The 71,618-nt window shown below is 45.0% G+C and overlaps 3 protein-coding genes across 3 annotated transcripts in view; 2 read left to right on the top strand and 1 right to left on the bottom strand.

The window, feature by feature from the left end:
- Positions 1-15,021: 15,021 nt before the first annotated feature.
- LOC124651388 (E3 ubiquitin-protein ligase SIRP1-like) lies at positions 15,022-15,667 on the bottom strand. Its single transcript, XM_047190481.1, has one exon. The coding sequence runs from the start codon at positions 15,502-15,504 to the stop codon at positions 15,022-15,024; it is 483 nt and encodes a 160-aa protein (XP_047046437.1). The 5' UTR covers positions 15,505-15,667.
- Positions 15,668-21,302: 5,635 nt separating this feature from the next.
- On the top strand, positions 21,303-22,553 carry LOC124656559 (putative cyclin-dependent kinase F-2). The gene has a single exon (XM_047195278.1). The coding sequence runs from the start codon at positions 21,303-21,305 to the stop codon at positions 22,551-22,553; it is 1,251 nt and encodes a 416-aa protein (XP_047051234.1).
- Positions 22,554-71,256: 48,703 nt separating this feature from the next.
- Positions 71,257-71,618, top strand: part of LOC124652099 (DNA-directed RNA polymerase V subunit 1-like) — a 14,308-nt gene continuing 13,946 nt past the window's right edge. The window contains exon 1 of the mRNA XM_047191125.1: positions 71,257-71,618. This exon is cut by the window's right edge and continues 103 nt beyond it. The gene's annotated coding sequence lies outside the window, so the exon portion shown is untranslated.

The raw sequence follows: 71,618 nt of genomic DNA, 5'->3' as shown, positions 1-71,618 counted from the left end.
GAGAGGTTCACCGCTTGTCGCCCGCTTCATGAAGTGGCAGTCGCGGGTGGTGTGGTTGGAGGGGTTCTTGCCGCTGTGGTACTTGCACGGCGAGTCGAGCATCTGCTCGAAGGTGTACTTCGGCTTCCAGGGCCGGTCTTGCTTCTGGCGCCGGCTTCCGCCAGCCGCCGCATGGTCCGACACGGCCGTCACTTGGGTGGAGCCGTACCGGCGGTCCGGCAGGTCGATGTGCCGCTTGCCGCGGTAGTTGTCCCGCCGGCTGCCGTGCGAGCCGCCCTCGGCCGGCTTGTTGTTGTTGTCCCGCCTGGCGGGGGCCGGCGAAATTTCAGCCGGAGGCTTGCCGGCTTCCTCAGCCAGCGCGTACTTGTCGGCGATGGCCATCAAGGCGGCCATCGACTGGGGGTCGCTGCGGCGTAGCTTGTGCCACAAAGATGGTGTTGGGCCGACAGCCTCCCATGAAGAAGCCGATGGCCCGGATCTCGTGCACGCCCTCGCAGGAGTTGCGCATCTCGCACCGCCGCGTTAGGTACGCGCGATCCGTCTCGTCCGGGCCCCGCTTGCACATCTCCAGCTGTTGGGGCCGACCCGGCCGGCGGTAAGTGCCGGTGAAGTTGCCGATGAAGGCAGCTTCAAAGTCCAGCCAGCCGTTTATGCCGCCGGCCGGCAGGTTGTTGAGCCATGTGCGGGCGGAGCCGAGCAGCATGAGGGGGAGTAGCGCACAGCCCGGCCGCTTGTTGCCTTTGGCGATGCCGACCGCGGTGGAGTAATCCAGCAGCCCGCCCTCCGGCTTGGCGTGGCCGTCGTACTTGGGGGTGTCGCGCGGGAGTTGGAAGCCGTCGATCATGGGCTCGTTGATGATGCGCGGCCCGAAGCACTTTGGGCCGGCCGGCGCTTCTTCTTCCGCGATGCGGGATTCGACCAGCCGGTCGAGGCGTTCTCCGGCGTCGGCTGGCTCGATGCGCGGGCCCAGCCGGGAGCGTGCCGGCCGGCGTGCACCGCTTGCTTCTGGAGCCGGCCGGTGCTGGCGGCGGGGCTCGGAGTCTTGCTCCTGGTTCCGGCTTGGAGGAGGCCGGCTGCGGCTGCTGCCGCTCGGCTGGTGGCTCGGCCGGCTTGAGCTTGCGTGTGTGGCCCGGGAGTCACGGTGCCGGCTTGGTGCTGGGGAGGCGGACTCGGCCGAGTCCATGGCGCCTTCCCTGTCGTTGCCTGCAGCGCCACGAGCGTGAGAAGCTCTGGGGGCATTGACATACCCGGGGTCGGCCGCCTGCTCGGTGGCTGCGTTGAGCAGCCCGCTCACCCGCTTGGTCCGGCGGCGTAACTCTTCGCCTTCAAGGCGGTTCAGCTCTTCTGCGGCGGCTTGTGCCGCGCGCATGTTCTTGTCGGGGGTGTTGTAGACGGGTTGCTCCGCGGACGGAGTCGGCGAAGGAGCGCCGTCGCGGGCGATCTCGGCGCCAAGGTCACGGCCCCTGCGGCGGATCCGGCCGGCTCGGCCGGGACCGTCGCCGCCCGGAGTGAGGCCGTGGGCGCGGTTGTACTCGCGCCGGGTGATCTCCATCCGGCGCTTAGCGCAGCCAGTTCTTCTGTTTGCTTGAGGAGGAGCTGGCGGTGCGCCTCCAAATCCGCCTCGATGGTGGCGGGGTCGCCGCCAGGCGTGAGCGGGGTGCTCAGCTTCGCCCGGTTATCGTCCAGCCGGGACGGTGGTTGCGGCGCCTTTGGGCCCGAGCCGGACGCGCCGGCCGCCAGGTGACGCTCTAGCTCCGGGCCACGGATGCGCGCGGACTTGGTGGGCAGCTCGTCGCCGGTTGCCATGACCTCGTGCATGATGCAGGGGCTGGCGGTGGTGAGGCTGGCGCCGGCTCCGGGAGGAGGGCTTGCGCAGCGTAGGATCTCGGCGCGGGTAGCGCGGTGGTGCGACGGTGGCGACGTAGACGTCGAAGCCGCCGAAGCCGATGATGCTGCCGCCGGCAGGGAATGGCCGGTCGGCGAAGCGGCCGGCCGTTGTCGCCGATGCGCCGAGGGAGCCGAATCTCCGCATCAAGCCTCGAAGCGACCCGCTCGCCGGTGGTGATGGTGAGGCCCGTCCGGATGAAGACACCGGCCGCGGACGCTGAAGGCCCCACGGTGGGCGCCAAATGTCGTGGTATCGTCACGGCATATGCCATAGGGTGGCTAGTCGAGGTGGTTCCTAGTGGACTCACGGCGGTATCCGGATGCGGGTATGGGCACGAGCGACACGGCGACGTACCCGTGTTCGAGGCCCTCCGATGGAGGTAACACCTCTACTCCTCGCTATGTGTGTATATGATGATATCACAAGACAATGGTGCTCCTAGAGCCGTATCCGGCTGCTCCCGGGAGGCTAAGGTAGACGAAGGTCTCTCTCACGGGCAGCGCTAAGACTAGAATGAATGAGAAGTGATCGATCGTCCCCCGCACGAGGGGGTAGCCCAGCTTATATAGGCGCTGGCACTTTACATAGAAGTCCCTATAGTCTAGTGGCCGGCTTGGCCGGCTCCGGCTTCCGCTCCTTCCCGAGGCGTTGACGTCACGGAGCCGTTGAGGCGTAGTGGCCCGTCCCATCCGTCTGCCGCCGGCCGGCATGGAGAGGAAGTGTCCCTCGTCGCCATCATGCCCGTAGCCGGTACGGATCGGCGTATGCCATGATGGCCTCGTCCGCCGCGTGGCACCGTTGCTCTACAATGGCCCCGCGCTTTGCGGGAGATGAGGTCGCCGTGGACCTTTGAACCCGGACCACCTACCCAGGTTCCTTCTCGTGCAAGACTCGCCAGCCGGGAGTCGGTCTAGGGTGTAAACCCCAGCCGGATATGGCTTGTAGAAGCCGGCCCAGCCACAGTGTTGAAGGCCGTAGCCAGGCCGACTAGGACTTAGAGCCAGCCGACTCCTTGGTCAGCCGGCCACGGCTCCAGCCGGCTGCTCCTCAGCCGGCCTTTGCCGCGAGCCGGCCGACCTTAGCCGGCTGCTCCGCGTCCATTGCCCTACCCGGGGTCTTCCCCCCGACATCACTGGTAGCTTAGATCTATTAGTCTAGACTTGTTAGATTAGATTTGATGTGGTATAGTTGATTTAGCGTGGGAAAGAGGTAGATCGATGTTTTGTGCTTATTTGGGAAAGAGGTAGATCGATGTTTTGTGCTTATTTGGTTGCCTTATATCTTCATTGTTGTGTAGTCCATATATAAGCGTAATCGTTGGTACGAGGATTGGTTCTATAATGTGTAGTTCTTCTTGTACCACCTTTGCGCTTATACATGGCGGCATGCAACGAAGGACAGCTAGCAAGCTTCATAGTTCAGCATTGTTCGTCTTCACAGAGATTGTTAGAAGGTTAGAAGCTTCTTACTTACCATTGTTCTAGTACTATGGTACTTTGATTTGTGTTGTGGGACAAGGAAATCTCACATGATATGTCGGCAAACTCAGTGTTGCCAGCAGTGCTGCTTTGGTATATGTCGGTGCCTGATAGGTTATTGCCCAATTCATAAGAATAACATTATGATATGGTCATCTTCTTTGTCCACCTTCGTTCAAAAAAGGGTATGTGAGTTCATCAAGAATGGGTTCCAATGGATAAGAGATTCAGGATGAAGGACCTTAAAGTTGTTGTGAGGATGTTCTTAAGTTCTGTGGGCATGAAGTTCATCTGGAGAAGAAGTACAGCCATCTAGGGCACTGGAGAGAAAAGGTAGGCGCATGTCCTCAAGGTCAAAAAGCTTGAGGATGTGAGATGGGGAGACATCAACTATCATGATGGACGGCAATGTATAATTTGCCCACATCAAGTTTAGATCCATGTACCACTTCTTTCAATTCATTCACTAATTTCTAAGCTAGCACATGATTAAGAACTAACTAACTTATCGCTTGCAGGGATAACCCGAAGGACACTAATTTCATCAACAAGCCCATAGAGAACTATGGTCTGATGAAGATCATCTCCGATGATTGTGTTCCAACGGCGCCCATCTATCCAGTTGTGATCCACCATGCTTTCATCCACCTCATGGAGCACAAGGCACATGCCTCTAGGTATCTTGCGATGATCCTTGAGAGCATGATGAGCTGGTTTACTCCCTTCATGAGAAAATATTACCTTTAAGGAGCCCGCTCATGGGGTGCTTGTTGTGGTGGTTGTTTTGGTGATGATGATGAACATCATGACGATGATGTACATTTTGAGATTAGTTTGGTTTGATAAACACTGATGTCAAGTTTGTATATTTTGTCCCCCGCAAAAAAAAAAGTTTGTATATTTTGCAAGGTGATGTGTACTAACCCCTCGGTTGATGAACTTGTATTGCATCATGAGCAGCTGTTCGTGAACTCGTGGTGCAACACTATGATCCAATGCTACAACTATGTTAGTCATGTTGACTTGTGCTATATATTAGTTGTCACCCGTTTTGCTATTGCGTCGAACACCTTGTAGGCAATGTTCTATTTTTTGGGCTGAATTGCTATTACGTCGAACACCTTGTAGGCAGTGTTTTTTTGTTAGTTAAGCCCATCACCTAGCTAATGAGGTTACCATATCAGGGTAATGGCTTGTAACCAAACGACAATTGATTAGTTGAAACACAACTTGTGGGAAACCAATAGTCGACGGGGGATTGGCTCATGATGCCCGACAGAAATTTTTAGGAACCAAACTAGATGCACAACGTGAATTAGAAGTTGCATTTACACACACAACTTCCCAAAGCCAAGTTCCTCGGATAAAAAAAATGATGTGAGGGACCAATCAAGACCTAAAAGTACGGTGTCGTAGAGGACGCCAAAAATCTTGGATTAAGCGGTGTGGCGGGTGTTGGCGTATCATCGGATTGGGAGTTTTTCGAATAGGGGTTTGTCTCAAAGGACCAAGAGTTTCATTCATTTCCAGCAGTGGATGTGCATTTTACATACTCAAGAAATTAGAAAAGAACACACAGGCCCTTGCACTTTACGCTGAAGACCTCAGAAGAAAAACTGGAAAATCAATCAAGGCCAGCTCCTTCTCCAATCACAATCAACCTCACTATCGCCGGGGACGGAACCACTTGTGCGGTGAGGTGGGAGCCTACTGCACACTGGAGCCAAAGGGCCTCCACAATGGCATAATAGCCCGGAGGTTGAAGAAGACATGTGGACGTAGGCTAGAAGCAACCGTCGCTGACACCAAGTCAGCCATGTAGTACACCGACTCGACGGCATGAGGAAACTCCCAAACACGACCTTGAAACTCTAGAAGGAAGTAACGGTCACCGGCACTAGAGTTGGGAGAGGCCGCCTTTCGGCCATGGAGTACACCGACGAAATCATCGGCGTGAGAAACCTCCTTAGAGAAGCCGAATCTCTCCCTGTTGTAGATCCGGGCGCCAGCAGTTGCAGCAACTCGAGCTCCGCCCTTCCTCGCCTCCATGGCGAGTGAAAAGAGGAGATCTTGCAAAGGATTGCGGTTCCCGGAGCCACCAAGGACGCAAACCTTGGCCTTATTTGATGGCACGGACACTCACCTCGCTCGCCCACATCTAGCTCCCACCATGGAAGCACCGCGACCATAGCAACAAGAAGAATTCCACACCAGATCTAGCCGGACAGATCTGTATTTTCGTCCCCCACATGATGCCAAGCTATGATATAGAGCCAGCTCCTAGCACTATGGCTACACATAGTATGCACATTTACTCCTGCGCCTCGTCCGCCATCTCCGGCCGGCAAGACCGCCAGGGAGTGCTTAGGATTTGCCGGGCTTTTCTCAGTGGACTCTCAACGAGGTTGGAATGAGAGCGAGCAGGGGAGAGGAAAAGTTTGTGCGGGCTACCGGATTGGGAATTTGGGATTGGATACTTCATACATAGATTCACACCCTACCATTTTCCTCCGTCTAAGGAAAAGATTTCTTTTAACAGTATACATGATGGAGACTAATACCACCATATACCATATGACTACTCAAGACTGAAAAGACGCAAGTTTCAAGATTGATAAATACCACGTACATCTCATTACTGAGAGTACGAATTAACAATTTTCTTTTGAAACAAATGGCGCACTTTACTGATAAAAAACCAGCAAATTGTTCATTACATCAACCAAGTGTGTGAATGCTTCAATCAAGTCAAGGCGGTCGGATTCATCCAAGATCTTTCAGTAACTACAACATCGATGAGATTAGTCATCAATTCCATCAACAACATTGTACCAAGCAGGCAAGCAGGCACCGACATACAGGTCAATGAGAAAAGATGGCCATGATTATTATACGTGGCAAAGCCAATAGCGCGTCAGACCGAGTAAAACATGGGAAATCACACGTAGGCGAGCTGGAAGTGCCTCGTGCAGTCGTGCGTGTGAGTGTGATGCATAGACACGAAATAATCAAATAAACACAGTTAGGAACTGAGTCTGCGAAATCGCGTCTCTAGCTACCGGGTCGTTGAGGTGTTAATTTAAGCTTCTAAGAGCATCTTCAGCCGCGTCCCCCAAATCGCGCCGGATTGAGCGTTTGGGGGACATGTTTTGTTCGTGCCGCGTTTGGGGGACGTCGCTCCCCAGCCGCGTCCCCCAAACGCCGCCCCCAAACATTTAAAATAATTTTTTTAACACATAAACCATTTATATCAAATGTAGCATATGAATAAAAATGTTTGCGAGGATTGTTTTCAAATTAAATTACAACAAACAATAAAACAAGTAATCAAATATAATAAATAGGGCTAGATGCTACATCAAGGTGCCACGGTATTTCCTTTGATCCTCCACAAATGCTCAACGAGATCAGCTTGAAGTTGCTCATGCACATTACTGTCACGGATCTCTGCGTGCATGGCGAGAAAATCAGCAAAATCTGCAGGCAACTCGTGATCAACCTCCGCGAGAGGGCCTTGACACTCATAGGGACCAACATGTGACCTAACATGATTTTTGCGGTCATCCTCGATGATCATGTTGTGCATGATCACACAAGCCTGCATCACCTCCCACATTTGGTCGTGAGACCAGCTTAGAGCAGGGTACCGGACAATGGCAAATTGTGCTTGAAGCACACCAAATGCCCGCTCGACATCCTTCCCGCAAGCCTCCTGTCGTGTAGCAAAGTGAGAATTCTTCGGACCTGATAGATTCGAGATTGTTTTGACAAAAGTGGCCCATTTTGGATATATACCATCGGCTAGATAATAGCCTTTGGTATATTGGTGGCCATTGATCTCATAGTTGCATGGTGGAGCATGCCCTTCCACTAGTCTGCTGAACACCGGAGACCGCTGCAACACGTTGATGTCATTGTGTGATCCTGCCATGCCAAAGAAAGAATGTCAAATCCACAGATCATAATCTGCCACAGCTTCAAGCACCACACTGCAATATCCATGACGCCCTTTGTATATACCTTGCCAAGCAAACGGGCAGTTCTTCTATGCCCAGTGCATGCAATCGATGCTTCCAAGCATTCCAGGAAATCCTCTGGCAGCATTTTGTGCCATGATCCTTGCGCTCTCTTCCTCGCTTGGCCCTCTCAAGTAGTATTTGCCAAACTTTCCCACCATAGCTCGGCAAAACTTGTACATGCACTCAATGGCAGTAGACTCACTCATGTGAAGGTAGTCGTCCTGTGTATCGGCAGGTGCTCCGTATGCAAGCATCCTCATGGCGGCGGTGCACTTCTGAATGGACGAGAACCCGAGAACGCCTACAGCCGTCGACCTTGAGCTTGAAGTAGGGGTCGAACTCTCGAACGCCGTGGAGGATATTCATGAAAAGGCCCTTGCTCATCCTGTACCGGCGCCGAAAATTGTCGGCATGTGTTGCCCCGTCGGCGAAGTAGTCGTTGTGCAGCATGGCATGCCCCTCCATCCTCCGCCGGGGCTTCGACTTCCTTCTTCCCGGCCTTGATCCTCCGCGGCGCGGCCTCTTCCTCTTCTCCGCCTCGGCCGTCAAGCATGTCCTCGGAGGGACGCGATGATCAGCAAATGCTCTCGCAGGTCGTCGTCGAACGCTTGCTCGTCCTCCAGCAGCCAGGGCAACCATCTCATCGTCGCCGTCCATGGCTAAAGCAAAATCAATGGTTAAAATTGCGCCGAGGCAGACGACGCAACAAACAGCGGCCAATCGCGCCTACTCCGGCAAGTCGTCGAGCACCTTCTATGCGCGGAGGTGGGGCGGATTTGACGGCGCGTTCTGGGACGCGCTGGCGACGCGGCGGCGGCGGCACGACCGGCGGGAGCCCCAGCCGCGACAACGGTGCCGACTCTCAGCAGAGATCGACGCCCAAACGGCCGGGAAATCCAGCGGCGGCGGCGGGGCGGGAGGCGCGGGAAGGAAGGAGCGACGAGAAAAGAGGCGCGAACCAACGGTTTATGCAAATAGTCGCCGACATGTGGGAGCCCGCCTCGCTTTCGTTGTGTCCGGCGTCTCGGAGCGTCCCCCGTGGGACGGGGACGGGCTCGGGGCGCCGGACACCGTATCGGGCCGCGCCGGACAAAAATGGGCTTTGGGGGACGCGGCTGGAACGCTTTTTTTGTCCGGCGCGCCCCAAATCCCTTTGGAGGACGCTTTGGGGGACGCGACCGGAGATGCTCTAAGTCCCGCATTGCTTCTCACGACCTCAACAGCTAGTGTTAGGTCAGTGCTTGCCATCCGAACACAGCTCGTCGCCTCGTCAGCTAACTTGGACGCAGACACACGAACATAATCAGTACGTTGACAAAACAACACGTAATGGACCATCTCAAAGTCCGCACGTATTGTCGAGTTCAGATTACTAGCAACCTGGCTTTGCGCTGTAGTGCAAGCCTCTTGTAGTAGTACCACCACACTTCCGTGAGCTGCAATAGACAAGTCACAATAGAAAGTATTAAGAAACAGTAAAATGGATCTAGCTAGGAGCTTTCTCAGCGTTTTGAAGTTCCGATCCGTCCGATCAAATAGTCTGAACGTTCCAGATCTTCTGTCTCGTCTTTTTTTACCGTGTCACGCCCCCGACTGGGCCGGCCCATCGTTTAGGGGCTTCTACTCCGAAAGTGGACCAGGAAGATCTCTGGTTAATTGGGCCAACTGGGCCTAGCGCGTGGAATGTGAAGAGGTAAGGTTTCCTGTCTTGGCTGTGCCTACCTCTTCGTTGCCTTCGTCAAAAACTCGCCGAGTGATGCGATGGGACAGAGATAGGAGGCGACTGCGGCGACTGCGATGAAGTGCCTCCCTATCGAAGATTAGCTCTGCGGCGCTGCTCCGTCGGTATTCTCTCCTCCTGGATCTTATCTCCTCCTCCACCTTCGACTTTCCCGACAGCAGGCGGTGGCGACAAATGCGCAGCCTCCAGTGGCGCCGCAAGTGAGTGCCATAAGTCCACAACGACTGGTCCATCACGAGGATCCACAACCTTAACGGATGGGATGGTGAGGGTGTTGTATACTTTTCAGTTTCAATGTTTCTGCAGAGTATGGCGTGATTCTCCTCGGATCTTTCTTCCCGATTTGATTTTTGGATTCGATTTATGAGGATCTTAATTTGCTGTTTCTTTTTTTGTATGCTGGCACTCCTTCTCGTCGCCAATCTTGGAACACTACCTCCTCCAGCCGCAGCCCGAGTCCGATTCAAAGTTCCCGATAAGGTAAGATTTCTTCCCCAATTCTGATGTATGCGTGATGTGCAAATCTTTGCATCCAATGTCGTCTTGGAAAAAAGAATTTACTGTTTATGTCATGTTCTGCTTGAAAGATTTAGAATGTGAAAAGTCAATTATTTCAAGGTCGGTAGTTGTATGGCATCAAGGCATGATTGAGAGACTAAAGAGGGTGTGTTATCAGTTGTAGGCAGGAATATCTGCGCAACTATTCCTCCACTCTAAATCAGTATTCTGTAGTCTTCCAAGTGTGTTTTGTTTGGTCAATTAGCTTTGCCAATTGTTTGTGCTACATTTTCGATTAGTTTATTATACAATATAGAGATTTAAATATCCATAATAAAAGGTTATTTTCTTGTTGGCAGGTTCATGTTTTTGTTTTAATACATCCATGGCAGGAATGACACAAGAGGGTTCCCAGTTTGATGTGAAGAATTATGAATTCATGACAACAAGATGACTTCGCTGATGTAAGTCATCTCTCTAACAATTCTCTTATCTCAGCTTTTGGAGCCTATCTGAAGTTTCTGTCTTGCTCTATATATTTCGTACCATATCATAATTTTAATATGCAGGAACAGAAACCAAGGTGAAAATGGGGAGCTTTCAATTTCGTATGATGAACTCTATGAGAGTTTTGATGACAGGAGTCTCCAAGAGAGCCTTTCTAGATACATCAACTCCTAAGACATTGGCCTTCTTAGACGCATCTACCCATTCCTTTCCACTATTTCACATTTTATATCCCGGGCATCTTAGAAACACCAATACTTCTGTCAATTGTTTGTAGGACGAGAATTTACTATAATAGAGTTGGCAAAGAGGCTCTGAGCTGCACTTACAAGTCATGAAGAAATTTCTGAAGTTGTGGAAGAGAAGCATCTTTCACAGGGGGAGAAATCAGCTAAATGGCAATACACTAATACTACAGGTAAGCCAATATCTCTTATAATCTGAATTAGAATAGACTTTTTTTTCATGTCTCATGTGCTTACTGAATTGTGCGTGAAGTTGTTTGTTTAGTAAGTTATTTTTTTAGCGATATAATTGATTCAGCATGCTTGTGCAGTGTGAACATAAGTTACTATTTTGCCTTTTTCCAATAATCCTTGCAGTAGCAGGGGATGCATCTGTTTGGGGAGGAGTTTTTAGCAGCTTGAGGAGCTGCAAACCCATCATCTCAGCCTCTCTCTCTCTCTCTCTCCCCCTCCCTCCCTCTCCCTCTCCTCCCCCTCCCCCTCCCCCTCCCCGTCCCCTCTCCCCTCTCCCCCTCCCCTCCCCTCCCTCTCTCTCTCTCTCTCTCTCTCTCTCTCTCTCTCTGGCTGCCTCTCTCTCTTTCTCTGTCTCTATATATACATGTTTTCTTTTTCACTGGAAGATGATCTAAACTATCCACAAAGAAAAAACTATTTTTTAGACTATTTAGTTATGTTTGTCTTTATTTTCTGCATTCTGAAATATAGCCGGTACAAAATAAAACTCATCTTTTACCTATGCCATAATATGTAGCATTGATATACCAGATGGTGTGTGTGCTACTTTTGGTAACCGTGGCTGGTAAATTGGTATCATGCTAATGTAGAATACTCTTTCTTTTGACCAAAGTCGTAGTTTGCAGCTCAATAACTAGAATTTTTTACTGTTTTGCTAGGGTACATATTTGCTGGGCAAATATATGCTTTTCATCGTATGTATCTTGTTTGCTATTCATCTTATTTATCTTGTTAGTTGTGGTTATGCACTCGAAATAAATACTGCTATATTATGGGAACTGTTCCAAAACATATTACTGAGTTGTCAAGGCAATTGACAAATTTATAAGGCCAGACAGGCCACGAGACCGAGTTAGCATCCTAGGTGTGCATACAAGCAAATGGAATGATCTCAAATCTCCCCTAGAGCATTCGAGGTGGTGCTGCTCTTTGACCGAACAACAATGCGGTATTTGGGCTTTTACAAAGTTGAGCCACTGAAACGAGAAGTGATAGCGGTGCATATATTATGTGCAATAGCATCACATTGTCGGTTTTGAGCAGCAGCATAAATACATGACTTAGCATCAGTGGTCCGTCTGAACTGCGGTCGTAAAACCTCAAAGTATTTTCCTTTTAGAAGCAGTGTATGAAATTTATTTAGTTTGTTGACATCTAAGTGGCGCCTTTGCAATCTCATGTGTATCTATTTTGCATATTCCATCATTATTATTTAAAATGGACGGGCGCGGCAACGCGCGCTTTTATGGTCTAGTATATCATATACTAGTATCGACCGAAAAAGAACGAGTCGCTCCGCGTCGCCCCGCGGCGACAGGGGCGACCCCTCCTCCTCCCCGCCTCAGCCCTCCTCCCCCGCCCCTCCCGCTGCCGCCGCCGGGCAAAGCCCGCGCGGTGCCGGCGGCGGTGGCTCTTCTCTGCGCGAGCTGCTGTGGGCCTCGCGGGGCGGTCTGCAACGGCATCGGCGCCCCTCCCCCTCCGGCCGGCGCGGGGCGTGCCACCGGATCCCGGCTAGGTGGCAAAGCGGCACGGCGACCCAGCCACCGGTGCTGGCGCGACCTTGACGTCGGGGCGGCCGTGGCCAGGGGTGGCGGCGGCGGGCCCAGATCTGGGCCGGTGGGCCTAGGTCTGGGCCCCATCTGGGCCTTCGCGGGTTGGAGGGCCAGATGCGGCTGGAGCTGCTGGGTGCGGTCTCCTCCCTGGCTAGCTGTGCTGGTGGTCGGCGCTGGGTAGCTTCGGCGATCGGCGCGGCCCGAAGCCCTGTTCTAGCTGCAGATGTACATTGGCGGGGGGCAGGGACACCTTGCACGGTTCTCTCGGGAGTGCTCCGCTTGACAGAATTTGGGTTCGATGGCTGTGTGGGTGGCGCTTCATCGGAGTGGCGGCGATTCTCGTCGCCACAAGTTGCTTGATTCCCCGGCCAGTCGTGACGCTCGTGGGGACGACGCGTTCCGGAGTTGCGCCTGAAGGACTGGTTGGTCCGCGAGGTTTGGCCTGCAGGGACGCTAGCGTGCACGACGGTGTGTCCGCGAAAGCACCGCAAGGCTACGGCCATTGCCGGCCACGGCGACGTCTTTGGATGTCGTTCACCTTGTTGGAGGGTGGCCATGACACACGTCCTGCCGCTGGTTGCCTCCCCTGGGGCACTGTCTACGGCCTTGCTGACCTGCGTTCTCTCCGAGGTCCTCCTCAGAATACCTCTAGTCGATGCCCTGCGTCTTGCTGTCACTGGCTTCATATAGACGGTGTACCTCCGGTTTGCGCGGCCTCTCTCGTGCCTAGGGTGGCTGTCGGAGAGTGAGTCGTGGCATCGGGGGACAACGGTGGTTCTAAATAGCCGGTGGTTGTCCTGATGGCAGGTGCAAAGCCTTTGGCTTTCCTTGGGGTGGGGTTAAGACTTCCGCGAAAGCATTGCACGGCTCCCTTGTGCCGACAACGGCGACGCTCGTGAGCGCCGTTCCCCTTCCTGGAGGCGTTGTCGTGAAGTTCTTCCCCCTTCGAACTCTGGAGGCTCGTATGCTCACTTGCGCCGTTAGCCAGCTCCCTCGGTGATGGTGGTCCTCTGCAAGGCGGCCTTAGGCCGATTCAGTTTGGTGCGGCTCCACGGAGTGGCGGCTCGTTGCTTGAAGTTCCAGTAGAGCCGCCGATGTTTAGCTGTAGTCTTGGGCGCCCTTGTATCTTGGTTTAGGCTATAGCTTTGCATCGCTTGTGCTTGTATCGTTAGCTGGTAACCCCAGTTTTGTTTCTCTTTCTTTCCTTCGGTTGTTTCGTTGTATCGGTGTACTCCTGGCCGGTTGATGGCTTTGTTAATTCAAAGTCGGGCTCATCGATCCTTCTGTTTAAAAAAATATACTAGTATCATATACATGATACTAGTTCATGACGCAGTATTGTAGTTTTATTATATTTAATATTTGTAAAATATTAATATAAAATTGTATACATGATGTATTTGCTATTATATTTTTTAATTTTTACGTGTTATGATATGGTATCTACCTGTGATATTGTAGCACTCTCACCTCTCTCATTAATTGTTGTGTCACATTAGATATTTTCCATCACATCATGCATAATACCCTCCTGCCCATAATATGATGCGCATAATTTTTCGTGCAAGTCAAAGTTTGTAAAGTTTAATCAAGAATATAGGAAAAAACAAAAAAAACATCTACGATACCAAATGCATATAATAACAAAATATATTTCATGTTTCATGGCAATTCTAATAATATTAATTTGATATTGTATATATTCATATTTTTATCATTATACATGGTTAAACTTATATTTTTGGGTAGGAGGAAGTACTACCTATGATGTTCTCATCGTGGCTAGTCTTATAATTACTTAATTAATTGACAATCATTGCCTATTGGCTAATTCTTTTTCTCTGTGTGCCAGACCTGATGGTGATTTGCTGGATATGGACGGACCAGGGTTGGATTTTCTTCGATAAAATAAAAATACTCTAAATGAAAATCTGCATCCACAGAATACAACCGTGAAAGGTTCAAATGTTCAATGCATAAAGCCATGCACACAACCTAAATAGGTATTCACAAAACACTCAAATAAAAATCATGCTGTTTCACAAATGAAGAAATTTGACTAAGATAATAGAAGACCGATGCGAAGACTGAGCTATCATTAATCCTGGAGCGGAAGAAATCTTGTTTAAAAGAAAACATACTTCCTCTGTTCACTACTCTAATGTAGAACTTCCCTACTATATTAGTGAACAGATCAGAAAGTATTATTTCTAGGGAGTCAAAGTGTGAAACATAAACTTCGCAGATCGTAAGCCACATTGAAAATTGCTTAACTGTTTCATCGGTGTGAGGAAAAGCGACATTCTTTGCTCACATGTCAGCTAAGCCTCACAAGATTGTTCCCTAAACATTGAGGATGACTGAATATTGTTCTTCTTCTTTGGAACTTGGAAGACAGGCAGGAGCAAAGCAAATTGAAGGGGGATGCCTTTTCGTGGCAAAGGTGCACGATCAGGAATCAGATTCTCACTTCACAGCCACCTTGCCTTTCCTTCCACGAAAACTCAGAAAGAAAAACACGGGAGTGCCTTTCCTTGTGCTCTTCCTTGATTCAGCAGATCGTGATGCCGAGTTAAGTGCTGAACTGACAGCAGTTTTGTTTTCGACAGAAGGCTCGAGCGACAGCAGTTTTCTGGATCATCAAAAATTATCCGATTGCTTGAAACAGCAGATCCTAATGCCTGAGTTAAAGTGCCGAGCTAGTAACAAGAATGAGCTTTAATGAACCTTTCATCATCATCAAAATTAGTAAGGATTACATTTGTACAGCGAGTACCGAATACCGCTCTGAAAGAGGGAGAGAGAAAAAAAACATGGCACACGACGCGGTCCACCACGCGTGTACTCCGCCGCGCCCATCACCCGGAAAGCACGCCTCCAGCGGCGGCGAGGCGCCCGTACGACGCCTCCCGCCGCACGGCCGCGCCGGCGACGCTGGTCCCGGCGGCCTCGTGCCGACGCTTCTCGCGGCCGACGCCGCCTTCCACGCCGGCGTCGTCCTCCCGGGTCGGCATCTCGGCGCGGCACAGGGGGCAGGTGCTCCGGATCCCGAGCCAGGGCGCGATGCATCCGGCGTGGTACCAGTGCGCGCAGGGCAGGCGCACGACGGCGTCGGCGACGGCGATCTCGTCGGTGCACACCGCGCAGACGGTGCCGGCCACGCCCGGCGGCGCGCGCACGGCCGGCGGGGGCTTCCGCGCCGGCGCCGGCGCCGGCTCCTCCGCGGGGGGCCGGGGGTGGTCGACGGGGAAGGACTCGTCGTCTACGTGGTCGACGACGAGCGGGTTCCGGCCGAGGATGGAGGAGAGCAGGTACCGCGCGGTGATCCAGTCGTCGTCCATGTCCAAGAACGTACCTTTACTGGTGCTGGGGATCTGAGAGGCAGGGGGAGAGGAAGAGAAGGGAGAAGGTTTGGGATGAGCCCTGGAGGGGATTAAATAGGCTTCTTCCTCTGCTACTAGTACTGAAGTTTGTCCCTTTCTCGTCTCAATTTGTCTTAGCCAGAGAGTAGTTAACGATTCTGTTAGGCGTACGCCGCGTTCATCTATATATCCTTTTATCTTATCCTGGTTTAGCCTCACGTGGTGGAACGGATAACATCATGGCACACTCATTGCTGACGTGACGATCAAAGCGACTCGTGCTACTACAAGAGTTTGTGAATTTCAAACCTCAATAGATAGAGAAAATCCATAACTTGATTCAGGGTACGATTGACTTGAAGTGTTGCAGGGTCTGAACTCTGATGTGGTGTATGTATCCCTAGACAAGAGTCAAGAAGGCGAGCAAACGTGGAGGCCGAAACGCAGATCAGAATTGGTGGTAGTAGACGATCGTTGACAGTGCAGTGAGTAGGAGTCGTGGGGGGAGATAAGGAGGGGACGCGTAATAGCCGGACCAGATAATGAGATAAGCCAGCCGTTACGTCTTCTCCTTTGGCTCTCTCGGTGAGTGACGATGCACAATGCGTCCATGCGTGCGTGCCGTGGAGGGGCTAGGTACTATCCGGCTCAATTCTATGGGCGTCGAGGATGATGGGCGCACGCAGAGTCCAGACGGGAGCGAGGACAACTCTACGAGCGCATGGAGCCGTGGCCAGCAGAGTCCAGGCCAACTTGTTGAGGAACCGATAACTTTGGTGCTTTCCGTATCGCTGACGTGTACACTTATCTTGGCCACCGTGGATAAGTGAACCAAAACTTTTACGTAATTTAGCTCGGGATGTGGAGGTCTTATAGAGTTCTTAATCCCAGTTCTTTTATTTTGGGTACCAACGCCGTTCGTCGCGATTTTTTTTATCATATCGTCGATATGGAAAATATCTTGCAGAGCGCAGCTTGTGCGAATGCCAAGCCACATAGGACGAATCCTAGGATCTTACCTTCATGCTTATGAACATGGTATTCAAACATTTTATCATGATAGACCTGGTCTAAGAATACAAACTTTATATCGGCAGCCTTGTTTGGCTTACGCACTGGTTGAAGTTGTCGAGTTCTTGCTTTACCTGAAGCCTATCCACCTCATCAAGCATCTCTAGCCAATCATAACTTGCCATGTCATTTGAGTCTCCCACATCATCTCCACCATGTCATCCACCGTAACACAGCAAAAATAATTACTTTATGATTCTCTCCTGTCACACCCATGTAGTCCCTCCGCATGTTCAGTTTATGTACCTCTGAATAGTAACCGAAAGCCATCAATCTCCATTATCTTCTTTAATTACCTGGCAATCAAACTCCTATTCACTTCTCTAATGGCTGCCCTTACACCTGCGGACGTACCCACCACCAGACCCATGTCTGCTCATCTTCCTCATAACCCACCGCGTCATTTGTGCTCAATCGCTATTTATCTCCCTCCGCATCATTCCGTGCTCTATCTCAGTGCATCGACTATCTCCATGGCATTAGAGCGCAAAACCTTTTTAGTGGAAGGAACTCTACTGCAGCAACCACCGACAGGATCCTCCAGAACCAAATCCGAGTTGCCGCCGATGTAGCCGTGCAGTTCCAGGACGACGAAGAAGCGAATCCGTGTGGTCGTCGTCGTGGTCGTGCAGTTTCACAACGACTAAGAACTGAATCCGAGGTCATTCTTCAAGCAGCCACCGGTCAATTCAATGGTCTTCTTCACTCATCTATACGTTTGAGAATTCTGGTGTAGATCCGTTCACTTTGGATGAAGCATGGCCACGGGCTTTGCCCACAATACAGTTTTGAGCTGATCTATGTGAAGATAGAGAGAAGCAGGTAATTAAACGTGCTCTCATTGTGGTTTTATGGTTTGTACGACTGTACCAGATTTGTTCTATGAAAAGTAGCATTGCGATTTATTTAATTCATAGGATTGATGATTCATGTGCACACATCTTTTGATATATAGCAGTACTTATTTTCATTTCATCTAGGCATTTTACATATACAACGCAGTGATAAAAATGTATAAAATGTCAGTTCCACTTCTCATGCTACAAATTTTATTAGTCGTGTTAATTAGCATGGGCAGATGTACTGTAATTTTTGTCGCAACGCAGTGATAAAAATGTATAAAATGTCAGTTCCACTTCTCATGCTACAAATTTTATTAGTCGTGTTAATTAGCATGGGAAGATGTACTGTAATTTTTGTCGCCGCTACCTGTCTCTCCAAGTTTTCATTGCAACATAACATTCTTATCATCCCTACTGTCGAGATGGACTACTCCAAGATCGAAAACTCATCGCCTCACACTGCTTCCGCATTTCATCTCCATTCATCAATCGGCAGAACCACACGTGGCCGTCCTACAAAAGCAATGGAAATTTCAGGCGTGTTGGCACAGCTGATCATCAGGTCAATTCTATGCCGTTGGGTGTTTGATTTCTATTTTGAGGAGAGGCAAAGCGCGGGCACGGCAACATCCTCCGCCATTTCATCATCTGTTGGTCCCTGCCAAGATGCTCTCAATCAGTTGACAACAGCAGCCTCTCTGATCCAGTTCAAATGTAAGTAAGCAAGTTGTGCTAAAATATTTAAGCTAGAAAAGCACCAAGCTATGTTCCACTCCAATGCACCTCGACAGTCTATATATCAAGCAGAACCTCCTGTTGCTGGTGCTGGTCGTCAAGCATTGTTTCATTGTCTGCCAACTCATTAGTGTCTTACGTATATAATTATGCATGACCATGAGATTGGTAAGGAGATCTCAGTTCTTTTATCTATCTATAAAGTACTTTTTCATTCTTTTTTTAGATGTGACTCCTCACGTCTTAAATCTCGATCTATGGCGGGTTTCAACACAATTAATTAACCATAATTTTCTGTACATACTGTACCTACAACAAGGACAATTGACTTAATTTTATTTCAAAAAATCATTTAGCTATGCAGGTCAATTTAATTAGTATACACCAACCCTACAATAATATTTGTGGCCTACATGTAAATCAAACATTCTCATGTTTTGTCAAGTAAAAAATTTAGAGGGAATATCTACGAGAAAAATGATCCAGTGTGGCAAAGGTAAAGCGTTTAATTTTTAAATATTTTTATGTTATTTTTTGCCTATGTATTTATTTGGTAAATTTAGTAGAATTATTACTTTTACTATAACATAATGTCTAATACAATACCCGCAGCAACGCGCGGGGTATCATCTAGTTGAAGCTATGTTTGGGTACTTCGAGCATAGACTCAAAAGGACTTCATGACCCACTCTACAGCATCCACGTTAGCACTGGACTAACCGTGACAACCCAACCAAGTGTGAGCCAACTGTTTAGCCCACATGATAGAACCGGCCAGATCTATAAATTAAACGGGTCAAATACACTGTTACAATCCAATTTCATCTTGGTAATACTGGGCCAAAACCCACTATTGTACCCACGACGGGCCGCAAGAGCCTCCCCTGGCAGGGACCAGTGACAAATTTCGTATTTTGGGTGACAAATATTTGTGTCACCTTTAACCATATTCGTTGACAAAAGTTTTACCGTCATCGAAAATAGAATTTTCCATGAGGAAATATTGTGTACTGTCACGTCTGATTTTCTATGACAGAGCTTTGGTGACGATCCTCGTGACCGTCAATTTTTGTCACGGGCATATTTTCGGTGACGAAAGGGTCGTGTCACCAAATATCGTTTATGTTGTTGTGACCTCTCGTGGCGCCATGAAACCTATCTGATCATGGCCATGGCGAACGAGAGCTCGAACAAGAGAAAACCAACGAGTTTAGACGAGAAGGATTTAGAAATTATAATCGTTGCTCGGGGTATCCTTCTTTCAGGCGCAGTCGTACGAATCATCCGCCATGGTCGTTGTCGCGGAACGTCCAAGGTGAGGTGCAACAAAGGGGAACGATGAGTATGGTAGCACGGATGAAGTGGCGTGGACTACGTGCGAGTACAAGGCAACCGACCAGGTCCAGAACATTAATTGCAATTAGTTGGGGTGTTTTTGTTAATTTCTCGAATCGCAGTCTACGAGCAACGAAATCGATATCTCTTCGATCTGAGGGGGGTTTTGCAAAATGAAAAATCCAACGTTGCACCATTCGTACTCTTTTGTATGAATATGCAAACGCTTGACAAGTTGGTGTACCACCCTGCTTCCATTTTCAAGTTTGTGTACTAATATGCTACTAACGTCCAAGTTCATATATCCCAGATGTTACTCTTTTGTATGAATATGCAAACGGCTTGACAAGTTGGTGTACCACCCTGCCTCCATTTTCAAGTTTATGTACTAATTTGCTACTAACGTGCAAGTTCATATATCCCAGATGTTCATACCTCAAATAACAAAGAGTGGAACGCTTCTTTTCTCCCCCTCTCCTCTCTCAGTGAGGAACAGTAGATCGAGAGTCTTCCACTGTGAGTTGGGCCTCTCCGGTGTCCTCTCCGCCGGATTAGCCGGACAGAGCTGGACATGGAGCAGCGCCAGAGTAGATAGTAGTTGTTTTAGTGTTTGTGTCTTGTCCTTTATGGAGTTTTGGAGTCGGTCGCCGGATCCCATCAGCCGGATCGGGCGCATTCTCTGCTTCATCTTCTTCGTTGGCCTGCTATGGTGGCAGGAGCTGTCGCTTGCGACGGATTTGGAGCGAGACATCTCCATCAATAAGGTCGTCTGCCCCAACTACTGGAGGCTCATCGTCTTGGTGCTCTCCCGCGGCACCGGTCGCTCACTAGTGAAGCTCTGTGTCAAGCTTTCAAGGTGGAAGTTGGGCGAGCATGGTGGGTTTGGTGAGGCCTTCAATAAGCGAGCTATGGTGATTCTCTTCTTGGGCTGGAATTCCTTTGTCCTTCTTCTCCTTCTAGCCTGCCGTGGTGGCGAGGGGATTGAGAGGTTCGGCATGGTGGGCTTCAGTTCTGAAAGGAATCAGGGGAAATCATGTGTTGCAAATCTTCGGAGTTCATCCTTGGTTGCTTTTCTGCAACGACCAACTCAAAGTGCTGGCGGGCAGCATCTCCGAGCCTTGACGTTGTTGGTGCGTCAGGTATCTGATCAACCTCCATGGAGGAGGCCCTTCGATGATTTCCAGCCGGCGTTCAACGCTCTCGCTGCTCCAAGTGGTTACAGCCCCGGAGCTGCTGAGGGTGGCCGGAGTTGGAGATCGAGTTACAGTGGTGGAGATGTTGGGTCCGATTGCTTTTATTGTAATCTCTGTGAGGACTACTTTGTATTTTTGTTTTTTTCTTTGGGTTCCTCTGTAAGTTGTACCCCACCGACAGGAATGAAAGCAGCTAGGCCCTTCTGGGCCTTCCCCTTATTCAAAAAAAAAAAAAAAACAAAGAGTGCGACGCGCGGCCGGGTCCCAGTGGACGCGCAACCTGGAAAACCTTCCATGCAGTAGAGGCTCGTGGGCCGTAAAAGTCCATTATGCCCAAACAAACGACGGGTCCGGTTTTGGAATATGAGTTGGCAATTCGGTTTGTCGCCGCCCACTCAGAATATCCCTTGCATTTTTGGCGTTCCCTTCCAAAGAAGCACCAACACACGTAAGCTTGCGATCTACGCTGGGTCTTTCCGAGTTCGTATCGTACTTGGTCGGCTCGAGCCTCCTCCATATAATGTCTGAATCCCTCTCAACATCGCCTAGCATTCTTGTTGTAAGACTTGTATAGTACTCTGCCCTACGCGACCTCGCAACCATGGTAGCACTTCCCGCTCGCGACATTGCTGACGACGACCAGGACCAGCACGTCGCCGGGGCCGAGGGAACGGCCACCATCGCGTCCCGGGTCGCCTCCATCTGCGCCATGCTCGACGAGCACGACGTCGCCGAGACACCCATGAGCTCCCGGCAGGTCGAAGAAATTTCTGCCATGATCGACGACATCGCCACCGCCGCGGCCTCGGAGTCAGAACGGACGACGACCGGAGACAGCAAGAGGACGAGCAACAAGACTCCGGGGTGCATGCGCAGCACCTGCTGCTACGAGAAGCTTGGCAAGATAGGAGAGGGTTCGGCCGCTGTCGTGACCGAGGCGCGACACCTTACGACCGGCCAGACCGTCGCCATGAAGGCCATCCACGAATGCTGCCGCTCCGTCTCCGGCGGCGAGCTACTGCGGGAGGCCTGCCTCATGGCCGCCTGCCTCGGCCACCCCTCCATCGTCGCCCTCCACGGCCTCGCGCGCGCCCCGGACACGGAAAACGAGTACGACTACTCCCTCGTCATGGAGCACGCCGGGCCGTCCATGGACCGCATCCTGCGCGACCACATGGCCTGCACCGGCTGGCCGTTCTCGGAGCCCGAAACGCGCCAAGTCATGGTACAGCTTCTATCCGGCGCGGCGGAGATCCACAAGCATAGCATTGTCCACCGCGACATCAAGCCAGAGAACATCCTCGTCGACGGCGCAGGCAACGTCAAGATCGGCGACTTCGGGTCGGCGATGTCGGTTGGCGGGGGCCAGATCAGCGCCGACGCGTACTACGCCGCCGGAACGACCACGTACAGCGCGCCGGAGATGCTGCTGGAGACGCCGGGCTACGACGCGCGCGTCGACGCGTGGTCGCTCGGCTGCGTGATGGCGGAGCTGCTCACCGGCGAGGCGCTATTCAACGAGAAGTCTGACTCCGACCAGCTGTGTTTGATCTACGACGTGCTCGGCGTTCCGGGGAAGAAGGCGTGGAAGCCACACGAGTCGTCGTTCGTGGCCAGCAGGGTGCCGCTGTGGCGTCGCGAGCAGCAGCGTCGGCGTCGGAAAGGGCGGTGGCACAGCAGACGGCTGCGCGAGCTGTTCCCCGAGGAGCTGCTGTCCGAGGACGGCTTCAAGGTCCTCAAAGGGCTCCTCACCTGCAACCCCGACAGGCGGCTTACGGCCGCCGCCGCGCTCAAACTTCCGTGGTTCGCTGACGAAGACAATGCTCCGGTGAAGAACTACGCGGCAATGTGAGAATGAGAATCATGTAAACATTTTTTTTTGCTTCTTTGTTCGGAATTGTTGGTGTTTGAGGCGCATGTGCCCACATCGACCACCACCTTGTACAACTTGCTATATGCCCTGCAGATTAACAGCGAAACGCAAGCCTCCTGGGTAGCAAGAGTTGATAGATCTGGATTGTTTGTCGAGCACTCGAGTTGTCCATAGTTTTCTCTGCTGTTGTTTGTAATGTTTGGTTGGATCCGATGGCTTTGCCGACTGTCTTTCCTGGCTGCTTGTTTCCCAGGTTATTCTTGTTGAGCTTTACTAAAAGGTAGATTGGGAATAGATTGGAGAGAAGTTGTGTGATTCAGCCACATGTGTCTGCAAATATAGCTTGTAAAAAATCCTTTAACTTGCATAGTATTCATGTGTTGGCTCTTTTGGTTAGAACGTTTGGACAAAATTTATGGTATTTACAGTTGGTTCATACTCTTCACTGTCTGCTTCCTGGGAAAGATTGCCTAATCAGGTAAAAATATAGTCGATTTGCAGTACTGAGCGATCATTTAAAATGAGTTACTCATAGTGATGATGATTATAATGAAGGCATTGGACATACTACTGAAGATCTGTTTATTATTTTGACTAATGTTTCCATGTACTTCACAAATAAGAAACTGTTTTCATTAATGGTTGTGCCACCTGCTCGCCATTGGGCGACTTGTCGAGGCCTTCGGTTTTTGATGATGCGTGTTGGTGTGATGTCAGGGTGTTGGCTCTGTTCATTGACCCCCCTCATCGGTGATGTAGGATTAGCGAGTTGTCGTTAGTTTTGGTGGCTTCGATTCGATCTTTGTAATTTTTCTTGTAAGGTGTTGTGAACAATCTAATAAAAAAGCCGTGGATGCAGAAGCTAGGGTGATATTTCCCCCATTTCAAAAAAAATTAATTGCCAATTTATATAGAGAGAAACTGTAGCAGTGTATAAGACTATTGTGTTGTGTAAGCACTAAGGACTATCTGTAGTTTTGAATGCAGAAGACTAGCAAGCGTTTTGAGCAGCTGTTTGATTCTCTCAATCACAATCAGAGAAGACTAGGGGTAACTTAAGAAGAAACTAGATCATGGATGCGCGCGTTGCCGCGCCCGTCCATCTTGATAAAAATAACAATGTAGTATTTTTTTAAATCCGAAGAGTACAAATATCTGAGAAATTTTCAACATTTCGTGTAGCTTGATGATTATGGCCAAGTGTGAATGTGTGATGCACATTTTGCATGTTTGCATATCTTCATGCGAATGCCAAATTTGTTACAGATTTTCCTACACATTTTACCGTGCACTTTTAGAGTTTACATTATTGTATAAATAGAAAATATGTAGACCTACCATTTTTAAATATTGAAAACAGATTATAATTACAAGTAGATTGCAGAGTCAAAAACAATGTCTAGTACTATTTTATACGGAAAAAATGTGGACAATATTGTTATATGAATTACTTCATAACATACCTGGGGGAAAAACATGTGGAATTTAAACAAGATCATTTTTAGGGGAAAAAGTGAAAGATAGAATTTCCAGACCCATTTGGTTTTAATGGTATGCGCAATAACCCCAAAGATCTCAAAAAAAAAAATCCAACTTATGCATGTATTTTATAAAAGGTATTGGTTGACCTTCCTTTATTTATACAGCAGAAAAATATCCAAAAAAAATGCAAGTGTGTTAGTTATAGAATGTCCTGGAGCCATGTATTTCGAGAAAATCATGTCTGCCATTTGGTTAATGGTAGAACAATCACTTATGTTCACTTTTTTTTTCCCGAGAATCTGCAAACTATATTAACATAAAATTGAGGGCCTTTGATTAGTTACAAACTTATAATTTGACATGGTATGTAAATATTTCGGAAGCTTTTTATTTCGCATGGAGTAGATTAAAGGTACCTAGGATGTAGGTCCAAGGTCATGGAGGGCGGGGTGGCCGATAGCATGGTTCTTTACTAACTGCGGCAAGTTGTTCAAAGAAAGAAGCTGCAAAGTTAATTCCACAAAAGAATGATTTCTTGAAATGTGAGAACACTACTCGAAGAATTTGTAGAGTTACAGTATGCAAGAGTTTAAATACACAGTGATGTAGAAATAGTGGAACCACAAGAACATACATTAGATTCCTGGATACACTGGTTTGACTCTGAAAAATATAATGATGGGCATTACTTTGAAGAATGTAATTTGGCTAAGATATTCAGGTACCAATCTGATAACATGCTGAAGGTGTTGGTGATCTTCTTGGACTTGCTGGTCTCCATTTCCAATTACTAAGAAATTAAAAACATATGCATAGCAATCTTGCAGAAAGCTGAAATGGGATTGGAAACTGATAGAAGACACTTTACCTAATCAACCAGTTGAATATTGTTAAACAGTTAGGCAAGATCTTACAAAATGTTGAAATATGATTGGCAACTGATGAAGACACCATGCCATCAGCACATCATCCAGTTGGGAGTTGCTAAGCAGCTCACTTAAAATGTTTATGTAAGATGTCATGCTGAATTCAAGGCAATAACGAGAATCACAAAGTTATAGTTCCTGAATCCTGTGCCAGAGTACCTGAATCCTATGCCGGATTACCACAATGGTCTTCAACAAGCAACCCCATAAGACTACAAAAGAGATTAGACACAACTCAGTTTCAAATCATTCACACAGGCAAAGAAATAACAGCACAAAATAGCATGCATGACAAGGAGATGCATCAACTGCACCACTCCTAGCTCTCTAAACAAAGATCTTCTGGACATGCATCGGTACAAGTAGTTAAATGTGCTTGAGCTCCTTTGTCTAGTCCCCCTGGTCTGTATATAGTTTACTACAGGAGATGAAGTGATGGAGAAACGGTGCCACAGCACAAATGACATGCCAGTGATTACTCGCGCAAAATAGTAGAATCATGAGCGAGCTTGACAGGAGTAGAAGACATACCATTCAACAGAGAAAATGTTGGAGACTGAAAGAAACTAAAGCTTATTACTTCCCTTGGGGATTCTTCCTCTTATATAATACAAGTAAATGACACATAATGCTACTACATATGAAAGAAAAACCAACCATATATAATTATCAATAGCCTTCAAACTTTGGTAAAGAATGTGTGTGGCCCACTGGCCCTAGAAAAAAGACAGAAAAGGCCTCATATGAGGATGTCATTATGTCAATGTAAAATTTTCAATGTCACATAAATTAAACAGAGTTCGGTGTATCATCTCCTTACATCAATATCAAAAGCCAAAAGGGCAGAAAGTGTGAAGAATTGTTCATGTGAGTGTGTCTAATTCAGCCAAACAATCTTAAAACTTACAACTACTGAATGAAAAGCTGACCCTTAGCAGTGTTTACATGATTCAATACCAATTACGCCAAACCACAGGGAAGAATTCCGCAACACTAAATGCAGAAGCACCACAAAAATTACGCGCACAACAGTTGGGCAAAAAAAGGATAGAGCAAAAAGAAAAGGTACAAACAAAACGAAACTCTGTAGAGTGCAGCAGGCAGCCGTGCCGCATCCTAGCCGTCGCAATGGTTCTTTTGATGTTGATGGAGAAGCGAAATCGCTCGGGGACTGCTTCCATGTCACTGGCGCGCTTCTTCCAAAGACGCAAGGTGGCGCCTCAAGGCCCGCACGTATTTCCTAGAGAAGTGGAACATAAGCATCGACACCTCAGCATCCAATCCCGCGACCTCCACCGCCGATGGCAACCGCGGTATCACCACGGCAAGCCACCGGCTTCAGTCCATATCCCATCTCCTTCGCCACCAGCACTTCATCACCACCGCAAGCACGGCCGCTGCACACTGCCGGGAAAGCAGAAGAAACAAGCCCAAAAGCACACTCCCAAGGATATGGTACGCCGAACGGGCGAAGCGGAAAGACTACAGCCTGATCCGTGACCGAATCGTCCAACACGCCGCCGCCACTGCGGGATGGACGCGGCAACGCACGCCTAGTGTTTCTGATAATTAAAGAAGCAAATCATTTTCCCATTGCATATAAAGAGAACTACTGAAGCAATCTTTAACGGGAAAAACAAACCGAGATTTAATTACTGATATGCTTAGAAATATAGCCCTATGCCCCTATAGATGAACATGTACCTTGCGATCATAGCTTCACAATATGGCAAAGCATATTACTTATAGCTATATAATATTTTGGATATTAGTAAGCAAATCCACAGAGATAGCATTTGAAACAAAATTGAACCGTCCATATTAATTTGCAGTGGTGAGAATACGTCCACTACCAGCTCTTTCTGCAATGAAATTGCACTTTGCCTTCCTCTTCAGAGTTCATACGGCTTACACAAAAACTGCAAAAAGGGACAACGAGCGAAATAAAATCCCCTGAAATCGGATCTAAAAGTCTAACCAGGGAGAAGACTCGTGGCCCGTTACCATATTCAAGTGCAGAAATATTAAAATTCAAGTATATGCATTACCCTCACCATGTCATCTATCCAGGCTGTGGCGGAGTAGACAGCATCGGTAATGTCAGCACAAAGGAGAGAATGCCCATGGGAGCTTGTGGAAGACGCGTCATCGCGATGCCGGATTACCAATGACAAGTAGACGGAGCACAAACTTCTCAAGGCCCTCACTTGCACATCCGCCGACACAGCCTCCTCCTCTTCACCTCCACCGCCAAATCATACATAAATCGACCACCGCCTGCTATCGAGAAAGTTGAAGAAAGGGGAGACTATACAGATGGAGCGGCACCACAGAGCTAACCTGCACTAGGGAGGCATTTCACCGCCGCCGCCCGAGCGCGGCTGGGTTTTGGAGGCCAAGCTGCCTCAGCCCTCAGTGCCTCCCACCTCCGCCCCCTTCCATCGCCCGGCGAATCAGGCGTGTCGGCTGGCAACGAAGACTCGAAGAGGCAACATGTCCCTGAAGAAAACTCTTCTCTAGCTAGATCCTGCCGAAGGCCCAGTTGGCCCAGTTAACCACAGGTCGCCCAAGTCTATGTCGGGAGTAGCAGCCCAGTAACGATGGGCTGACCTGAACAGATGGATGGCACGGTAAAAGAAAGCAGAACCACTCGACCAGAAGATCTCGGATGTTGACACGCACGATTGTACGGCTGCGGGCGTTAAATTGCTGTGGTGGCTTGTAGGTAGTTCCATTTTACTGTTGCTCAATAATAGATTTGGAATTGACCAAGTGACAATATGTCTGATTTGCAAACGTAAGGTATGTCCGCAAGTATTTCTGGGCACATGCATGTAGTTTGGAGTTTCGACAACCTGAAAAACATACATTCCAAAAATATGATATATATGTGAGAATCGGAGCCTAGCCTATCACTTATATATTGGCCGATATATTTTACTTGGCCTAAAAATACAAAAATAGCTTCGTAGTAACATTGTTACCTCTGAAATTGTTTACCGTTTGAAAACCTTAAATTATATATGCATTTTCCTGAAAATGAAGATACAATAGGTCATTTTTACCTTCACATTATTTTTGGGGCTGTTGCCTTCAACGGAAATATATAATTGATAGTGTTTTACTGCCATATGTTTATAGTTTTAACAAAGAGAATGAAATGAGTCATATTTCTTTGGTTTTACTTTTCAAAGGAGAGGAAAGCACTGGTATACTGATCATCATACGATGAGGGCGGATGATATGCCGATTTTTTTATGGGCGGATGTTAAGCCGGTTTGTTGAGCTTAGTTGTGTAGTCATATGGTCCATGCACATCCATCACCACATTTTTGTTTCTAATAATATATGTTCTGTAATATATGGCCTAGGAAATGGTGTATGCGTGTTCACATCGGGTTGAGGGACAAGAAAGCAGAAGGTAAAAATACATATAATTCTTTTATGTTTTCTTTTTTGCTGTTTTGTGACAACATTAATAGAATGTATTTCCCGTTGCAACTTACGGGCAATTTTCCTATACGGTATGACTGTGAGTTTCAAAAAAATGTTAGGTAAACATTTGATGATTTTGAATGACTTGTTTTTTGGCGTAAAAGATTGTCCTTTGTAGTATCGGCCGCCGGGTGTACCAGGTTAGAAAAAGTTTCGATCACTGTGTTTTGTTGATATTTTCTTAAAACTACCCCCCCCCTCAAAATTAATTGACTCATATTTGGTATGTACACACTAAAATGTGTCTAGATACATGCGAATCTAGACAAATCTGGGTCAATTAATTTGAAATGGAGGGATATATATATATATAGATACTAATTGTTTTATTGGAAATATATCAAAAAAATTATTAGTAAAAATCCATAATCATGCAAGTCATCATGTGGTCTCTGCATGTTAAATTTCATGAAATGCTTCACGGAATATTTTGTTCGACACTCCTGAACATATACATATGTATTTGACACCATATTGATACGTCCCAAATGTATCTATAATTTCTTATGTTCCATGCTACTTTTATGATGATACTCACATGTTTTATACACATTATATGTCATTATTATGCATTTTCCGGCACTAACCTATTGACGAGATGCCGAAGAGCCGATTCTGTGTTTCTGCTGTTTTTGGTTTCAGAAATCCTAGTAAGGAAATATTCTCGGAATTGGACGAAATCAACGCCCAGGGTCTTATTTTTCCACGAAGCTTCCAGAAGATCGGAGGAGATACGAAGTGGGGCCACGAGGAGATGCCACACTAGGGCGGCACGGCCCAGGCCCTGGCCGCGCGGCCCTAGCGTGTGGGTCCCCCGTGACGCCTCCTGACCTGCCCTTCCGCCTACTTAAAGCCTTCGTCGCGAAACCCCCAGTACCGAGAGCCACGATACGGAAAACCTTCCAGAGACACCGCCGCCGCCAATCCCATCTCGGGGGATTCAGGAGATCGCCTCCGGCACCCTCGCCGGAGAGGGGAATCATCTCCCGGAGGTCTCTTCATCGCCATGATCGCCTCCGGATCGATGTGTGAGTAGTCCACCCCTGGACTATGGGTCCATAGCAGTAGCTAGATGGTTGTCCTCTCCTCATTGTGCTATCATGTTAGATCTTGTGAGCTACCTATCATGATCAAGATCATCTATTTGTAATGCTACATGTTGTGTTTGTTGGGATCCGATGAATATTGAATACTATGTCAAGTTGATTATCAATCTATCATATATGTTGTTTATGTTCTTGCATGCTCTCCGTTGCTAGTAGAGGCTCTGGCCAAGTTGATACTTGTGGCTCCAAGAGGGAGTATTTATGCTCGGTAGTGGGTCCATGCCTCCATTAAATCTGGGATAGTGACAGAAAGTTCTAAGGTTGTGGATGTGCTGTTGCCACCAGGGATAAAACATCGATGCTTTGTCTAAGGATATTTGTGTTGATTACATTACTCACCATACTTAATGCAATTGTCTGTTATTTGCAACTTAATACTGGAGGGGGTTCGGATGATAACCTGAAGGTGGACTTTTTAGGCATAGATGCATGCTGGATAGCGGTCTATGTACTTTGTCGTAATGCCCTGATTAAATCTCATAGTACTCATCATGATATATGTATGTGCATTGCTATGCCTTCTTTATTTGTCAATTGCCCAACTATAATTTGTTCACCCAACATCTGTTTATCTTATGGGAGAGACACCACTAGTGAACTTGGACCCCAATCCAATTCTTTACATCTGAAATACAATCTACCGCAATTATTCTTTACTGTTCTTCGCAAACAAACATCATCATCCACACTATACATCTAATCATTTGTTTACAGCAAGCCGGTGAGATTGACAACCTCACTGTTATGTTGGGGCAAAGTACTTTAATTGTGTTGTGCAGGTTCCACGTTGGCGCCGGAATCTCTGGTGTTGCGCCGCACTACACTCCGCCACCAACAACCTTCACGTGTTCCTTGACTCCTACTGGTTCGATAACCTTGGTTTCTTACTGAGGGAAACTTACTGCTGTGCGCATCACACCTTCCTCTTGGGGTTCCCAACGGACGTGTCAACTACACGCAGCAAGTAAATTTCTGGCACCGTTGCCGGGGAGATCAAGACACGCTGCAAGGGGAGTCTCCCACATCCAATCTCTTTACTTTGTTTTTGTCTTGCTTTACTTTACTTTATTTACTGTTTTGTTTGCTCTCTATATCAAAAACACACAAAAAAATAGTTGCTAGTTTTACTTTATTTACTGTCTTGTTCTCTATATTGAAAACACAAAAAAATTAGTTACTTGCATTTACTTTATTTAGTTTGCTTTATTTACTACTGCTAAAATGGGTACTGTTGAGAATACTAAGTTGTGTGACTTCACTAGCACAAATAATAATGATTTCTTATGCACATATATTGCTCCACCTGCTACTACAGCAGAATTCTTTGAAATTAAACCTGCTTTAGTAAATCTTGTTATGAGAGAGCAATTTTCTGGTGTTAGTTCTGATGATGTTGCTGCCCACCTTAATAATTTTGTTGAACTATGTGAAATGCAAAAGTATAAGGATGTAGATGGTGACATTATAAAATTAAAATTGTTTCCTTTCTCCTTAAGAGGAAGAGCTAAAGATTGGTTGCTATCTCTGCCTAGAAATAGTATTGATTCATGGACTAAATGTAAGGATGCTTTTATTGGTAGATATTATCCTCCCGCTAAAATTATATCTCTGAGAAGAAGCATAATGAATTTTAAGCAATGAGATAATGAACATGTTGCTCAAGCATGGGAGAGAATGAAATCTTTGGTGAAGAATTGCCCTACCCATGGACTAACTACTTGGATGATCATCCAAACCTTCTATGCATGATTGAATTTTTCTTCACGGAACCTATTGGATTCAGCTGCTGGAGGTACCTTTATGTCCATTACTTTGGGGGCGGCAACAAAGCTTCTTGATGATATGATGACAAATTACTCTGAATGGCACACGGAAAGAGCTCCACAAGGTAAGAAGGTAAATTCTGTTGAAAAAACCTCCTCCTTGAGTGATAAGATTGATGCTATTATGTCTATGCTTGTGAATGGTAGATCTAATGTTGATCCTAATAATGTTCATTTAGCTTCATTGGTTGCCCAAGAAGAACATGTTGATGTGAACTTCATTAGAAGTAATAATTTCAACAACAATGCTTATAGGAATAATTCTGGTAACAACTATAGGCCATATCCTTCTGCTAATGGTAATAGTTATGGTAATTCTTATGGGAATTCATACAATAATAATAGGAGTGTACCCCCTGGTCTTGAAGCCATGCTTAAAGAATTTATTAGTACACAAACTGCTTTTAACAAATCTGTTGAGAAAAAGCTTGATAAAATTGATATTCTTGCTTCTAAGGTTGATAGACTTGCCTCTGATGTTGATCTTTTAAAATTGAAAGTTATGCCTAATAAGGATATTGATAATAAAAATGTTACTAATGCCATCCAAGTTCGAATTAATGAGAATATTAGATTGATGGCTGAATTGCATGCTAGGTGGGGAAGAGAAGAAAACGAAAAACTTGCTAAAGAGAATAATGTAGCTAAAGTTTGGACTATCACCACCACTAGTAATGATAATGCTTCACATGTTGCTACACCTCCTACTATCAATGGTAAAATAATTGGTGTTGGCAATGTTTCTACTCCTAGTGCAAAGCGTGCAAAATTGCCTGAAACTGCTAAAACTGCTGAAACTGATAAAACTGCTGAAATTTTTCAAAATATTGGGGACAATGATCCCATTGTTGTAGATCATAATGATTTTGATTTTGATGATTGTCACATCTCTGAAGTTATAAAGTCCTTACAAAAACTTGCTAAAAGTCCCAATGCCAGTGCTATAAATTTGGTCTTTACAAAACATATTACAAATGCTCTCATAAAGCTAGAGAAGAGAAACTAAAACTTGAAACCTCTATTCCTAGGAAGTTAGAAGATGGTTGGGAGCCCATCATTAAGATGAGGGTCAATGATTTTGATTGTAATGCTTTGTGTGATCTTGGTGCAAGTATTTCTGTTATGCCTAAGAAAGTTTATGATATGCTTGACTTGCCACCATTGAGAAATTGTTATTTGGATGTTAATCTTGTTGATAATGTTATAAAGAAACGTTTGGGGAGAATTGATAATGTTCGTATTATGGTTAACAATAACCTTGTCCCCGTTGATTTTGTTGTCTTGGATATTGAATGCAATGCATCTTGTCCCATTATATTGGGAAGACCTTTTCTTCGAACTGTTGGTGCTACCATTGATATGAAAGAAGGTAATATTAAATATCAATTTCCTCTTAAGAAAGGTATGTAACACTTCCCTAGAAAGAGAATGAAGTTACCTTATGATTCTATCATTAGAACAAATTATGATGTTGATGCTTCGTCTCTTGATAATACTTGATTCACACTTTCTGCGCCTAGCTGAAATGCGTTAAAAAAAAAGCGCTTATGGGAGACAACCCATTATTTTACTTCTACACTTTATGTTATATTTGAGTCTTGGAAGTTGTTACTACTGTAGCAACCTTTTCTTATCTTTATTTTATTGCATTGTTGTGCCAAGTAAAGTCTTTGATAGTAAAGTCAATACTAGATTTGGATTACTGCGCATGAACAGATTTCTAGCTTTCACGGAATTGAGCCGCCCCTGCTGTAGAAAATTTATTAAATGCTGCCAATTTACGTGCGTGATCCTCAGATATGTACGCAACTTTCATTCAATTTGGGCATTTTCATCTGAGCAAGTCTGGTGCCTCTAAAAAATTCGTCTTTACAGACTGTTCTGTTTTGACAGATTCTGCCTTTTTATTTCGCATTGTCTGTTTTGCTATGTTTGATGGATTTCTTTGTTCCATTAACTTTCAGTAGATTTTTGCAATGTCCAGAAGTGTTAAGAATGATTATGTCACCTCTGAATATATGAATTATGCACTGACCCTCTAATGAGTTTGTTTCGAGTTTGGTGTGGAGGAAGTTTTCAAGGGTCAAGAGAGGAGGATGATACAATATGATCAAGAAGAGTGAAAAGTCTAAGCTTGGGGATGCCCCCGTGTTTCATCCCTGCATATTTTAAGAAGACTCAAGCATCTAAGCTTGGGGATGCCCAAGGCATCCCTTCTTCATCGACAACTTATCAGGTCACCTCTACTCCTCTAGTGAAACTATATTTTTATTCTGTCACATCTTATGTGCTTTATTTGGAGCGTCTGTTTGTTTTTGTTTTTGTTTTTGTTTGAATAAAATCGGATCCTAGCATTCTTTGTTTGGGAGAGAGGCACGCTCCGCTGTTTCGTATGAACACATATGTTCTTAGCTTTATCTTTAATGTTCATTGCGAAAGTTGAACTACTTCATTCATTGTTATATGGTTGGAAACGGAAAATGCCGCATGTGGTAAATGGTATAATGTCTTGAATAATTTTATACTTGGCAATTGTTGTGCTCATATAGATCATGTTTAAGCTTTTGCATCATGTACTTTGCACCCATTAATGAAGAAATACATAGAGCTTGTTAAGATTTGGTTTGCATGATTGATCTCTAGAGTCTAGATATTTTCTGGTTAAGGTGTTTGAACAACAAGGAGACAATATAAAGTCTTATAATAATTACAATATGTTCATATGTGAGCTTAGCTGCACCTTTTATACTCGAGTTTGCTTCAAACAACCTTGCTAGCCTAGCCTTGTATTGAGAGGAATTCTTCTCATGCATCCAAATCTTTGAGACAATAACCATGCCATTTGTGTCCACCATACCTACCTACCACATGGTATTTCTCTGCCATTCCAAAGTACATTACTTGAGTGCTACCTTTAAAAATTCTATCCTTTGTCTTTGCAATATATAGCTCATGGGAAAAATAGCCTTAAAAATTATTGTGGTGAAGAATATGTACTTATGTGTCTTATTTCTTAATAAGTTGCTTGTTGAGCGGTAACCATGTTTCTGGGGACGCCATCAACTATTACACCTTTGTTGAATATCATGTGAGTTGCTATGCATGTTCGTCTTGTATCGAAGTAAGGGCGATTTTCATGATAAATGGTTTGAGTATGCATATTGTTAGAGAAGAACATTGGGCCGCTAACTAAAGCCATGATCCATGGTGGAAGTTTCAGTTTGGACAATTAATCCTCAATCTCTTATGAGAATTTTAAGCTGTTGTTGAATGCTTATGCATTAAAGAGGAGTCCATTATCTGTTGTCTATGTTGTCCCGGTATGGATGTCTAAGTTGAGAATAATCAAAAGCGAGAAATCCAATGCGAACTTTCTCCTTAGACCTTTGTACAGGCGGTATAGAGGTACCCCTTTGTGACACTTGGTTGAAACATATGCTATGCAATGATAATCCATGTTAATCCAATCTAATTAGGACAAGGTGCGAGCACTATTGGTATACTATGCATGAGGCTTGCAACTTATAGGATGTCTTATACATAACACATATGCTTTATTACTACCGTTGACAAAATTGTTTCTTGTTTTCAAAATGAAAAGCTCTAGCACAAATATAGTAATCCATGCTTCCTCTGCGAAGGGCCTATCTTCTACTTTATTGTTGAGTCGGTTTACCTATTCTTTCTATCTTAGAAGCAAACACTTGTATCAACTGTGTGCATTGATTCTTACATGTTTACCTATTGCACTTGTTATATTACTTTGTGTTGACAATTATCCATGAGATATACATGTTGAAGTTGAAAGCAACCGCTGAAACTTATATCTTCCTTTGTGTTGCTTCAATGCCTATACTTTGAATCTATTGCTTTATGAGTAACTCTTATGCAAGTCTTATTGATGCTTGTCTTGAAAGTATTATTCATGAAAAGTCTTTGCTATATGATTCATTTGTTTACTCATTATCTTCATCATTGCTTCGAATCGCTGCATTCATCTCATATGATTTACAATAGTATGATCAAGATTATGATAGCATGTCACTTCAGAAATTATCTTTGTTATCGTTTACCTACTCGAGGGCGAGTAGGAACTAAGCTTGGGGATGCTTGATACGTCCCAAACATATCTATAATTTCTTATGTTCCATGCTACTTTTATGATGATACTCACATGTTTTATACACATTATATGTCATTATTATGCATTTTCCGGCACTAACCTATTGACGAGATGCCGAAGAGTCGATTGCTTGTTTTCTGCTGTTTTTGGTTTTAGAAATCCTAGTAAGGAAATATTCTCGGAATTGGACGAAATCAACGCCCAGGGTCTTATTTTTCCACGAAGCTTCCAGAAGACCGGAGGAGATACGAAGTGGGGCCACGAGGCGATGCCACACTAGGGCGGCGCGGCCCTGGCCCTAGCCGCGCGGCCCTAGCGTGTGGGTCCCCCGTGACGCCTCCTGACCTGCCCTTCCGCCTACTTAAAGCCTTCATCGCGAAACCCCCAGTACCGAGAGCCACGATACGGAAAACCTTCCAGAGACGCCGCCGCCAATCCCATCTCGGGGGATTCAGGAGATCGCCTCCGGCACCCCGCCGGAGAGGGGAATCATCTCCCGGAGGTCTCTTCATCGCCATGACCGCCTCCGGATCGATGTGTGAGTAGTCCACCCCTGGACTATGGGTCCATAGCAGTAGCTAGATGGTTGTCCTCTCCTCATTGTGCTATCATGTTAGATCTTGTGAGCTGCCTATCATGATCAAGATCATCTATTTGTAATGCTACATGTTGTGTTTGTTGGGATCCGATGAATATTGAATACTATGTCAAGTTGATTATCAATCTATCATATATGTTGTTTATGTTCTTGCATGCTCTCCGTTGCTAGTAGAGGCTGCGGCCAAGTTGATACTTGTGACTCCAAGAGGGAGTATTTATGCTCGATAGTGGGTTCATGCCTCCATTAAATGCGGGACAATGACAGAAAGTTCTAAGGTTGTGGATGTGTTGTTGCCACTAGGGATAAAACATCGATGCTTTGTCTAAGGATATTTGTGTTGATTACATTACGCACCATACTTAATGCAATTATCTGTTGTTTGCAACTTAATGCGAAGGGGTTCGGATGATAACCTGAAGGTGGACTTTTTAGGCATAGATGCATGCTGGATAGCGGTCTATGTACTTTGTCGTAATGCCCTGATTAAATCTCATAGCACTCATCATGATATATGTATGTGCATTGCTATGCCTTCTTTATTTGTCAATTGCCCAACTGTAATTTGTTCACCCAACATCTGTTTATCTTATGGGAGAGACACCACTAGTGAACTGTGGACCCCGGTCCAATTCTTTACATCTGAAATACAATCTACTGCAATTGTTCTTTACTGTTCTTTGCAAACAAACATCATCATCCACACTATACATCTAATCCTTTGTTTACAGCAAGCCGGTGAGATTGACAACCTCACTGTTACGTTGGGGCAAAGTACTTTGATTGTGTTGTGCAGGTTCCACGTTGGCGCCGGAATCCCTGGTGTTGCGCCGCACTACACTCCGCCACCAACAACCTTCACGTGTTCCTTGACTCCTGCTGGTTCGATAACCTTGGTTTCTTACTGAGGGAAACTTACTGCTGTGCGCATCACACCTTCCTCTTGGGGTTCCCAACGGACGTGTCAACTACACGCAGCACATATCGTGAAACTTTTTTCATGGTGTGTCACTATTTGAAAACTAGCTCTAATTACTACTTGATATCTTATAACAGATTCTAAAAGAAAAATAGAAGTCATTTTAGGAGGCTCGGAATGGAATGATGATAATATCATAAATCGGTACTTGAAAGATGATGAAAATGACATAGTTCCGGGAGATTGTATGGCTGTGGATGAACCCCTGATGCGTGTAGTTGACACGTCCGTTGGAACCCCAAGAGGAAGGTGTGATGCGCACATCAGCAAGTTTTCCCTCAGTAGGAAACCAAGGTTATCGAACCAGTAGGAGCCAAGAAGCACGTTGAAGGTTGTTGGTGGAGGAATGTAGTGCGGCGCAACACCAGGGATTCCGGCGCCAACGTGGAACCTGCACAACACAATCACAGAACTTTGCCCCAACGTAACAGCGAGGTTGTCAATCTCACCGGCTTGTTGTAAACAAAGGATTAGATGTATAGTGTGGATGATGATGGTTGTTTGCGAAGAACGATGAAAGAACAATTGCAACAGATTGTATTTCAGATGTAAAGAATAGGATCGGGGTCCACAGATCACTAGTGGTGTCTCTCCCATAAGATAGCAGATGTTGGGTGAACAAATTACGGTTGGGCAATTGACAAATAAAGAAGGCATAACAATGCACATACATATATCATGATGAGTACTATGAGATTTAATCAGGGCATTACGACAAAGTACATAGACCGCTATCCAGCATGCATCTATGCCTAAAAAGTCCACCTTCAGAGTTATCATCCGAACCCCTCCGATATTAAGTTGCAAACAATGGACAATTGCATTAAGTATGGTGCGTAATGTAATCAACACAAATATCCTTAGACAAAGCATCGATGTTTTATCCCTAGTGGCAACAGCACATCCACAACCTTAGAACTTTCACGTCACATCGTCCCAGATTTAATGGAGGCATGAACCCACTATCGAGCATAAATACCCCTCTTGGAGTCACAAGTATCAACTTGGCCAGAGCCTCTACTAGCAACGGAGAGCATGCAAGAACATAAATAACATATATGATAGATTGATAATCAACTTGACATAGTATTCAATATTCATCGGATCCCAACAAACACAACATGAAGGATTACAAATAGATGATCTTGATCATGATAGGCAGCTCACAAGATCTAACATGATAGCACAATGAGGATAAGATGACCATCTAGCTACTGCTATGGACCCATAGTCCAGGGGTGAACTACTCACACATCGATCCGGAGGCGATCATGGCGATGAAGAGACCTCCGGGAGATGATTCCCCTCTCCGGCAGGGTGCCGGAGGCGATCTCCTGAATCCCCCGAGATGGGATTGGCGGCGGCGGCGTCTCTGGAAGGTTTTCCGTATCGTGGCTCTCGGTCTGGGGGTTTCGCGACGGAGGCTTTAAGTAGGCGGAAGGGCAGAGTCGGGAGAGTCACGGGGGCCCCACACGCTAGGGCCACGCGGGCCCCCCTTAGGCCGCGCCGCCCTAGTGTGGCGGCGCCCCGTGGCCCCACTTCGGAAGTCCTCCGGTCTTCTGGAAGCTTCGTGGAAAAATAGGCCCCTGGGCGTTGATTTCGTCCAATTCCGAGAATATTCCCTTACTAGGATTTCTGAAACCAAAAACAGCAGAAAACAACAACTGGCTCTTCGGCATCTCGTCAATAGGTTAGTGCCGGAAAATGCATAATAATGACATATAATGTGTATAAAACATGTGAGTATCATCATAAAAGTAGCATGGAACATAAGAAATTATAGATACGTTTGGGACGTATCAAGCATCCCCAAGCTTAGTTCCTACTCGCCCTCGAGTAGGTAAACGATAACAAAGATAATTTCTGAAGTGACATGCTATCATAATCTTGATCATACTATTGTAAAGCATATGATGAAGATAATGAGTAAACAAATGAATCATATAGCAAAGACTTTTCATGAGTAATACTTTCAAGACAAGCATCAATAAGACTTGCATAAGAGTTACTCATAAAGCAATAAATTCAAAGTAAAGGTGTTGAAGCAACACAAAGGAAGATAAAATTTTCAGCGGTTGCTTTCAACTTCAACATGTATATCTCATGGATAATTGTCAACACAAGCAATATAACAAGTGCAATAAGTAAACATGTAAAAATCAATGCACGGTTGACACAAGTGTTTGCTTCTGGGATAGAAAGAATAGGCAAACTGACTCAACAATAAAGTAAAAGATAGGCCCTTCGCAGAGGGAAGCATTGATTACTATATTTGTGCTAGAGCTTTTCATTTTGAAAACAAGAAACAATTTTGTCAACGGTAGTGATAAAGCATATGTGTTATGTATAGAACATCTTATAAGTTGCAAGCCTCATGCATAGTATACTAATAGTGCTCGCACCTTGTCCTAATTAGCTTGGATTAACACGGATTATCATTGCATAGCATATGTTTCAACCAAGTGTCACAAAGGGGTACCTCTTGTTATCACCAGATTTTGGACAAATCCAGAGGTGGGCCGGGCTTGGAAGATTACACGTGGAAGATTTCTGAAACGGCCTGGCACGAAGGGTTTGGGCTGAATTGCCCGTGTATCTTTAATTAGTAGTTTATTATCTTAGATAAAAGTTAGAGTTTGTATCGTGCACGATGGGATATTCCCACGTTAGAAAGTCCCCTGGACTATAAATATGTACCTAGGGTTTATGGAATAAACAACAACTCACGTTCAACCCCAAACAAACCAATCTCGGCGCATCGCCAACTCCTTCGTCTCGAGGGTTTCTTTCAGGTAAGCGACATGCTGCCTAGATCGCATCTTGCGATCTAGGCAGCACAAGCCCCACGTTGTTCATGCGTTGCTCGTACTCGAAGCGCTTTTGATGGCGAGCAACGTAGTTATCATAGATGTGTTAGGGTTAGCATTGTTCTTCGTTTAAGCATGCTTACGTAGTGCAACCCTTGCATATCTAGCCGCCCTCACACCTATCTCAGGTGTGGGGGCGGCACCCGCTTGATCATTATTTAGTAGATCCGATCCGTTACGATTGCTCCTTGTTCTACAAGGATTAGTTTAATATCCGCAATAGTTAGGCCTTACAAAGGGGGAGGATCCGAGTGGCACGTAGGGTGGCGTTCGCAAGTCCTAAACGGGATGTTCCGAGGATCAACTTCATGTTGGTTTTTAGGCCTTGTTTAGGATCGACTTACGAGCACCGTGCGTGGCCGCGAGGCCCAACCTGGAGTAGGATGATCCGATTATGCGGTGAAAACCCTAAATCGTCGTAGATCTCATTAGCTTTATCTTGATCAAGCAGGACCACCAAGTATTCGTGCACCCCGTACGAATCATGGGTGGATCGGCTCTTTGAGCCGATTCACGAGGATAACTCGAGAGCCGATCGAGGCTCGTATTTAATGTTTACATGTATGCCCTGCAGGAAACTAAGCGAGGCATCCCCATCACCTTCACGACCGGGTATAGGTCGGGTGGCACGCCCTTGCACTTCGCATCGCCGCGTGTGACCGGAAGAGCATTGCGGGCCGTCGCTCGGAGGGGTCTCGGCCTAGCCGTAGCTCTAGGCTCTTCCCGGCTCTACGGTGTTGACAAGGCCGCTGCCCGCCGGTGGGTTTTGGCGGTCAACACATTCGGCACGCCCGGTGGGACGAACGTCTACATCAACCACATCGCCATCTACATCCGAGATGGCGGACGGCACGCCGGCTCACCTACGAGGAGCTGCACGACGAGCTCAAGAAGCAATACAACGAGATCAAGGCCACCCTCGAAGCCGACCTCATCGGCTCTTTTCGGAGAACCCGTTCCCATGGCATCGGATGGAAGGGATTCTCACCGCAAGGTGCACTTGATGGGATAGACCTCTCGCCCCGTCGGAGGAACGCACCGGGGACCGCGGCAGGAGATCAACTACTTGGTGGCTCACTCGCTACATCGCCACTCGAAAACTTGGTCAACGTGTTGGAGCGTGTCGCTCCGCGCGTAATCCAGGAGATCATGAGCCACCGGTACTCGCCGTCGGGACCAGCTCTCGGGACTCATCAAGGAGAGTTGCCATTCCGGTCCCGTCCACCGCTGCCATATGCGTTGGCAGCACTCGCTGAAGTGCCGTCTACACCGGCATTCGTCGTCTACAAGATTGGTGGTGACCCTAGTGACTACCGGTTCTTGATCGAGGCGCCTAAGGAGATCCCTCAAGGATACGCGTGCACGTATGTGCCGGATTGTGGTGACTGGGCACTCACAAACCAGGCCACAACATCGGGGACTCCGGCGAAGACGGGAGGAACGTCGGCAACGCAGCTTGAGAAGCGGACGTGGCTAACTAAGTACGCCACACCGACGAAACTCCCGAGCCCAGCTCCCGCGGTTGGCTCGGAGCTGGAAAAGCAAACATGGCTGGCTAAGTACGCCACCCGGCGAATCTTCGCAGTGCAACTCCTACGGCCAGGCACGGCGGATCGGATCGGTACCATATTGAGAGACCGGTTCGGCATGGTGCCGAAAAGAAGGGCGATCGGCTATTCCAAGCCGTACCCCGACGATTACGAGATGATCCCGCTGCCACCTAAATATCGGCTCCCCGACTTCTCCAAATTCGGTGGATCGGATGGCTCCAGGCTCCATCGAGCACGTCGGCCGATATTTGGCTCAACTAGGACCGGCTTCGGTGTCGGATCAGCTATGCGTGAGGCTCTTTTCACGGTCCCTCACGGGATCGGCTTTTGGATGGTACACCTCTCTCGCCGACAAACTCCATCCGAGTCTTGGAAGCAATTGGAAGAACGAGTTCCATATGCAATACCATTCGAAGCTTCCGAGTCTAGCATTGCCGATCTAGCACAACTACGTCGAAGCGCGGGGAAACGGTGACAGAGTACATCCAGCGCTTCGGGAATCTTAGGAACCGATGTTATTCGGTTCGTATAACCGAAAAGGAAGCGATCGAGTTGGCGGTAGCGAGGCCTTGCAACACAGCTCAAGGACATGGCCTCCCAAGCAGATTATCCCTCGGCCGGCGCACATGGTTCGAAACTATCGGCATATGAACGAGCGCCACCCGGACTCCGTACCAAGACAAGTTCAAGCGTGCAGTAGTCATGGTCGATACAGAGGAAGATGAAGTGCCTGCGGGAGACCAAGAAGTAGCAGTGGCCGAGTGGACTCGGGGAGGAACCCCCGTGTCCTGCAAATGGGTAAAGCCACCAGGGCCGCCCAGGGGATTTGATTTTGACGTGACCAAGATCGAACAAATCTTCGACCTCCTGCTCAAGGAGAAACGAGTTGACGATTCCTGAAGGTCTCAAGTTCCCCACGGCGAAAGAGCTAAACGGAAAGCCGTACCGCAAATTCCACAACTCGCTCTCCCATGCCACCAACGACTGCAGGGTGTGGCGTCAGCACATCCAAGCGGCGATAGAGAAGGGGCGTCTAATTTTCAACCAGTACGCCATGAAGGTCGACACCCAACCCTTCCCCGCCGTTAACATGGTGGAAGTCACCTACCCTGAGGGTTGCCAGCCAGGTCCCTCGTTCAGCATCAACATGGTAGGACCTGGGAACCACTCTGGCAAAGATGGAGATGAGGGCAGCTGCTCTCATAGCAAGGATACAGAGGAGGCCGCTCCACGCGATCGGCTCCGTCATGATGGCAAGCGCTACGTCACAGAGGGAGAGGTGAAGAATATAAGATATCAGCGACCCCTCTCTGATCACCTCCTCAACAAATATGTGAGTCAGTATGACCAACACCGTCGGACCAACTATGATGATGAAGGAGATCGTCTGGCTAGAGAAGCCAGAAGACACCGTCGGCATGATCACGATGAGGAGGAGCACGAGCGCCGTGCCACGGAAAAATCAAGGGAGCAAGATGACAACGCCAGACACTGGGACTGCCCCTTCTTCAGACACTGCTGGGATTCAGGAATGAGCCGATTGCCCACAATCGGCAATTGCCCGGAATGCAACAAGAAGAAGAAGGAGGCAGCCAACGTGTCTGTGTTCGAGCGCCTAGGGCCTCTCCCGCCACAAAGCAAACGCGCTGAGTCACCTCGTTGGGCAGATCTTGAGGATTCAGAAGACGAGGGAGAAGTAGAAGAAGACAGGTACCACCGGCCAAGGTGGTGCCCTGACGGACTCGGCCGTTCCCAAAAGCGCAGGGTTCAGCGATTGCGCGGCTCGGAGGAAGCCGAAAGGTTATACCTGCATACGCTAAGGAAGGCACGGCCTGATTTGGCTGCAAAGGTTCAGCGAACCCTGGATGAAGAGGGTCGTCCACGGAAAATGGAGTGGCGCCCCAAACAGAGGAAAGCCGATGATGAGACATCGGCTGGCACAAACATGGTACTCGTCTTGCCGACGGAGCTTAGTGCTCCACGACTCTACGGTGCACTCAAGGTGGACGACAACAAGCGCATCAAGTCGAGAGGTTGGGTTGGTTTTATCCAGCCCTAACCGAATAGCAAGATCAAACCAATGAGCAAATCGGGCAAGGCTGATCCTTGTGATCGGCCCCAAAAATTATGAAGGAACGCTACGGAACCTTCGGACAGCGCTCAAATGAAAATGGAGGCCGATTCGAGCAATCGGCCAAAATTACCTTCATCACATGCTCGCTTGCGTTCAAGCACCGATCTACCGAGCAGGTGGCCACGTCGGCAGACGAGAGTCAGCATGGATTTTTGCGAAGCCAACGTGCAAGCGCAGTGCCCTGACTAACCATACAAGCCGATATCTGCAGTCGTCTGGCAGATATCGGCTCGGGGGGCATAAAATCAGATGAACAGGTGCAGATAAATATGTGAGAACATACGTGCAATGAAACATTGGGGGCCGAGTAAGGAAAAACGGCCAAATAAAAAAAAACATTTTTGGAACAGCCGATGCAGCAGACATCGACTCAAGAGGAATAACTGTTACGATCAGAGGGTCAATGGAACACGAGGCCAAGAGCAGCCTGAACATGCAGATCAGGTCAAGGATGAATTGTATCAGATTCATCAAAGGAAAGGAGCATTGAAGAAGCTCGGGGGCAGCTCACCTTGAAGGTTCTCTGCTTTGAGAAGCCGATTTATGTTCAGATCGGCTGGCTCTGTATAAGAGGCTCCCTCAGACATGATCAAGCCCAGGTCCATACAGCTAATTGGCGTATCCTCTGTCGTGCCTTGGCTGAGACTCGGGGGGCACCTCGGCTGCGGCTACATCATGATCGTCTCAGGGAGGAACTGAGAAGGAAAAGCCGTCGTCTGGTACAGGGCTTGGACTGTGGCCGGTGCCGCAAGGAAAGGAAAGGGACTCGGATTCTCAAAATAGCCGATGAGTTGTTGTCGGCTAAGGGATTGCGAAGAATTTTGGTCAAATAATCAAATCGCAGCCTAAAAATTGAGAGGTTCCTGGCCTACGAGCTAATTAGAATCCGGCTTCATCGGCGTCCAAAAGAAAAGAAATCCGACGCGTTGCTACCGGTCCTAGCATGACAGGCGGAAGGAATGAAATTGGAGGAATTGAAGGATGAATGTAAAGAACAATTTCATTAATTCCAAGGAGCGGCTTTAAAAGAAAGAGCCGATGGCTCTCAGAAGAGGGATCTGGTGCCTAGTGCACTGCTACTACTAGTCCTATTCTACTAGTCGTCGCTGTCCTCGTCATCGCCGCCGTCTACGTCGTCGGCGCTACTCCCGGGGAGCTCCTCGTCGCTGCTGCCCCAGCCCTTGGCCGGAGCCTCTTCCTCCTCGTCATCATCGTCATCCTCGCTGTTCGCCCAGAAGCGGAAGCGCTTGGTCGGCGGATACCCGATGGAGGAGGAGGAGTCATCCTCCTCCTCTTCCTCTTCTTCGTCATCATCTTCGTCCTCGCCGTCCGCCCACATGCGGGGCGCTTCTTCGGCGGGAGCTTGGCGGAGGGGGAGGCCTTGGCCTTCGCTGCTTCTCCTTCTTTCTCCTCCTTGTCGGAGGAGAGGGGGTTCACTGCGGGGTGGAGGCTGTCCTCATTCTTCTTCTTCGGCAAAGATTGGGGGAAGAGGCTTGAGAAGGAGGAGGAAGAGGAAGACATTGCTACAGGAGGAGAGGGTTTTTTGGTGCCGATGACCGGGACGTAACGAGAGGATAAAAAGAGCTAATCAGTCAGGCACGGTTAAATAATGAGAAATCTCGGTGAAGGTGTAATGCCCTTGCGGCTTCCAAGGAGTCAATGCCAAAGCTATCGAATTTGCGGAGAAGCCGAGAAGACCGGGCATAATGATGACGGATGCTGCAACGGCTCGCTTCCGCCACGACATGACCCTTCGAAAGGAAAGCATAATGATTTTGGAAATGTTATTTCCAAAACCAGGGGGGCATGTGTTATCACCGCATTTTGGACAAATCCAGCAGGTGGGCCGGGCTTGGAAGATTACACGTGGAAGATTTCCGAAACGGCCCGGCACGAAGGGTTTGGGCTGAATTGCCCGTGTATCTTTAATTAGTAGTTTATTATCTTAGATAAAAGTTAGAGTTTGTATCGTGCACGATGGGATATTCCCACGTTAGAAAGTCCCCTGGACTATAAATATGTACCTAGGGTTTATGGAATAAACAACAACTCACGTTCAACCCCAAACAAACCAATCTCGGCGCATCGCCAACTCCTTCGTCTCGAGGGTTTCTTTCGGGTAAGCGACATGCTGCCTAGATCGCATCTTGCGATCTAGGCAAGACAAGCCCCACGTTGTTCATGCGTTGCTCGTATCGAAGCGCTTTTGATGGCGAGCAACGTAGTTATCATAGATGTGTTAGGGTTAGCATTGTTCTTCGTTTAAGCATGCTTACGTAGTGCAACCCTTGCATATCTAGCCGCCCTCACACCTATCTCGGGTGTGGGGGCGGCACCCCGCTTGATCATTATTTAGTAGATCCGATCCGTTACGATTGCTCCTTGTTCTACAAGGATTAGTTTAATATCCGCAATAGTTAGGCCTTACAAAGGGGGGAGGAACCAGGTGGCACGTAGGGTGGCGTTCGCAAGTCCTAAACAGGATGTTCCGAGGATCAACTTCATGTTGGTTTTTAGGCCTTGTTTAGGATCGGCTTACGAGCACCGTGCGTGGCCGCGAGGCCCAACCTCGGAGTAGGATGATCCGATTATGCGGTGAAAACCCTAAATCGTCGTAGATCTCATTAGATTTATCTTGATCAAGCAGGACCACCAAGTATTCGTGCACCCCGTACGAATCATGGGTGGATCGGCTCTTTGAGCCGATTCACGAGATAACCTCGAGAGCCGATCAAGGCTCGTATTTAATGTTTACATGTATGCCCCGCAGAAACTAAGCGAGGCATCCCCATCACCTTCCCCGCCAGGTATAGGTCAGGTGGCACGCCCTTGCACTTCGCATCGCCGCGTGTGACCAGAAGAGCATTGCGGGCCGTCGCTCGGAGGGGTCTCAGCCAACCGCAGCTCTAGGCTCTTCCCGGCTCTACGGTGTTGACAAGGCCGCTGCCCGCCGGTGGGTTTTGGCAGTCAACACCTCTATGCCGCCTGTACAAAGGTCTAAGGAGAAAGCTCGCATTGGATTTCTCGCTTTTGATTATTCTCAACTTAGACATCCATACCGGGACAACATAGACAACAGATAATGGACTCCTCTTTAATGCATAGGAATTTCAACAACAGTTAATATTCTCATAAGAGATTGAGGATTAATTGTCCACACTGAAACTTCCACCATGAATCATGGCTTTAGTTAGCGGCCCAATGTTCTTCTCTAACAGTATGCATACTCAAACCATTTGATTGTGAAAACCGCCCTTACTCCAGACAAGACGAACATGCATAGCAACTCACATGATATTCAACAAAGGTAAAAGAGTTGATGGCGTCCCCAGAAAACATGGTTACCGCTCAACAAGAAACTTATTAAGAAATAAGACACATAAGTACATATTCTTCACCACGATAGTTTTTAAGCTATTTGTCCCATGAGCTATATATTGTAAAGGTAAATAATGGAAATTTTAAAGGTAGCACTCAAGTAATTTACTTTGGAATGGCGGAGAAATACCATGTGGTAGGTAGGTATGGTGGACACAAATGGCATGGTTATTGGCTCAAGGATTTGGATGCACGAGAAGAATTCCTCTCAATACAAGGCTAGGCTAGCAAGGTTGTTTGAAGCAAACTCAAGTATAAAAGGTGCAGCAAAGCTTACATATGAACATATTGTAACTATTATAAGACTTTACATTGTCTCCTTGTTGTTCAAACACCTTAACCAGGAAATATCTAGACTCTAGAGATCAATCATGCAAACCAAATTTTAACAAGCTCTATGTAGTTATTCATTAATGAGTACAAGGTACATGATGCAAGAGCTTAAACAAGATCTATATAACAATTGCCAAGTATCACATTATTCAAGACATTAAACCATTTACCACATGCGGCATTTTCCGTTTTCAACCATATAACAATGAATGAAGTAGTTCAACTTTCGCAATGAACATTAAAGATAAAGCTAAGAACATATTTGTTCATACGAAACAGCGGAGCGTGTCTCTCTCCCAAACAAAGAATGCTAGGATCCAATTTATTCAAACAAAACAAAAATAAAAACAAACAGACGCTCCAAGTAAAGCACATAAAATGTGACGGAATAAAAATATAGTTTCACTAGAGGAACCTGATAAGTTGTCGATGAAGAAGGGATGCCTTGGACATCCCCAAGCTTAGACGCTTGAGTCTTCTTAAAATATGCAGGGATGAACCACGGGGGCATCCCCAAGCTTTGACCTTTCACTCTTCTTGATCATATTGTATCATCCTCCTCTCTTGACCCTTGAAAACTTCCTCCACACCAAACTCGAAACAAACTCATTAGAGGGTCAGTGCATAATTCATATATTCGGAGGTGACATAATCATTCTTAACACTTCGGACATTGCACAAAGCTACTGAAAGTTAATGGAACAAAGAAATCCATCAAACATAGCAAAACGAGGCAATGCAAAATAAAAGGCAGAATCTGTCAAAACAGAACAGTTCGTAAAGACGAATTTTAAAGTGGCACCAGACTTGCTCAGATGAAAATGCCCAAATTGAATGAAAGTTGCGTACATATCTGAGGGTCACGCACGTAAATTGGCAGATTGTTTTGATTTTTCTACAGGGACTACTGCTCAAATTCGTGACAGCACGAAATCTGTTCCTGCGCAGTAATCCAAATCTAGTATTCACTTTACTATCAAAGACTTTACTTGGCACAACAAAGCACAAAACTAAGATAAGGAGAGGTTGCTACAGTAGTAAACAACTTCCAAGACTCAAATATAAAACAAAAATACTGTAGTAAAAACATGGGTTGTCTCCCATAAGCGCTTTTCTTTAACGCCTTTCAGCTAGGCGCAGAAAAGTGTGTATCAAGTGTTATCAAGAGATGAAGCATCGACATCATAACTTGTTCTAATAATAGAATCAAAAGGTAACTTCATTCTCTTTCTAGGGAAGTGTTCCATACCTTTCTTGAGAGGAAATTGATATTTAATATTACCTTCTTCATATCAATGATAGCTCCAACAGTTCGAAGAAAAGGTCTTCCCAATATAATGGGACAAGATGCATTGCATTCAATATCCAAGACAACAAAATCAACGGGGACAAGGTTATTTTTAACGGTAATGCGAACATTGTCAACTCTCCCCAAAGGTTTCTTTATAGCATTATCAACAAGATTAACATCCAAATAACAGTTTTTCAATGGTGGCAAGTCAAGCATATTATAAATTTTCTTAGGCATAACGGAAATACTTGCACCAAGATCACATAAAGCATTACAATCAAAGTTATTGACCTTCATCTTAATTATGGGCTCCCAACCATCCTCTAACTTTCTAGGAATAGAAGTTTCAAGTTTTAGTTTCTCTTCTCTAGCTTTTATGAGAGCATTTGTAATATGTTTTGTGAAAGCCAAATTTATAGCACTAGCATTGGGACTCTTAGCAAGTTTTTGTAAGAACTTTATAACTTCAGAGATATGGCAATCATCAAAATCCAAACCATTACAATCTAAAGCAATGGGATCATCATCCCCAATGTTGGAAAAAATTTCAGCAGTTTTATCACAGAGCGGTTTCAGCAGTTTTAGCAGTTTCAGGCAATTTTGCACGCTTTGCACTAGGAGTAGTAACATTGCCAACACCAATTATTTTACCATTGATAGTAGGAGGTGCAACAACATGTGAAGCATTAACATTACTAGTGGTGGTAATAGTCCAAACTTTAGCTACATTATTCTCTTTAGCTAGTTTTTCATTTTCTTCTCTTTCCCACCTAGCATGCAATTCAGCCATCAATCTTATATTCTCATTAATTCTAACTTGGATGGCATTTGCTGTAGTAACAATTTTATTTTCAATATCCTTATTAGGAATAACTTTCGATTTCAAAAGATCAACATCAGAGGCAAGACTATCAACCTTAGAAGCGAGAATATCAATTTTATTGAGCTTTTCATCAACATATTTGTTAAAAGCAGTTTGTGTACTAATAAATTCTTTAAGCATAGCTTCAAATCCAAGGGGTGTGTTTCTATTATTTTTGTAAGAATTTCCATAAGAATTAGCATAACCGTTACCATTATTATAAGGATATGGCCTATAGTTATTACTAGAATTGTTCCGATAAGCATTGTTGTTGAAATTATTATTTTTAATGAAGTTTACATCAACATGTTCTTCTTGGGCAACCAATGAAGCTAACGGAACATTATTAGGATCAACATTAGTCCTATCATTCACAAGCATAGACATAATAGCATCAATCTTATCACTCAAGGAAGAGGTTTCTTCGACGAATTTACCTTCTTACCTTGTGGAGCTCTTTCCGTGTGCCATTCAGAGTAATTAATCATCATATTATCAAGGAGCTTTGTTGCTTCACCAAGAGTGATGGACATAAAGGTACCTCCAGCAGCTGAATTCAATAGGTTCCGCGAAGAAAAGTTCAGATCCTGCATAAAAGGTTTGGATGATCATCCAAGTAGTCAGTCCATGGGTTGGGCAATTTTTAACCAAAGATTTCATTCTTTCCCAAGCTTGAGCAACATGTTCATTATCTAATTGCTTGAAATTCATTATGCTACTTCTCAAAGATATAATTTTAGCAGGGGGATAATATCTACCAATAAAAGCATCCTTGCATTTAGTCCATGAATCAATACTATTCTTAGACGAGAGATAGCAACCAATCTTTAGCTCTTCCTCTTAATGAGAAAGGAAACAATTTTAATTTTATAATGTCACCATCTACATCTTTATACTTTTGCATTTCACACAATTCAACAAAGTTATTGAGATGGGCAGCAGCATCATCGGAACTAACACCGGAAAATTGCTCTAGCATAACAAGATTCGATAGAAAGCGGGTTTAATTTCAAAGAATTCTGCTGTAGTAGCAGGTGGAGCAATAGGTGTGCATAAGAAATCATTATTATTTGTGGTTGTGAAGTCACACAACTTAGTATTTTCAGGGGTGGCCATTTTAGCAGTAGTAAATAAAGCAAACTAGATAAATAAATGCAAGTAACTAATTTTTTTGTGTTTTTGATATAGAGTGCAAGGCAGTAAATAAAGTAAAGCTAGCAACTATTTTTTTTTGTGTTTTGATAAAATGAAGCAAACAAAGTAGTAAATAAAATAAAGCAAGACAAAAACAAAGTAAAGAGATTGGGTTGTGGAGACTCCCCTTGCAGCGTGTCTTGATCTCCCCGGCAACGGCGCCAGAAAAAGAGCTTGATGGCGTGTAACTCACACGTTCGTTGGGAACCCCAAGAGGAAGGTATGATGCGCACAGCAGCAAGTTTTTCCTCAGAAAGAAACCAAGGTTTATCGAACCAGGAGGAGCCAAGAAGCACGTTGAAGGTTGATGGCGGCGGGATGTAGTGCGGCGCAACACCAGAGATTCCGGCGCCAACGTGGAACCTGCACAACACAACCAAAGTACTTTGCCCCAACGAAACAGTGAGGTTGTCAATCTCACCGGCTTGTTGTAACAAAGAATTAGATATATAGTGTGGATGATGATTGTTTGCAAGAACAGTAAAGAACAATAGCAGCAGATTGTATTTCAGATGTAAAGAATGGACCGGGATCCACAGTTCACTAGAGGTGTCTCTCCCATAAGATAAATAGCATGTTGGGTGAACAAATTACGATCGGGCAATTGACAAATAAAGAGAGCATGACAATGCACATACATGATATGATGAATATTGTGAGATTTAATTGGGCATTACGACAAAGTACATAGACCGCTATCCAGACATGCATCTATGCCTAAAAAGTCCACCTTCAGAGTTATCATCCGAACCCCTTCCGAGTATTAAGTTGCAAAGCAACGAGACAATTGCATTAAGTATGGTGCGTAATGTAATCAATAACTACATCCTCGGACATAGCATCAATGTTTTATCCCTAGTGGCAACAACACATCCACAACCTTAGAACTTTCTGTCACTGTCCCAGATTTAATGGAGGCATGAACCCACTATCGAGCATAAATACTCCCTCTTGGAGTTAAGAGCAAAAACTTGGCCAGAGCCTCTACTAATAACGGAGAGCATGCAAGATCATAAACAACACATAGGTAATAGATTGATAATCAAAATAACATAGTATTCTCTATCCATCGGATCCCGACAAACACAACATATAGAATTACAGATAGATGATCTTGATCATGTTAGGCAGCTCACAAGATCCGACAATGAAGCACATGAGGAGAAGACAACCATCTAGCTACTGCTATGGACCCATAGTCCAGGGGTGAACTACTCACTCATCACTCCGGAGGCGACCATGGCGGTGAAGAGTCCTCCGGGAGATGAATCCCCTCTCCGACAGGGTGCCGGAGGAGATCTCCGGAATCCCCCGAGATGGGATTGGCGGCGGCGGCGTCTCCGGAAGGTTTTCCGTATCGTGGCTCTCGCATGCGGGGGTTTCGCGACGAACGCTATTTGTAGGCGGAAGGGCAGGTAAAGGGGCGTCACGAGGGGGCCACACCACAGGACGGCGCGGCCAGGGCCTGGGCCGCGCCGCCTTGGTGTCTGGCCACCTCGTGGCCCCACTTCGACTCTCCCTCGGTCTTCTGGAAGCTTCGTGGCAAATAGGACCCTGGGCGTTGATTTCGTCCAATTCCGAGAATATTTCCTTACTAGGATTTCTGAAACCAAAAACAGCAACTGGCTCTTCGGCATCTCGTTAATAGGTTAGTGCCGGAAAATGCATAAATACGACATATAATGTGTATAAAACATGTATATATCATCAATAATGTGGCATGGAACATAAGAAATTATCGATACGTCGGAGACGTATCAGCATCCCCAAGCTTAGTTCCTGCTCGTCCCGAGTAGGTAAACGATAACACAGATAATTTCTGGAGTGACATGCCATCATAACCTTGATCATACTATTGTAAACATATGTAATGAATGCAACGATCAAAACAATGGTAATGACATGAGTAAACAACTGAATCATAAAGCAAAGACTTTTCATGAATAGCACTTAAAGACAAGCATCAATAAGTCTTGCATAAGAGTTAACTCATAAAGCAATAAATCAAAGTAAAGGTATTGAAGCAACACAAAGGAAGATTAAGTTTCAGCGGTTGCTTTCAACTTGTAACATGTATATCTCATGGATAATTGTCAACATAGAGTAATATAACAAGTGCAATATGCAAGTATGTAGGAATCAATGCACAGTTCACACAAGTGTTTGCTTCTTGAGGTGGAGAGAAATAGGTGAACTGACTCAACATAAAAGTAAAAGAAAGGTCCTTCAAACAGGAAAGCATCGATTGCTATATTTGTGCTAGAGCTTTTATTTTGAAAACATGAAACAATTTTGTCAACGGTAGTAATAAAGCATATGTATCATGTAAATTATATCTTACAAGTTGCAAGCCTCATGCATAGTATACTAATAGTGCCCGCACCTTGTCCTAATTAGCTTGGACTACCGGATCATCGCAATACACATGTTTTAACCAAGCTGTCACAAAGGGGTACCTCCATGCCGCCTGTACATAGGTCTAAGGAGAAAGCTCGCATTTTGGATTTCTCGCTTTTGATTATTCTCAACTTAGACATCCATACCGGGACAACATGGACAACAGATAATGGACTCCTCTTTAATGCATAAGCATGTAGCAACAATTAGTGTTCTCATATGAGATTGAGGATATATGTCCAAAACTGAAACTTCCACCATGATTCATGGCTTTAGTTAGCGGCCCAATGTTCTTCTCTAACAATATGCATGCTCCAACCATTAAGGTGGTAGATCTCTCTTACTTCGGACAAGACGGACATGCATAGCAACTCACATGATATTCAACAAAGAGTAGTTGATGGCGTCCCCGGAAACATGGTTATCGCACAACAAGCAACTTAATAAGAGATAAAGTGCATAAGTACATATTCAATACCACAATAGTTTTTAAGCTATTTGTCCCATGAGCTATATATTGCAAAGATGAATAATGGAAATTTTAAAGGTAGCACCCAAGCAATTTACTTTGGAATGGCGGAGAAATACCATGTAGTAGGTAGGTATGGTGGACACAAATGGCATAGTGGTTGGCTCAAGGATTTTGGATGCATGAGAAGTATTCCCTCTCGATACAAGGTTTAGGCTAGCAAGGTTATTTGAAACAAACAGAAGGATGAACCGGTGCAGCAAAACTCACATAAAAGACATATTGTAAACATTATAAGACTCTACACCGTCTTCCTTGTTGTTCAAAACTCAATACTAGAAATTATCTAGACTTTAGAGAGACCAAATATGCAAACCAAATTAGCAAGCTCTAGGTGTTTCTTCATTAATGGGTGCAAAGTATATGATGCAAGAGCTTAAACATGAGCACAACAATTGCCAAGTATCAAATTATTCAAGACATTTTAGAATTACTACATGTAGCATTTCCCAATTCCAACCATATAACAATTTAACGAAGAAGATTCAACCTTCGCCATGAATACTATGAGTAAAACCTAAGGACATATTGTCCATATGCAACAGCGGAGCGTGTCTCTCTCCCACACAATGAATGCTAGGATCCATTTTATTCAAACAAAACAAAAACAAAAACAAAACGACGCTCCAAGCAAAGTACATAAGATGTGACGGAATAAAAATATAGTTTCGGGGGAGGAACTCGATAATGTTGTCGATGAAGAAGGGGATGCCTTGGGCATCCCCAAGCTTAGACGCTTGAGTCTTCTTAGAATATGCAGGGGTGAACAACCGGGGCATCCCCAATCTTAGAGCTTTCACTCTCCTTGATCATATTGCATCATTCTCCTCTCTTGATCCTTGAAAACTTCCTCCACACCAAACTCGAAACAACTCATTAGAGGGTTAGTGTACAATAAAAATTAACATGTTCAGATGCGACACAATCATTCTTAACACTTATGGACATTGCATAAAGCTACTGGACATTAATGGATCAAAGAAATTCATCCAACATAGCAAAAGAGGCAATGCGAAATAAAAGGCAGAATCTGTCAAAACAGAACAGTCCGTAAAGATGGATTTTATTGAGGCACCAGACTTTCTCAAATGAAAATTCCCAAATTGAATGAAAGTTGCGTACATATCTGAGGATCACACACGTAAATTGGCATAATTTACTGAGCTACCTACAGAGAGGCAGATCGGAATTCGTGACGAGCAAAGAAATGCTATTCTTGCGCAGCAATCCAAATCTAGTATTCACTTTACTATCAAAGACTTTACTTGGCACAACAAAGCACAAAACTAAGATAAGGATAGGTTGCTACATTAGTAAACAACTTCCAAGACTCAAATATAAAACAAAAATACTGTAGTAAAAACATGGGTTGTCTCCCATAAGCGCTTTTCTTGCCTTTCAGCTAGGCGCAGAAAAGTGTGTATCAAGTGTTATCAAGAGATGAAGCATCGACATCATAACTTGTTCTAATAATAGAATCAAAAGGTAACTTCATTCTCTTTCTAGGGAAGTGTTCCATACCTTTCTTGAGAGGAAATTGATATTTAATATTACCTTCCTTCATATCAATGATAGCTCCAACGAGTTCGAAGAAAAGGTCTTCCCAATATAATGGGACAAGATGCATTGCATTCAATATCCAAGACAACAAAATCAACGGGGACAAGGTTATTGTTAACGGTAATGCGAACATTGTCAACTCTCCCCAAAGGTTTCTTTATAGCATTATCAACAAGATTAACATCCAAATAACAGTTTTTCAATGGTGGCAAGTCAAGCATATTATAAATTTTCTTAGGCATAACGGAAATACTTGCACCAAGATCACATAAAGCATTACAATCAAAGTTATTGACCTTCATCTTAATGATGGGCTCCCAACCATCCTCTAACTTTCTAGGAATAGAAGTTTCAAGTTTTAGTTTCTCTTCTCTAGCTTTTATGAGAGCATTTGTAATATGTTTTGTGAAAGCCAAATTTATAGCACTAGCATTGGGACTCTTAGCAAGTTTTTGTAAGAACTTTATAACTTCAGAGATATGGCAATCATCAAAATCCAAACCATTACAATCTAAAGCAATGGGATCATCATCCCCAATGTTGGAAAAAATTTCAGCAGTTTTATCACGAGCGGTTTCAGCAGTTTTAGCAGTTTCAGGCAATTTTGCACGCTTTGCACTAGGAGTAGTAACATTGCCAACACCAATTATTTTACCATTGATAGTAGGAGGTGCAGCAACATGTGAAGCATTAACATTACTAGTGGTGGTAATAGTCCAAACTTTAGCTACATTATTCTCTTTAGCTAGTTTTTCATTTTCTTCTCTTTCCCACCTAGCATGCAATTCAGCCATCAATCTTATATTCTCATTAATTCTAACTTGGATGGCATTTGCTGTAGTAAAATTTTTATTTTCAATATCCTTATTAGGAATAACTTTCGATTTCAAAAGATCAACATCAGAGGCAAGACTATCAACCTTAGAAGCGAGAATATCAATTTTATTGAGCTTTTTATCAACAGATTTGTTAAAAGCAGTTTGTGTACTAATAAATTCTTTAAGCATAGCTTCAAATCCAGGGGGTGTGTTCCTATTATTGTTGTAAGAATTTCCATAAGAATTAGCATAACCGTTACCATTATTATAAGGATATGGCCTATAGTTATTACTAGAATTGTTCCGATAAGCATTGTTGTTGAAGAAATTATTTTTAATGAAGTTTACATCAACATGTTCTTCTTGGGCAACCAATGAAGCTAACGGAACATTATTAGGATCAACATTAGTCCTATCATTCACAAGCATAGACATAATAGCATCAATCTTATCACTCAAGGAAGAGGTTTCTTCGACAGAATTTACCTTCTTACCTTGTGGAGCTCTTTCCGTGTGCCATTCAGAGTAATTAATCATCATATTATTAAGGAACTTTGTTGCTTCACCAAGAGTGATGGACATAAAGATACCTCCAGCAGCTGAATCCAATAGGTTCCGCGAAGAAAAGTTCAGTCCTGCATAAAAGGTTTGGATGATCATCCAAGTAGTCGATCCATGGGTTGGGCAATTTTTAACCAAAGATTTCATTCTTTCCCAAGCTTGAGCAACATGTTCATTATCTAATTGCTTGAAATTCATTATGCTACTTCTCAAAGATATAATTTTAGCAGGGGATAATATCTACCAATAAAAGCATCCTTGCATTTAGTCCATGAATCAATACTATTCTTAGGCAGAGATAGCAACCAATCTTTAGCTCTTCCTCTTAATGAGAAAGGAAACAATTTTAATTTTATAATGTCACCATCTACATCTTTATACTTTTGCATTTCACACAATTCAACAAAGTTATTGAGATGGGCAGCAGCATCATCAGAACTAACACCAGAAAATTGCTCTCGCATAACAAGATTCAGTAAAGCAGGTTTAATTTCAAAGAATTCTGCTGTAGTAGCAGGTGGAGCAATAGGTGTGCATAAGAAATCATTATTATTTGTGGTTGTGAAGTCACACAACTTAGTATTTTCAGGGGTGGCCATTTTAGCAGTAGTAAATAAAGCAAACTAGATAAAATAAATGCAAGTAACTAATTTTTTTGTGTTTTTGATATAGAGTGCAAGGCAAGTAAATAAAGTAAAGCTAGCAACTAATTTTTTTGTGTTTTGATAAAATGCAGCAAACAAAGTAGTAAATAAAATAAAGCAAGACAAAAACAAAGTAAAGAGATTGGGTTGTGGAGACTCCCCTTGCAGCGTGTCTTGATCTCCCCGGCAACGGCGCCAGAAAAAGAGCTTGATGGCGTGTAACTCACACGTTCGTTGGGAACCCCAAGAGGAAGGTATGATGCGCACAGCGACAAGTTTTTCCTCGAGAAAAAAACCAAGGTTTATCGAACCAGGAGGAGCCAAGAAGCACGTTGAAGGTTGATGGCGGCAGGATGTAGTGCAGCGCAACACCGGAGATTCCGGCGCCAACGTGGAACCCGCACAACACAACCAAAGTACTTTGCCCCAACGAAACGAGTGAGGTTGTCAATCTCACCGGCTTGTTGTAACAAAGGATTAGATATATAGTGTGGATGATGATTGTTTGCAAGAACGAGTAAAGAACAATAGCAGCAGATTGTATTTCGGATGTAAAGAATGGACCGGGATCCACAGTTCACTAGAGGTGTCTCTCCCATAAGATAAATAGCATGTTGGGTGAACAAATTACGGTCGGGCAATTGACAAATAAAGAGAGCATGACAATGCACATACATGATATGATGAATATTGTGAGATTTAATTGGGCATTACGACAAAGTACATAGACCGCTATCCCAGCATGCATCTATGCCTAAAAAGTCCACCTTCAGGTTATCATCCGAACTCCTTCCAGTATTAAGTTGCAAAGCAACAGACAATTGCATTAAGTATGGTGCGTAATGTAATCAATAACTACATCCTCGTACATAGCATCAATGTTTTATCCCTAGTGGCAACAGCACATCCACAACCTTAGAACTTTCTGTCACTGTCCCAGATTTAATGGAGGCATGAACCCAACATCGAGCATAAATACTCCCTCTTGGAGTTAAGAGCAAAAACTTGGCCAGAGCCTCTACTAATAACGGAGAGCATGCAAGATCATAAACAACACATAGGTAATAGATTGATAATCAAAATAACATAGTATTCTCTATCCATCGGATCCCGACAAACACAAGCATATAGAATTACGGATAGATGATCTTGATCATGTTAGGCAGCTCACAAGATCCAACAATGAAGCACATGAGGAGAAGACAACCATCTAGCTACTGCTATGGACCCATAGTCCAGGGGTGAACTACTCACTCATCACTCCGGAGGCGACCATGGCGGTGAAGAGTCCTCCGGGAGATGAATCCCCTCTCCGGCAGGGTGCCGGAGGAGATCTCCGAATCCCCCGAGATGGGATTGGCAGCGGCGGCGTCTCCGGAAGGTTTTCCGTATCGTGGCTCTCGGTGCGGGGGTTTCGCGACGAAGGCTATTTGTAGGCGGAAGGGCAGGTAAAGGGGCGTCACGAGGGCCCACACCATAGGCCGGCGCGGCCGGGGCCCGGGCCACGCCGCCTCGGTGTCCGGCCACCTCGTGGCCCCACTTCGACTCTCCCTCGGTCTTCCGGAAGCTTCGTGGCAAAATAGGACCCTGGGCGTTGATTTCGTCCAATTCCGAGAATATTTCCTTACTAGGATTTCGAAACCAAAAACAGCAGAAAACAAGAATCGGCTCTTCGGCATCTCGTTAATAGGTTAGTGCCGGAAAATGCATAAATACAACATATAATGTGTATAAAACATGTAGATATCATCAATAATGTGGCATGGAACATAAGAAATTATCGATACGTCGGAGACGTATCAGCGACGCTAATACCAAATTCTTCCATATAAAGATCAATGGGCGTAGGAGGAAGAACCACATCCACCGTGTAAAGCTTAACAATGGGGGGATTACCGATCATGACCATAAAGAGAAAATCATTTTTACCACTTCAAGGACGTCATGGTCAAAGGGCAACATCGTTGCACGGATTTCAATTGGGCCAGCCTAAAATTTGATGACCCGGATTTGGACTCCCTTGGTGATAGCTTCACGGAGGGCGAGGTCTTGAACCCTATCAACCTTCTTCCGGTGACAAATCCCCTAGACCGAACGACTTCACGGGAGCTTTTTACAAACATTGTTGGGGCATCATTGCGGCCAACTTTCATTGGTTGAACTCCGCCAACATTACTCTTTTGCCCAAAATGGATGGGGCGGAGGAGATCTCCGACTTTCGCCCAATTAGCCTCATTCACGGGATTGCCAAGATCATCTCTGATACGTCTCCAACGTATCTATAATTTCTGATGTTCCATGCTTGTTTTATGACAATACCGACATGTTTTGTTCACACTTTATGTCATTATTATGCGTTTTCCGGAACTAACCTATTGACGAGATGCCGAAAGGCCGCTTGTCGTTTTCTGCTGTTTTTGGTTCCGTAAAGGCTGTTCGGGCAATATTCTCGTAATTGGACGAAATCAACGCCAAACCTCCTATTTTTCCCGGAAGGCTCCGAACATCGAAGAAGAGTCTGGAGAGGGGCCGGGGGCCCCCACACCATAGGGCCGCGCGGGCTAGCCTCTGGCCGCGCCGGCCTATGGTGGGGCCACCCTGCCCGCCCTCCGACTCCGCCTCTCCGCCTATATAAGCCCTTTCGACCTAAAAACGCGAGACCTCTTGACGAAACTCCAGAAAGACTCCAGGGGCGCCGCCACATCGCGAAACTCCAATTCGGGGGACAGAAGTCTCTGTTCCGGCACCCTGCCAGACGGGGAATTGCCCCCGAGTCATCTCCACCGCCGTCTCCACCGCCATCTTCACCGCCATCGCTGTCTCCATGATGAGGAGGGAGTAATCCACCCCTGGGGCTGAGGGCTCTACCGTAGCTATGTGGTTAATCTCTCTCTCTCTGTACTCCAATACAATGATCTCATGAGCTGCCTTACATGATTGAGATCCATATGATGAGCTTTGTATCGCTACTAGTTTATGTGCTACTCATGTGATGTTATTAAAGTAGTCTATTCCTCCTCGCTTGGTGTAAAGGTGACTAGTGTGTGCACCGTGTGGTTCTTGTCGTAGGCTATGATCATGATCTCTTGTAGATTGTGGAGTTAATTATCATTATGATAGTATTGATGTGATCTATTCCTCCTTCATAGTGTAATGTGGACAGTGTGTGCACTATGTTAGTTCTTGGTTTATTCTGCAATGATCTATTATGCTCTAAGGTTATTTAAATATGAACATTGAATTGTGGAGCTTGTTAACTCCGGCATTGAGGGTTCGTATAATCCTACGCAATGTGTTCATCATCCAACAAAAGAGTGTATGTAGCACATAAGAGAAAGAGTTATTTATTATATGATCAATGTTGAGAGTGTCCACTAGTGAAAGTATGATCCCTAGGCCTTGTTTCCAAACATCGAATCTCCGTTTATTTACTGTTCTGTTGCATGTTTACTCGCTGCCATATTTCATTCAGATTGCTATTACCACTCATATCCATCCGTATTACTTGTATTTCACTATCTCTTCGCCGAACTAGTGCACCTATACATCTGACAAGTGTATTAGGTGTGTTGGGGACACAAGAGACTTCTTGCTTTGTGGTTGCAGAGTTGCTTGAGAGGGATATCTTTGACCTCTTCCTCCCTGAGTTCGATAAACCTTGGGTGATCCACTTAAGGGAAAACTGCTGCTGTTCTACAAACCTCTGCTCTTGGAGGCCCAACACTGTCTACAAGAATAGAAGCTCCCGTAGACATCAAGCACTTTTCCGGCGCCGTTGCCGGGGAGGAAAGGTAAAAAGGCACTCATACTCCGGTTCCGAGTAACAGTACTTTTCCGGCACCATTGTGTTTGTGCTCGAAGCTATTTCCTTTAGATCCTGCAATTGCATCTTTTTGTTTCTTGTTTTTATTTTCACTAGTTAGGCATAATGGAAAACAACAAAAAAATTGGTGAGCTTTTTAATCTTTTTCCTGATTTAGAATTGTTTGGTGCGAACATTGAAAAACCAATGGAACCTTATTCGCATGCTAGTAGCGATGTTATTAGTATGAATGCAATTACTGCTAATGCTATGGAGAAGTCTAAGCTTGGGGAAGCTAGTTTTTGTGATCTTTTTAGCTTCCCATCTTTAGGTGAGAAAATTTGCTCTGATAACACTTTATCTCCCATATGCGATAACTATAATGATGCTTGTGATATTTTAAATCCACCTACTGCAAGTACTGCTTTCAAGATACCCATGAAAATTATTGAACGTGTTATGAATAACCGCTATGAAGGGGATGGAACTGTGCATCCTGGAGATCATTTACTGTTTTTGCATGAATTATGCGGGTTATTCAAGTGTGCAGGTATTGCTATGAATGAAGTTAGGAAGAAACTATTCTCTATATTGCTGTCTGGTAAAGCGGCGCATTGGTATAAATTGCTGAATGGTGATTCTCTTGATTGGGAGGACATTGTGCCTTTATTTTATTCCAAATTTTATCCTCCAAGTGAAATTCACAAAGATCGGAACCGCATATATAATTTCTGGCCTCATGATGGAGAGAGTATTTCCCAAGCATGGGGGAGATTGAAGTCTTTAATGCTCAAATGCCCCATTCATGAGCTTCCTGGTAATATTATTATTGATAATTTCTATGCAAGACTTTCTTTTCAAGACAAGACCTTGCTGGATGCTACTTGTTCTGGATCATTCACGCGCAATAAAGAAGAGTTTAAAAGGGACCTTCTTGATCGGATTAAGGAGAACGCTGAAGATTGGGAGAACGACAAAGGTAAAGAGTCGGTATAAATTATGATTATGAATGCATTGAAACTTTTATGGATACCGATAAATTTCGAAATATGAGTGCTACTTATGGTCTTGACTCTCAAGTTGCTGCAAATCTTTATAAAGCCTTTGCTTCTCATTTTGAATTGCCTAAAAAGAATTTTGATAAGTATCATGAACCTTTTAAAGAGGCTTGCATGAAGAATGAAATTGTTGTTAATTATTGTAATAAGCATGCTCAAACTCCTAAGAATGCTATTTCCTATAAGCATGTTAATTTTTGTGGAATACATAGACCTTGTGGAATTAATCAAATCGAAGATGAATATTGTATCCATCATGCTAATGAAAAAAACTAGAAAGTGGTTTAGGGCTCTAGATGATCTTGGTAAAAAAGTTTGTGCCCTCTATCCTTTTATTTGTGAAGTTTGCCATGAAGTGGGTCATTTTAATTTTCAATGCCCCTCCAATGATAATTTGAACCCAATGAGTGCTGCAAATTTGTATTGTGATGATGAAATTACTCCTAATCAAGCATGATGAACTTACTTTATTTTTGGGGTGTGAAGAACTGTCGAGAAAAATCTCTTTGTTACATATGAGTGATCTTGATATTGATGATGTCCTGCATGGGTGTTTTTCTTATTGCATTGATAATAGCCATACAAATGCTTACATACAAAATATTTTAGAAGATGACACCTTGCCAAAATATGATAGGACTGCTGTGTGTTTTCAACTAATTAATGAAAAGGAGGGATCCTCCCAAGTTTCTTCTATTGTTTCTGAAAGTAAATCAGGTTATGCGGACAAGCCACCCTTCAAGCCTCTTCCTCCTAAAGAAGGGAATGAGGAGAAGGAGAAGAAAAAGAAGAAGAAGAAGAAGGGAACGAAGAAGAAGAAGAAGAAGAAGAAGAAGGAGAATAAAGAGAAAAAGGTAACGGCATATCCCCGTGTGAATGAGATAACGCTAGGTAACCGTAAGTATGTTGCTCCTAATGATTATTATGATAATGAATCTGAATACGATGATCTTCCTATGCCCTTTACATACATTAGTGATCATGATTTGAATGAGCACACTACTTTTGATATTACCAATCTCTGGGAAACTAATTCTGAAAATGATGATAATAATTGCCATAGTGTCAGTGCTATCCATGCTTCCTCCCATAATGATATAGAAAGCTCTAAGCTTGGGGAAGAGGTGTTTGAAAATCCTTTAGCTACTGGTCATTATGTTCTTGATACATCTCCTTCTAATAACAATGATGGTATGGTCATAGATAAACCGACTGTGAAAGATAACTATTCTATTTCTTATGATGACACTGTGCCTCCGATCTTTGATGATTATTATAAAGAATGCTATGATATAGGTTATAACTATCCTTATGAAACTTTTCATAGTTATGATTGGATTACCAAAAACAATTCCCTTAATATGCAACTTGTTTACCATGTTCAAATTCTTGATAATAATCTTGCTCCAATTACTATTAGTGAGAAGAAATCTTCTTATGCCAAAATTAATGATACTTCTATGCATATGAACCATGATAAGAATGTTTTAAGTGATGGGTATATTGTGGATTTCATCAATGATGCTACTGAAAGTTATTATGAGAGAGGGAAATATGGTTATATGCATCTTAATAATATTAAGTTTCCCTCTTTATGTTGAGAATCTTGAAGTTACTCGTGTTTTATCCTCTTATGCTTGTCACTTTGTTCTTCATGAATTCATTTGTGTACAAGACTCCTCTTCATAGGAAGCATGTTAGACTTAAATGTGTTTTGTATTTGCTTCTTGATGCTCTCTTTTTGCTCCAAATACTATTTCTTGCGAGTGCATCATTAAAACTGCTGAGCCCATCTTAATGGCTATAAAGAAAGAACTTCTTGGGAGATAACCCATGTGTTATTTTGCTACAGTACTTTGTTTTATATTTGTGTCTTGGAAGTTGTTTACTACTGTAGCAACCTCTCCTTATATTAGTTTTGTGTTTTGTTGTGCCAAGTAAAGTCTTTGATAGTAAAGTGAATACTAGATTTGGATTATCGCGTAGAAACAGCATTTCTTTGTCTGTCACGAATCTGGGTCTAATTCTCTGTAGGTAACTCAGAAAATTAAGACAATTTACGTGAGTGATCCTCGGATATGTACGCAACTTTCATTCAATTTGAGCATTTTCATTTGAGCAAGTCTGGTGCCCTTTTAAAATTCGTCTTTACGGATCGTTCTGTTTTGACAGATTCTCGCCTTTTATTTCGCATTGCTTCTTTTGCTATGTGGGATGGATTTCTTTGTTCCATTGACTTCCAGTAGCTTTGGGCAATGTCCAGAAGTGTTAAGAATGATTGTGTCACCTCTGAACATGTGAGTTTTTGATTATGCACTAACCCTCTAATGAGTTTGTTTCGAGTTTGGTGTGGAGGAAGTTTTCAAGGGTCAAGAGAGGAGGATGATATACTATGATCAAGAAGAGTGAAGAGTCTAAGCTTGGGGATGCCCCGGTGGTTCACCCCTGCATATTTCAAGAAGACTCAAGCATCTAAGCTTGGGGATGCCCAAGGCATCCCCTTCTTCATCGACAAATTATCGTGTTCCTTCTCTTGAAACTATATTTTTATTCGGCCACATCTTATGTACTTTACTTGGAGCGTCTGTATGTTTCTTGTTTTTGTTTTTGTTTGAATAAATGCTTGTGTGGGAGAGAGACACGCTCCGCTGGTTCGTATGAACACATGTGTTCTTAGCTTTTAATGTTCATGGCGAAGGTTGAAACTGCTTCGTTCATTGTTATATGATTGGAAACGGAAAATGCTACATGTAGTAATTGGTAAAATGTCTTGAATAATTTGATACTTGGCAATTGTTGTGCTCATGTTTAAGCTCTTGCATCATATACTTTGCACCCATTAACGAAGATATACATAGAGCTTGCTAAAATTTGGTTTGCATATTTGGTCTCTCTAAAGTCTAGATAATTTCTAGTATTGAGTTTTGAACAACAAGGAAGACGGTGTAGAGTCTTATAATGTTTACAATATGTCTTTTATGTGAGTTTTGCTGCACCGGTTCATCCTTGTGTTTGTTTCAAATAACCTTGCTAGCCTAAACCTTGTATCGAGAGGGATTACTTCTCATGCATCCAAAATCCTTGAGCCAACCACTATGCCATTTGTGTCCACCATACCTACCTACTACATGGTATTTATCCGCCATTCCAAAGTAAATTGCTTGAGTGCTACCTTTAAAATTCCATCATTCACCTTTGCAATATATAGCTCATGGGACAAAATAGCTTAAAAACTATTGTGGTATTGAATATGTACTTATGCACTTTATCTCTTATTAAGTTGCTTGTTGTGCGATAACAAGGTTTCTGGGGACGCCATCAACTATTCTTTGTTGAATATCATGTGAGTTGCTATGCATGTCCGTCTTGTCTGAAGTAAGAGAGATCTACCACCTTAATGGTTAGAGCATGCATATTGTTAGAGAAGAACATTGGGCCGCTAACTAAAGCCATGAATCATGGTGGAAGTTTCAGTTTTGGACATATATCCTCAATCTCATATGGGAATAATAATTGTTGCCACATGCTTATGCATTAAAGAGGAGTCCATTATCTGTTGTCCATGTTGTCCCGGTATGGATGTCTAAGTTGAGAATAATCAAAAGCGAGAAATCCAAAATGCGAGCTTTCTCCTTAGACCTTTGTACAGAGCGGCATGGAGGTACCCCATTGTGACACTTGGTTAAAACATGTGCATTGCAAAGATCCGGTAGTCCAAGCTAATTAGGACAAGGTGCGGGCACTATTAGTATACTATGCATGAGACTTGCAACTTGTAAGATATAATTTTCATAACTCATATGCTTTATTACTACCGTTGACAAAATTGTTTCATGTTTTCAAAATAAAAGCTCTAGCACAAATATAGCAATCGATGCTTTCCTCTTTGAAGGACCATTCTTTTTACTTTTATGATTGAGTCAGTTCACCTATCTCTCTCCACCTCAAGAAGCAAACACTTGTGTGAACTATGCATTGATTCCTACATACTTGCATATTGCACTTGTTATATTACTCTATGTTGACAATTATCCATGAGATATACATGTTACAAGTTGAAAGCAACCGCTGAAACTTAATCTTCCTTTGTGTTGCTTCAATACCTTTACTTTGATTTGTTGCTTTATGAGTTAACTCTTATGCAAGACTTATTGATGCTTGTCTTTAAGTACTATTCATGAAAAGTCCTTGCTTTATGATTCAGTTGTTTACTCATGTCATTACATTGCTTCGAATCGCTGCATTCATCGCATATGCTTTACAATAGTATGATTAAGATTATGTTGGTAGCATGTCACTTCAGAAATTATCTTTTATCGTTTACCTACTCGAGGACGAGTAGGAACTAAGCTTGGGGATGCCGATACGTCTCCAACGTATCTATAATTTCTGATGTTCCATGCTTGTTTTATGACAATACCGACATGTTTTGTTCACACTTTATGTCATTATTATGCGTTTTCCGGAACTAACCTATTGACGAGATGCCGAAAGGCCGCTTGTTGTTTTTCGCTGTTTTTGGTTCCGTAAAGGCTCGTTCGGGCAATATTCTCGGAATTGGACGAAATCAACGCCAAACCTCCTATTTTTCCCGGAAGGCTCCAGAACACCGAAGAAGAGTCGGAGAGGGGCCAGGGGGCCCCCACACCATAGGGCCGCGCGGGCTGGCCTCTGGCCGCGCCGGCCTATGGTGGGGCCACCCTGCCCGCCCTCCGACTCCGCCTCTCCGCCTATATAAGCCCTTTCGACCTAAAAACGCGAGACCTCTTGACGAAACTCCAGAAAGACTCCGTGGGCGCCGCCACATCGCGAAACTCCAATTCGGGGACGAAGTCTCTCGTTCCGGCACCCTGCCGGGACGGGAATTGCCCCCGGAGTCATCTCCACCGCCGTCTCCACCGCCATCTTCACCGCCATCGCTGTCTCCATGATGAGGAGGGAGTAATCCACCCCTGGGGCTGAGGGCTCTACCGTAGCTATGTGGTTAATCTCTCTCTCTGTACTCCAATACAATGATCTCATGAGCTGCCTTACATGATTGAGATCCATATGATGAGCTTTGTATCTCTACTAGTTTATGTGCTACTCATGTGATGTTATTAAAGTAGTCTATTCCTCCCGCTTGGTGTAAAGGTGACTAGTGTGTGCACCGTGTGGTTCTTGTCGTAGGCTATGATCATGATCTCTTGTAGATTGTGGAGTTAATTATCATTATGATAGTATTGATGTGATCTATTCCTCCTTCATAGTGTAATGTGGACGAGTGTGTGCACTATGTTAGTTCTTGGTTTATTCTCGCAATGATCTATTATGCTCTAAGGTTATTTAAATATGAACATTGAATTGTGGAGCTTGTTAACTCCGGCATTGAGGGTTCGTATAATCCTACGCAATGTGTTCATCATCCAACAAAAGAGTGTATGTAGCACATAAGAGAAAGAGTTATTTATTATGCGATCAATGTTGAGAGTGTCCACTAGTGAAAGTATGATCCCTAGGCCTTGTTTCCAAACATCGAATCTCCGTTTATTTACTGTTCTGTTGCATGTTTACTCGCTGCCATATTTCATTCAGATTGCTATTACCACTCATATCCATCCGTATTACTTGTATTTCACTATCTCTTCGCCGAACTAGTGCACCTATACATCTGACAAGTGTATTAGGTGTGTTGGGGACACAAGAGACTTCTTGCTTTGTGGTTGCAGGGTTGCTTGAGAGGGATATCTTTGACCTCTTCCTCCCTGAGTTCGATAAACCTTGGGTGATCCACTTAAGGGAAAACTGCTGCTGTTCTACAAACCTCTGCTCTTGGAGGCCCAACACTGTCTACAAGAATAGAAGCTCCCGTAGACATCAATCTCCAAGATGCTCTCCATTAAACTTGCGCAGCGTATGGATGAGCTTGTCTCCAAGGCTCAAAGCGTGTTCATCAAGAAAAGGAGCATCCATGACAACTTCCTATACGTTAAGAACCTCGCTTCAAGGCTTCACAAGAGGAAAACTCCGGCCTTGCTTTTCAAGCTCGACATCCGGAAAGCTTTCGACTCCATTCGGTGGGACTACATCGTCGACCTTCTCCAAAGGGGAGGTTTCCCCTCGACATTCCGCAATTGGATTGTGGCCTTGCTTGTTACCGCATCTTCGGGAGTTCTTCTTAATGATGTTGCGAGATCGCCTATCAAGCATGGTCACAGTTTGCGTCAATGGGATCCTCTACCGCCTCTTCTTTTCGTCCTCGTCATAGACCCCATGTCTCAAATCCTTGAGATGGCCATAGACCACGGTTTGCTTCACAAGATTGCAAGGAGGGGCGCCATTTTGAGGCCTTCCTTATATGAAGATGATGCGGCTATTTTCTTGGCTCCTTTCAAGGAGGACATTCATAACTTTGCGGCAATCCTTCACAGTTTTGGCGAAGTCACGGGCCTTTCCACAAACTTTCACAAGAGCTCTATAGTGTCTATTCGCTGCGACGATGTTGACCTTGACGACATCCTCCGTGGTCTTCTGGTCCTTAGGTTTGCTTTCTCGTTGAAGTACCTCGGCCTCCCGCTTTCGGTTGGGGGCTCTTCGCAAGGTGGACTTCCAACCCCCTGAGGACAAGACGCCCGGGAAAATCCCCACTTGGAATGGGAAATTCGTCACTACGGCGGGTCGTACCGCCCTTGTTAAGTCCGTTCTTGCTTCGCAATCCATCTATCACTTGACATCACTTAATGTTCCTACCGGCTCCATGCACAATATGAAGAAAGTTGAGAGAGCCTTTTTGTGGGTGGGCACGGATAAGGTTTCCGGTGGTAGATGAAAAGTTAATTGGGATATTGTTTGTAGACCCAAAAGCCTAGGCGGCCTCGGTGTCCTCAATAACGATTTTTTTGCTAGAGCACTTCGTTTGAGATGGCCTTGGTAAGAATGGAAGGAGCCATCTAAGATTTGGGTGGGCCTTGGAAACCCTTGAGATGACACGGATATGGACCTCTTCTATGCTTCCACGACTATCACTTTGGGCAATGGGGAGAAGACTCCCTTTTGGAAGGCGCCATGGCTCAATGGCTCCAAGCCTATTGACCCCCCTCATTTACAAAGTTTTCACGAGGAAGAATTGGAATGTCAAGAAGACCATGTCCGATAATGGGTGGATCTCCAAAATCAAAATGGACGTGGAGTTTACCCTTGAGCATATCCGCCAATACATCTCTCTTTGGAGCAAGCTTGCGGAGGTCACCGTTCATGATGACCACAAGGATGAGATCACTTGAAACCTCACCGAAAGCAGCATTTACGTACTCCTCTAGCTCCGCATATAGGGCTCAATTGTTTGGGGCTATGCTTGCCCCGATCGCATCCTCGGTGTGGAAGTTTTGGGCCCCGCCTAAGATCAAGTTCTTTATGTGGCTTGCGCTCCAAAATAGGCTTTGGACCAATGATCGGTTGGAGAAAAGAGGGTGACCTAATGGCCGAAATTGTTCGCTTTGCAACCAGGCTTTAGAGTCCGTTGACCATCTTGTTGTCAATTATCGCTTCACCATTCGCCTTTGGGGTCTTCTCAAGGTGTGGATTGGCTTCCAACCCCTTGGCCTCCATGAGTGACCTACTACACCTCTTCATTTTTGGTGGAGTATGATGACGGAGCAGACAAAATTGGCTTCCCTTGCTCTTCTTGTGTCTTTGGAGATTTGGAACGAAAGAAATGGCCGGGTTTTCAACAACTAGCATGCCCCCCCCTCGGTGATTCTTCAAAAGATCAAAGTAGAGGCTAGACTTTGGATCCTAGCGTGTGACACATGTATGGAAAACTTAATGCCGCGATACTAGACTTTCCTTTTGTTGGGTCATGGGTTGTAACTGGTTAACTTGTAAAACTTGGAAGAGGCGTTTCTAGTCCCGAGCACAGATGGACCCGTTTTATGGCCGTACGTGCGACCAGAGCATGGTGGGCCACAGTTTGACGGTCGTCTAGTGAACGTTTCTGCCGGATTGACGGAGATGGTAAATAAATGCTGATAGCTTGTTTGATTCTTGAGCTGACGAGGACATGGCGCCATGGACTGGGCACCGACGCACCATGGACTGATGGACTGAGCACAAACGGGAGGGTCTCTGCAGGGTAACATTAAATGTGATGGAGCGGCTCGGTGTGTCGTTGCAATCGGTACAACTCCGTCTAAAATTTCTATACCGTTAATGCCAGCTGCGGAACATGTTATAAATGCAAGGACACAGGTGGGACCTTGAGGACAATACGACAGAGCAGCACCAATCTCAACACGAATTAACGGCACAAAAAACGAGTGCATTTCCCGAGATCAGATGGGCATTTCCCCTTCTTAATTAATGAAATAGAGCAAAGCTTTTGCCCTCTTTTCATTTTTTTGATGCATCCATGTGATGATGGAGCACTACATTTTCAGGTGCCTATGATTAGTATTTACACCATGTTTAGTTGTACATACTTTGCACATGATTTTTTTACATTGTTGCATAATGTATTTATAGAAAGGTTTTCAACTAAAGAAGCGATTTTTGGTACATATTCTTAAGTATGACGGAATTGAAGCTTTGAGCAATATCCCTACCATTAAATGAAGCCTTATAAATCACATAAATATGTGTGGACTTAAAAAAATATCATCAATGAATAAATAGTAGACATGATGTTGCTTCGTTGTTAATTTTAAGTATTTTTATAACTAATTATAATATTACATCGTTTAAAATATAAGAAATTTTGGAGAAACGTGGAATGGTGGAAGTATACATTTATATGATCACAATTTTAATTGAAAAGTGTGTGTTGACCGTGTTGCACGTTTTCCTCATATGGTTGTGCATTACACACATTTAAGTGGCTCGGTAAAAAGACTTGCTAAAAAAATAAGATTGAAAAATAATATCTTTCCATTATATATACTCCCTCCATCCATAAATAGATGTCTTATATTTGTCTACATTTGAATGTACCTATACATTAAATAGTGTCTATATACATTTAAAATTTGATAAATCTAAGACATCTATTTGTGGAGAGAGGTAATATAATACGTGCCTGATACGTGCATAAGTGCATTAGACTGTCTAAAACATTAGAGAGAGACTCACTCTCTCCTCATTTTCTTTTCTCTACATTATTACCAATTCATGATCATTTCTTTTACATTCCCTAACCCCCACCCCGAGCCACCAAAACCCTCTCCTCTCCTTTCTTCAGCATCGCCGGATCTCGTCTCCGGCGGCTCCTCCCAATATCCCGTCTCCGACTTGCCTCCCGCCGCACCTCCAGTGGACGCGCGAGGTCCGCATCACCGGCATGGAGGTCGCGAGCTCGCCGCCCGTCGGTCCGGGTTGAGCCGGCCCTCCCTCGACCCCGCACAGGCGCCGGCCGTCCGCACGCGCGCGCGCCGGCCTCTTCCTCCAACGGCCGTCGACCTCCCTCTCTCCCCGACCTGCGCCTCCACGCGGTGGCCTCGTCCAGCTAGGGGAGCTTCCACCCTAACCCTAGCAGCAGCAGGCGGCCCCGCAACCTGCACCTCC

The sequence above is a fragment of the Lolium rigidum genome, chromosome 5, assembly GCF_022539505.1.
Source record: "Lolium rigidum isolate FL_2022 chromosome 5, APGP_CSIRO_Lrig_0.1, whole genome shotgun sequence".
Lineage (NCBI taxonomy): Eukaryota > Viridiplantae > Streptophyta > Magnoliopsida > Poales > Poaceae > Lolium > Lolium rigidum.
The sequence above is the reverse complement of the archived record's forward strand: the minus strand, read 5'-3'. Positions and strand labels throughout refer to the sequence as shown.

Excerpts from the sequence above, each read along its gene's own strand:
- LOC124656559 (XM_047195278.1), top strand. The coding sequence starts at position 21,303 with ATGGTAGCACTTCCCGCTCGCGACATTGCTGACGACGACCAGGACCAG.
- LOC124651388 (XM_047190481.1), bottom strand. The coding sequence starts at position 15,504 with ATGGACGACGACTGGATCACCGCGCGGTACCTGCTCTCCTCCATCCTC.